Source organism: Aethalodelphis obliquidens, unplaced genomic scaffold (genome assembly GCF_003676395.1).
Source record: "Aethalodelphis obliquidens isolate GAN/ISIS:26980383/991018 unplaced genomic scaffold, ASM367639v1 scaffold53, whole genome shotgun sequence".
In the NCBI taxonomy this organism is placed as follows: domain Eukaryota; kingdom Metazoa; phylum Chordata; class Mammalia; order Artiodactyla; family Delphinidae; genus Aethalodelphis; species Aethalodelphis obliquidens.
Window position 1 is genome coordinate 14,317,377 of NW_020837997.1, and position 66,163 is coordinate 14,383,539.

A 66,163-nucleotide genomic window follows, 5' to 3' on the forward strand; every position below is an offset into this window, starting at 1 on the left:
AGAAAAGCACGCCTTAACCCATTTTGCTGTGAGCATTCTCTAAACCACGTCTGCCCACCCAACAGGCTGCCCCTCCCGTGAGGAGCTCCGTTTGAGAGTCTGTAAAAACAGTCCCCCCACAGTTCCTGCTCTGAGCCGGGGGGGCTCACGGTGACCTTAGAACACCTCCCCTCCCGGCCGGGGCCTCTTTCCACCCCTGTAAAAACAGGAGGGTGGACCAGCCTCCACCTTCTTCTGGGCCCCGAAATCAGACAAAAACGAAGGAAGAAGAGTGTATGCCTCCCCACAAGGGTTTAAGTGTTCGGGCGACTCCAGGGACAAGTGCAGAGCCAGAGCGAGACACGGGACCTAAATCCCGGGAAGAAGGACAATCCCTCCGGCCGGAAAGCCGACCCGGCTCAGGGGCCGTCACGTGGCTGGGTGCCCGCGACCCCGTGAGGACAAGAGCCCACCTCCCGGATGACAGCCAGGGCCTGGGCGCCCGGGGGCTCCCCTGCGGCCCCCGCCCAAGCATTCCGAGCAGGAAAGTCCCTCCTAAGCTGCCTCGCTTAGGTCGGCTTCAGCTCGGAGTCTCCCTCCCCACCACCCCCCGGGCTGGGCCTCCCTCCACCGGCCGGGCTCTCCTCCCTCTCGCCCGGGCTGGGGTCTCCCCTGGAGCAGAGGGCGGGCCGCCCCCAGCCAGGCCAGACCACCAGCAGGCTTCGCGCCCCCACCCCAAGGTCCTCACCTGCCCCGAAGCCGCCCTGAGCGCTCAGCAGCACGAGGCCCAACATGAGCCGCACAGCCGCCATGTCCCACCGTCCCGCCGTCCCCGCACAACCGCCGCCCGCGGCGCTATAAGAACCGGACAGCCGCCGGGCGCGCGCACGCAGGCGGCGTCGGGGGGGGGGGGCGCACGGTGAGTCGGCCACCACCTGCGCACGCGCGCGGACGCATGTACGCACGCGCGGACCCGGCTGACTCGCGCTACGGAAGCTGAATGGGCGGCGCCACGTGAGAACCCGGGTGGGCCGCGCGCTGCGGCCAGGGGCGAGGCTACGTTGCTAGGAAACGGGGCGGGGCCTGCGAGACCGGGCGGGGGCCAGCTGTCCTTCCTAGTTTGAGTTAAGACCTTAACTTTACGCTCAAAGTGTAAATTTCTCAACTTATGTGTAGTTTGCCATAGTGCAAAAAATTTAAAAAGAATCGAGGGAGAAAAAAAAAAGAATCGAGGGAGGCGATGGGGATCCCCGTGAACAGGTGGGATGTGTCCCCTGGGGTGAGGCTGCCAGATCTAGCAAATAAAAATAGCTGGACAGCAGTTAAGTTTGAGTTTCAGGCAGAGAATGAGTGATTTCTTAGTGTAAGTGTCCCGTGCAGTGTTTGAACACAGTTTTGCAAGGAAAGTATCACCATTTACCTGATTCAAATGTAACTGGCCGTCCTGTATTTGGCTGGAACACCTACGCTGAGGTCCCCGTGTTTTACAACAAATACTTCTAAAAATTGACAAAATACTTTCAAACAAAACCAGGGTACGCAGTCTTTGTGACCTTGGATTAGGCAATGGTATCTTACATGTCACCAAAAGCACAAGCAACAGCAACAAAAAATCAGATACATTGGAATTCATCAAAAATTAAAAACTTCTGTGCTTCAGAGAAGAAAGTGATAAGACAACCCAAGGAATGGGAGAAAATACTGGTAAATCATGTATCTGATAAGGGACTTGTATCTAGAATGTATAAAAAACACTTACAACTCAACTTTTTTTATAACTCAAGTTAAAAAAAAAATTATTTATTTGGCTCCAGCATGGGGATCTTCGTGGCTGCGCGTGAGGTCTTCGTTGCGGCGTGCAGGATCTTTTTTTTTTTATTGCGGCTTGCTGGCTCTTCATTGTCGCATGTGTGCTCTTAGTTGTGGCATGAGGGATCTAGTTCCCTGACCAGGGATGGAACCCAGCCCCCCCTGCATTGGGAGCGTAGAGTCTTAACCACTGGAATACCAGGGAAGTCCCTTAACTCTTAAAAAGGACAAATAACCCAATTAAAAAATGGACAAAGGATCTGAAAACACATTTCTCCAGAGAAGACATGCAGATAACATTAGCTCATGAGAAGTTGCTCAGGGGAAAGCAGGCAGAAACCACAGTGAGACACCGCTTCACACCGACCACGATGGCCCTCATCAGAAGGGCAGAAAATAACAAGATGAGGAAGTGGAACCCTGGGCAGGGCTGGTGAGGAGGTGAAACGGTGCAGCCGCTTCTCAAAAGGTTAAACGGAGTGACCACCTGACCCAGCAATGCCAGTCCTAGGTGTGTGCCGCAGAGAACTGAAAACTCACGTCCATACAGGAACTTCCACTGCAATGTTCACAGCAGCACAACAGCCAAAAAGTGGAACAGCCCAAATGCCCATCAATGGGTGAATGAATAAGGAACATGTGGTCCCTCCACACACGGGAACGTCACTCAGCCAGGAAAAGGGGTGAAGCCCTGACCTTGCTGCCACGTGGATGGACCCTGAGAACACGATGCTCAGTGAGAGAAGCCAGGCACAGAAGGACCCACGGTGTGTGATTCCATTGATGGGAAACGTCCAGAACTGGTAGATGCACAGGGACAGACAGTGGGCTCGTGGTTGTCGGGGCTGGGGAGGGGGAGGGGGGGACTGCTCATGGCGATGGGGTTGCTTTCTAGGGTGATGAAATGTTCTAAAACTGATTGTCATGCTGAGTGCTCAACTCTGTGGATGTACCAGAACTGTTTACGCTTTCATGGGTGAATTGTGTGGTATGTGAATCATCTCAATTAAAAAATGGGGTGATGTCGATCAGGAGGCACCGCTTTAGATGAGGGGCCAGGTGGCCTCTTGGAGGTGACGACATTGGAGGTGACACGTGTATGAGGAGGGGCAGCGGCCCCTGGAGGGCTGAGCTGTGAGTCCAGGAGCCGCTTGTCAGGGGCAGGGGGAGGCAGCTGGAGGAGGAGCCTGGGCAGAGCCGGCAGAGCCCTCTCTGCGAGGGCGGGGTCCTGGAGGAAAAGGCTAGAAGGGTGTGGCAGAGGGGCCAGGACAGAGGCCTCTCCTCCTGCAGACGCACTGGCAGGCTCAGCAAGGCTGCACGGAGCGGGGTCGAGAGGGACGCGCGGGAGGAGGGGGGCAAGCGGGCAGCTGGCCTCAAAGCACCTCCGGCTTGGGCGGATCTCCGTGCCCCCGTTGGCCCAGAGCCGGGCTGAGGGCGGGACTCGTGGGAAATCATGGGGCTGCCAGAACACAGTGGTGCCTCCCTGCCCCCTCCCTCCTCAGCTGGGTCCTGGCCCCAGCCGGGTCAGGAGGGTCCCACGTCCCCTTCTGCTTCTAAGAAGAGGCCTTTCAGGATGAGCCCAGGCAAGGGTGGCCAGATTCAGCAAGTAAAAACACATGACACCCAGTTACACTTGAATTTCAGATTTGCAAAAGGCACTAATTATTTAGTATAATATATCCCACACACTATCTGCTATATACTTACACTAAAAACGATCTGTTGTCTGTCTGAAATTCAGATGTCACCGGTTGTCCTGCAGCCCTGTGTTCCACGGGGCACCTCTGACCCCGCCTGTCGAAAGCAGCCAATCCGGTCACCCTTAACTCTCCCCTTCGCCCCCCCAACTCTCTGTCCTCGCGTGCACCCCGTGCACACCCCGTGCTCCTTGCCGGCTGTGCGTGCGGGCAGGGACACGCACAGCCGGCAAGGCCTGGGCTTGCGGGCGCCCCTAATTGGCTGTGAGAGAGCCAGGATCCTCCCTGGGTCTCCCCTCTGAGGCCTGCGGGGGCCCTGGGAGCGGTCCAGAGATCCACAAACAGAAGAGCAAGGAAAGCGCTTCCCGGCTCTGCTGTTGGCACAGACAGGCCACCGCTAGCTCTAGCCAGGCAGGAGGAAGGAAGAGCTGAACTCCCCGCTGGGGCCTCAGCGCCCTCACCTCCCCCGCGCTTGGCTCCAGCCTTGCTGGCACTGTCCCTGCCCCGAGCCTTTGCCTGGCTGTGCCTGTCACCGGGCACGCCTTCCCGGGTCTCCGACCGGCCCTTCCCACCTGGCCCTGGCTGCACCCGAGCCGTCCTTTCTCTGGGCCTCATACTCAGGACACCAGCCACTGTCCCGTCTCTGGCTGTGTGGTTTGCTTTCTACTTCTTCCTATGAAACGTTTTGAACGCAAAGATAAGGGGAGAGAAAACATGAGGGTTTTATTCTCTGTCACACCCATCTGTGCATTGCTAAAATGTTCCAACTTAAGGTTTCTGTTTTTTAAAAATTTTATTTATTTATTTGTGGCTGTGTTGGGTCTTTGTTGCTGCCTGCTGGCTTTCTCTAGTTGTGGCGAGCGAGGGCTACTCTTCCTTGTGGTGCGCGGGCTTCTCATTGTGGTGGCTTCTCTTTGTTGCAGAGCACGGGCTTCAGTAGTTGTGGCTCGCGGGCTCCAGAGCGCAGGCTCCGTAGTTGTGGCTCACTGGCTTACTCGCTCCGTGGCATGTGGGATCTTCCCGGACCAGGGCGCTGGCTCGAACCCGTGTGCCCTGCATTGGCAGGCGGATTCTTAACCACTGCGCCACCAGAGAAGCCCCCAGCTTCAGGTTTTCAGTGCATTTTTCTGAAAGGGTGGAGTTTGAAATCCAGCCCTTCCCCAGGTGGTGACTGGTGGTGAGGGTGTGGATTTTATGCTGAGGAGCCCTGGGAGGGATCCGAGCGAGGGCGGGTCTTAGTCTTCTATCTTCCGTGTGTTGTAGACAGGTCCGGGGCTGTGGGGAGAGGGTCCTGGGCAGGCAAGGCGTGGGACTGGGGGGACAGGATGGTGCAGTGGTTGCTTCCAGACCTGAGAATGGGGCCTTCCTTATTTGGAAAAAACGTCTTTGCAGATATAACTAAATTAAGGGTCTTGACATGAGCTCATCCTGGATGAGGACGGCCTTGAATCCAATGACCTTATAAGAGACAGACACAGGGACTTCCCTGGTGGTACAGTGGTAGAGACTCCACCTTCCAATGCAGGGGGTGTGGGTTTGATCCCTGGTCAGGGCACTAAGATCCCACGTGCCTCCGGGCCAAAAAACCAAAACGTAAAACAGAAGCCATATTGTAACAAATTCAATAAAGACTTTAAAAATGGTCCGTATCAAAAAAAATCTTTAAAAAATCAAAATAAAATAAAAAATCGGAGACAGAGGATGGAGTGATGGGACCACAGGCCCAGGACACCAAGGACCGTGGGCCACACCAGGAGCTGGGAGGGGCGGGAAGGACCCCCCCCACCACGGAGTGAGCACAGCCCTGCCGACACCCCGTCTCAGACTTGTGGCCTTCAGAACCGTGAGAACATAATTTCTGCTATGTAAGCAGCCTAGCTTGTGGCGCTCTGCTGCAGCGGCCCCAGGAGATGGTACAGAGGGTCGGGTGGTTGGTTCCTTCAGCGCTGGGGTTGACTGACGTGGCCGGTGGCGGTAGGGTGGTCAGGGCAGACGCCAAGCTGGGAGCCAGGGAGGCTCCCTGCAGGCGGCGGGGGGGGGGCCCCCGGGACTCACCCGCCAGTCCAGCTCCTGCTTCAAGGGCAGACGTGCCCGGAAGGGATTTACAGAAGCAGCTGCCCTCTGACCTCCTTTGGCTTCTCCTTCTTAACTACTGCTCTCCCTGGAAAAGGGACAGGCGGTTCCCCCAGATGAACGTGGCCGGGGGCTGGTGATCTTTCCTAGCGAACAAGTCCGATAGGTAAAAACAGGACAAAACAAAACAAAGCATCTGAAAGTGAGAGATGATCCAGCCTCTCCTCAGCCTCCCCCGCTGAGATGGCAGAGAATTCAAGAGATTCTTCCCCTGCACAGTTGTGATGCACAGTGTCCTGAACACCTGGGGGGCTGCTGTCCACGGAAACCCTCCCTGGGCCTCGTGGGGGCTGAGCTTTAAGGTGTCCTGGCGTTTCAAGGTTTCCTCACCCTGTTGCTGATGTCTTTGTCCTGGTGGAACAAGGGGAGGGTTCTTTGTTTCTCAACAGTTTATTTTGAGAAGTCCTCAAACCTACAGGGGCACCAAGGGGACAGCAGCCCCCTGCACCTGGATTCTCGGCCAGGGGCCTTGGCCACGTTTGTGACCCAACCCCTTCCTCTGTCTCTGTCTCTCCTCTCTCTCTGTCTCTCCATCTCTATCTCTGCCTTTCCCTCTCACATTTTCCAGAACCATTTGCGTGTGAGGACACCACCGCCTTCAAGCTAAGACGCGACACGAAGGCTGGGATCCGAAGACGCGTCTGAGGTCTCCCTGTAAATTAATGTTGGATCATCCCTGCGGTCCAGTCTCCCTGCAGGCCCCAACCTCAGCCATTATGGAAAGTTTTTCCCAGGCCCTGGGGACACTGAATTGAGCTGTCATGTTGCTCTCCTGGCCCTTATTCCAGGACACAACACAGTTGCTCTGAGCGGCCAGGTGTAGGGTTGGTTTTGGGAAACGCATTCCCTGCAGGGTCCCTCTCCTACCATCCCCCAACCCCCAGCCGGCCAGCTGAAACCGGCAGAGACCAGAGCCCCCGCCCAGCCCTGACACTCGGTCATGCCCTTTGACCCCCTGTGGCGGTGCCCTGGTGCCCCGAGTCCCCCAGCATGTCCTGCTGTCAGTGCCTCACTCTGTCCCTTTAAGGCTCTCAGGGTCCTGCTCATCTGGGCGTGGGGTGGGGCTCAGCTGGGCGGAGGCGACAGCTGTGGACGCAGACAAGCTTCCCCCTCCAGGGCCTCAGGCCTCCAAACACCGCCAGGCCTCCGCTGATCTCCGTCCAGCTGGAGCCACCCCAGGTCCCCGCCGCCGGCCCTCCCCCCTCCCAATCAGGGACTTACTGGAGGATGGCACAGATCCCTGAAAACTGCAGCGTCCGGTGGCGCTGCTGGAGGTGTGATGCCGAAATCCTTCCGCAGCTGAACTGCGGGAAGGCGGCGGCCAGAGGGCAGCTGTGCACCCTCAGCAGCCGAGGGCGCCGGGACAGCCCATGTGTCCTTCGATGGATAAATGGACAAATGCCATGTGGTCCCTCCACACACGGGAACGTCGCTCAGCCTGAAAAGGAGAGAACCCCTGACACTCGCCACCACGTGGACGGACCTTGAGAACAGGATGCTCAGTGAGAGAAGCCAGACACAGAAGGACCCACAGGGTGTGACTCCATGGATGGGAAACGTCCAGAACAGGCAGGGAATGTGCAAAGTGCCAACCTGCCAGCTCTGGAGGTGGGGCATACCGCCGCTCTCTGCAGGGTCTTCAGCTTTTCTGCAGGCTGGAAGATGCACAGCTTTTCTGCAGGCTGGGGTGCGCCCGGTGGGGTCAGGTGCTCAGCCCTCTCCCTTTGCTGGGAGTGCGGTGAGTGCGGCGCTGGCTTCGTGAGGCCCCAGACCTTCAGAGACAAGCCTAGGTCCCTCCATCGGGGCTCCCCAGCCCCGCCTGCTGCCATGGGGGGCTCACCGTCTGTGGGGCATCCTGGGCGCCGTGGGGTGTGGAGCGGCCTCCCCGGCCCCATGTGCTCAACGCTGGAGCCCCCAAGTCCTAGGGACCACAGACATCCCCAGTTGTGGCCCCGTGTCCCTGGGACAGAATTGCCCCAGGTGAGACCCCCGGGTCTACAGGAGCGTGGGAATGTGAGTGGGGTGCTCCATGGAACACCCCATGGGAATGGCGTGGGTGGCCAGGCGGGAGGACTGTCGCACTTGAGGGAAGGCCCCGGGCACAGAGCAGTATCCTCGGGGACGCACAGGCAGGCAGGACCCATCTCGGGGATGGGAACCTTGCTGGGGAGGAGGCTTGTGGAGCTCCTGCTCTGTCTGTCGACCTAGGCGCTGGTTACACAGGGGTGTTTGCCTGGGGTGTTTGTCAAGCACCCAGCAGTCCTCCAATGCCCAGAGGATGCCATCCTGAAGATTTAACTCAGTTCTGACCCTCTCTGCCCAGAGTCGGTCAGACCCCCAGGTTACAGGCCAGCCCCACATGTCTGCCCCCACCCCACACATCCATCCCAAGTCCACCACGTCCCCTGAGCTTCTGACTGACCAGCTATCGGGGTTCCTGCCACCCATCTCCTCGGGTTTGATTAACTTGCTAGAGCAAACAAATGGGACCTGATTAAACTTAAGAGCTTTTGCACAGCAAAGGAAACCATCAGAAAAACGAAAAGACAGCCCACAGAATGGGAGAAAATATGTGCAAACGAAGCGACCCACAAGGGATTAATCTCCAAAATATATAAGCAGCTCATGTGGCTCAAAATAAAACAAACAAACAACCCAATCGAAAAATGGGCAGAAGATCTAAATAGACATGTCTCCAAAGAAGATATACAGACGGCCAAGAAGCACATGAAAGGATGGTCAACATTGCTAATTATTAGGGAGATGCAAATCAAAACTACAATGAGAAAAAAAAACAAAAACAAAAACAAAAAACAAACTACAATGAGGTATCACCTCACACTGGTCAGAATGGCCATCATCAAAAAGTCTATAAATAGTAAATGCTGGAGAGGGTGTGGAGAGAAAGGAACCCTCTTGCACTGCTGGTGGGAATGTAAATTGGTGCAGCCACTATGGAGAACAGTATGGAGGTTCCTTAAAAAACTAAAAATAGGGCTTCCCTGGTGGCGCAGTGGTTGAGTTCGCCTGCCGATGCAGGGGACGCGGGTTCGTGCCCCGGTCCGGGAGGATCCCACATGCCGCGGAGCGGCTGGGCCCGTGAGCCGTGGTCGCTGAGCCTGCGCGTCCGGAGCCTGTGCTCCGCAACGGGAGAGGCCACAACAGTGAGAGGCCCGCGTACTGCCAAAATAAAAAAAAAAAACTGTTCTAAAAAAGTAAAGTCTATTAAAAAAAAAAAAAAGATAAAGAAGCTTTAGCAGTTTGGAAAAGAAAAAAGAGAGAGAGAGAGAAGGTGGGTGGTCTCCGTCCTCCGCCTCCTTTTCATCCTTCCTTCTCTCTGGCTCTGGAATAAAGATGGCAAGGGTTTCCTAAAGCATCTTAACACTTTGCAGGAGGCCTGGAACTCAGTCTGTGCTCGGCAGACAAGAAATTCTGCTGCCATCACCAAAGGGGAAAAGCCCTTGCCTTCTGATGGGCAAACTCCACTTCTGGGCGCATAGCCCAGACAAGCGGATACAGGCGGCAGGTGGGGGCCGGGAGCTGCTCCCTGGCCTGGGCTGAGGCAGTGCCGGGCTGGCTGCCTGAGCAGTGGCCTTTCCTGCTTAGAAAACCCTCAGATGAGGACGGAAAGCACCAGAGGCACTTACTTCCTGGGGAAAAGGTTATCGGTGGATGACGTGGGGCACTTTTTTCCCTTGGTGGGTTTTGTCCTTTTAACTTCTCGCCCATGTGCTGTAGTCACTATGCAAAAGCTCCATTCACGACAAGCCTGTGAGGGGCTGAGCGATCTTCTGGGGTCAGGGATGTGCATGTTGCAGGGCTTGTGTTGTTCACATCTGTCCTTGCTGTCGGAGCAGCAGATCCTTGAGTGACACCTGTGCGTTCCGCCGCGTAGGAGGGAGAGACAGGGCGCTAAATAAGTCCTGCAATCCCGGCCGTGTCCCCACAGGGCAGTGTCTGTCTGCTGTGAGATGCAGCAAAGCCAGATGGACGGACAGACGGACAGTGGACCAAGAAGCAGGCCCATCACCTGCTCCTGGCAGAACCTGCATGGTGGGCACCTAGGTGTTCAGTGTGCGGTTATTTCAACGTGGCTGTGTGTTTGAGGTTTTCAGAGGGAAAGTAAAAGACTCTGCTGGAAAACAGCAGTTCCACAAACTGTTCAACAGAAAGTCACCACGTGGCCCAGCAAGCCCTCCCTCGTCGGCGCAGGCCCGGGAGAACTGAAAACACACGTCCACACACGCGCCTGTGCGCCCATGGCCACAGCAGCCAGGGTGGAAACAGCCCAAGTGTCCACGGACAGGTGAGCAGATACACACACATGTCCCTCCACACCCAGGAACGTCACTCGGTAGCCCCGACACTCGCTACAACGTGGACAGACCTTGAGAACACGATGCTCCGTGAGAGAAGCCAGACGTGGACACACAGGGTGTGATTCCATTGACGGGAAGCATCCGGAACAGGCAAATCCACAGACACAGAGGGTGGATTCCTGGTCGTCAGGGGCTGGGGGAGGGGCTGGGGTTGCTTTTGGGGTGATGGAATGTTCTGGAACTGGACAGAGGGGCTGGTGGCACAACCCGGGTAATGTACCGAAAACCACTGCATTACACACTTTTCAAAAGGGTGAATTGTATGGCGTGTGAATTATATCTCAATAAAGGCGGCACCAAAATAAAAAAGAGGGGGAAGAAGATCCCTGGCTGCTTTCTCCGTGTCTCCCTCTGGCTCCCCAGTGCCCAGCCCACCCCCTGCCAGAGGGAATCTGGCTTCGGAACCCAGTGGCCAGCGCTGCCCCCTGCCAGGCACCCTCGGGGCCCTCGCCAGCTGCTGGGCCGCCTGGGAAGCCTCAAACCTGCAACCTCTGTTTTGTAAATGGGGAGCTCTCATTCCCCCTGCCCCCCCACCCCCGCATGGGGCAGAATCCAGGCCGGCTCATGCCATTTCCTTATTAGAGTTTATTGGTCCCCTGACACATGCAGGCCCCCGGCCGCCCCTCCCTGCAATCCTGCTGGCGCACAGAAGGGGAGTCGGGCCACCTCTGGAGGGTCGGGTTAGGGAAGCGGGCCGCTAGTGGCCGATGACCTTCTCGATCCAGGACTTATAGGGGGCCACGGCGGTGGCCACGGGGGGTTTGAAGATGTCGGTGCAGTTCTTAGAGCTGAAGGACAGGATTCCAGCCACTTGGCCTCTGCTGCATATCACGGGTCCTCCTGAGTCCCCCTGCCGAGGCAACAGAGCACCGGTCACCTTGCTGCCCACTGCGGGAGGTGGGGGGCAGGAGGCTGATTCCAGGGAAGAGACCCCTGCCCCCCTCTCCCTGCACCCTTCGTCCCCCGACCTCCTTCATTCCCTCCTCCCTTCCTTTCCTTTTAACTCTCTTTGCTCCTTCTTCCCACCGCAGGGCCTTTGCACATGCTCTATCTATGCCCTGATCTTCCTGGGTGCTGGAGTTCATGCCCCAGCTCTGCTGCTGGCTATGTGACCATGGGCAACCTCTCTGTGCCTCAGTTTCTGCACCTGAGAAATGGGCTCACGCTCGTGCCAACCTTCAGGACCCCCAGGGAATGGAGGGAGCAGGGCCTGGGGAGAGTTGGGGCTTGCCTGGGTGCCCAGCTGCTGGCCGATGAGGCGCCCCCCACCCCAGCGCCCTCACCTTGCAGGGGGCCTGGTTCTTGGAGTAGGCTGCCAGGCAGATCATGCGGGGGCTGATGCCACCCTGCCAAAACCGACTGTTGTTGCACATCCTGGCATCCAGCACGTGCATATCCAGCTCCTTCAGTGCCCTGGCCAGTTGCCCACTCTGGTGGGTCACACCCCAGCCGGCCATGCTGCACCGTGCTCCTGCGGCCACTGCCTGGCGTCCTCGCGGCAAGGCCAGGGGCCGGATGGTCTTGCTGCGTTTCACCTTCCCATCCAACTACAGGGAACAGAAAGGGGCAGGTGAGTGCAGGAGGGGACCTTGGGGGAGGGGAACACTGGGGGAGGGGCGATGAGGGAGGGGTTCCTGGGGGAGGGACAGTGGGGAGGGGACCCTGGGGGAGGGGAACACCACACTGAGGGAGGGGACCTGGAACTACCATTTCTCCCACTGGCAGCACCTTAAGCAGCGCGAGGTCATTCTTCAGATGGGGGGCTGGCTTGTATTCGGGGTGCAGGACCACCTCCCTGATGTGGCAGGTAAGGGCAGGGTCTCCGAGCACGTGGAGCCCCAGCACCAGCCTCAGCAGCTGTGTCCTGGGGGCACAAGATCAGGGTGTGGGCGGCAGCCCTGCAGCCTCAGGGGCACTCGGTGTCCCGCACCCCCTCCCCCAGCCTCTCTCTGGGGTCCTTCCCCTGCTACTGCTCAGCCCGTTCTTCTCCCCACCTCCTCCAGTAAGCCTTCCCTGCTCCCACCCCTCCCCAGACTCGGCCCGGCCAGGGGCTTGTGCTGTGTGTGTCTTAAAAATGCTGACCCTCCCTGCCCCCACCACCAGCCTGGGGCTCCAGACAGCGCGTACGTTATGCCTCAACATCAGTGATTTGTTCAGAGGCTGGCAGTGACCTAGCTGGGCCCATCGGGACCTATCCTCATAAACTTGCCCAAACTAGAGAGGAAGAAGCTCTTTTGACAGGACTTAAGGGGGCCCATCCTTGCCACCATGGGAGAGAGCCTGCCTGATAATGTGGCCAGGGGGCAAGACAGCAGAGTTGAGACACAGGCAAGCTTTTGAGCGCCTCATGGGAGCACCTGGATCAAGCCATGCCTGAAGGCTGCCTCCTCCTGGCGTTTTCAGTTACACGAACCAACAGGTCCCTCTTGGTTATTTCCCCCAGTTTGATCTGTGGTCTTGGTTACTGGCCAGACCAGAGGTAGGGCAGCTCTGGGATGGGTTCATTTGGTGGCTTCACAATGGCATCAGGGACCCAGGTTCCTCTCTGTGTTGGCCCTGCCACCCTCATAGACCAGCTCTGTCCACATGGCCACAGGTGGGAGATATACTCCTGGGTGTCACAAGGGGCCTGACCCTGTCCACTTGGAAGGTGCTTTGTTGTAGCAGATAAACCATCCCCAGGAATCCTCACGGCCTAATGTCACATACACACGCCTAAGGTCAGTGTCACATACGCACGCCTCAGCAATCGCTGCAGAGGGCAAGGGGACCCCCCCCCCCACAATGCTACAATTGGCTTAAATCTCTCAGGTGAGAGTGGGGATGACAGGATAGATTTGGGGACAGCTGGGGGGATGGGGGTGGGGCAGGGCAGGGTCACTCACGGATGGATCAGGCAGTGGGCAGCTGTCAACACCCACTGCCGGTTCACGAGGACCCCCCCACACAGGTGGGAGCCGGATTTCTGCAGCGAAACCATGTATGGGTGTGAGTTGCGGGCAGCCTCTCGACCCCCAATGATGTGGGTCTCAAACGTGTTGCCTCCTGGGGATGGGGAGAGAAAAAGCCAGGTTAGGGCTGGGTGCCCCACCCCTGCCATGACCCTGCAACTCCAGCTCTGCAGCCCTGGATGGAATGTTCTGGAATTAGACTATGGGGTTGGTTGCACAGCTCTGAATGCGCTGAAATTCTCTGAATTGTATTCTTTAAATGGGCAAATTGTACAGTATGTGAATGACATCTCAATAAAGCTGCTATAAAAACTGTTCTAAAACCAATCATGAATTAAAAGGATAAAAAAGTGCTCTAATGTGAATCAGCTCAAAATCTTCCTGGGATTCCCCAACGTGCTTTAAACATCTAAACTCCTCATGAGCCACGAGACACGCATCAGCTGACCCTGCTTCCTTCACACTCGCCCTCACCCACTCCAGCACTTGGGTCTCCCTGCCGCTCCTCCAGGGCACTGCCCTTGTTCCCACCTCAGGGCCTTTGCATGTACTGTTCTGGAAGCCTGGAGTGCATTTCCCCCAGACATTCCGATGTCTGGCTGTCTCACTGGTCTCGGCCCAAAAGTCTTCTCCTCAGAGACCTCTTCCTCTTCCTCTTCCTCTGTTCTCTTCCAAGCACTCACCCCACCCTGGTGTTGTATCCCACACACTTCCGCATTGCCTGTCTATTCCCACTAGCCTATGAGTGATGCAAGGACAGGCTCTGTGCCAGTCTTGTTTACAACAGGTCTAATACAATATATGGTCAGCAAATAAGGAAGGAAGCATGAGTGGATGGATAGATGGATGATGGATGGATGCTGGGTGATGGGTGATGGATGGATAGAACGAAGGAAGGAAAGAAGGGAGGGAGAAAGGATAGGGGTGGATGGTTGGGTTCCTACCCTGCTGGGTCACCAACTGATCACAGAACTATTGCCATCCAGCCAGGCCAGAAGAGTGGGATGCCCACCACGGCTGTCCTTCCATTTCACGCCTCCAGGTGCCGGTTCTAGCCGCGCATTCATGATTTGGGAAGTCAGGCAGCCGGGGCTCCAATTTCAGCTCCGTCACTCCCTTCTGGGCAACCCAAGCTAGGCTGCCTCACTCTCTGGGCTGTGGTCTCCTGCCCCCGCAAGCTGGAGTTGTGTATAAACATACTAGCACACCCTGCCTCCTGCGTGCTGCCGGTGGGCAAACAGCCTGCATCTGCCCCACATCCTGTGAATCCAGCTCGAGGGTGAGGTGTGAGGAGTACGCTCTACCCTCAGAGTCCCAAAGTCTCCCCTCAAGACAACTACAAGGGGAAATGCTTGATTTCACTTTGGAGAAGCCCGGCCAACCTCAGCTTCTCCAAGTGGTCGAACGGATCCACCAGGACCGGGAGAACACAGCCCCGCTCCGTGGGTCCTGTGGAAACTGCACCACCGGAGCCCAGTCTGGGAACGCAGCTGACAGGCCCACAGTGGCCAGAGGACCCGGGGGACATAGAGACGCTTCCAGAGCGCAGGGACCGAGGTCAGCAGGACGACGCAGTGACCCACAGAGGACCCCGTGGCGACAGTTGGAATAAGGTCTGTAGGTGAGCGGATAGGAAGGATGCTGAGAATCTACCAGTCACATAAGGGGCTGTCTTGGTTCTCAGAAGACTCACTGGAGCGCTTAGGGGTGAGGGGCAGCACGTCTGCAGCCCACTCGGGCTCAGAAAAAGAATGATAAACATACCTATTTATACTTAACACACACACCCAGGGTCGGGATGTGAGTGGAAGAGGGGATGATAAAGCAACTGGAGCAAATGTTTACCACTGAGGAATTTAGGGAAGAGAAGATGGAAGTTATCTGCATGATTCCCTTGACTTGTCTGAAAAAGCAGAATTAAGTCAAAAGGAAAAGCATGTAAAATATCTGTCCTGATGGGGCCTCTCCTCTGCCCCAAGGCCTCGCCTCGCCCTCAGGCTTCACTTAGAAGAAGTCCTAACAGCTACTGTAGATAAAACTCACAGACCCTCAATCCACCTGCTAAACTCTCCGAGCCTCCACTGCACTGAGCTGTGAGATGATCTCCTCAGGAAGGGATCATGTGCCCTTAGCAGCCCTCTTCACACTTTTTTTTTTTTTTTTTGCGGTACGCGGGCCTCTCACTGCTGTGGCCTCTCCCGTTGCAGAGCACAGGCTCCGGACGCGCAGGCTCAGCGGCCATGGCTCACGGGCCCAGCCGCTCCGCGGCATGTGGGATCTTCCCGGACCGGGGCACGAACCCGCGTCCCCTGCATCGGCAGGCGGACTCTCAACCACTGCGCCACCACGGAGGCCCCACACTTTTTTTTTTTTTAATGCTTTTTTTGGGTCTCACTTTTTAAAAAACTTGAACTATAGTTGAGTTACAATGTTGTGTTAGTTTCAAGTGTACAGCAAAGTCATTCAGTTATAGATATATATTCTTTTTCAGTTTCTTTTCCGATTTTAGGTTATTATAAGATATTGGATACAGTTCCCTGTGTTAAACAGTGGGACCTTGTTGTTCATCTCTTTTATGTATAGTACTGTCTATCTGTTAATCCCAAACTCCTAATTTATGCCCCCCCGTTTTTTTTTTCCCCCCACGCCTTGAAGCTTGTGGGATCTTAGTTCCCCCACCAGGCATTGAACCCAGGCCCCGGCAGTGACAGCGCCAAGTCCGAGCCATTGGACTGCCAGGGAAGTCCCACATCCCTCCCATTTAAAAAAATTTATATTATCTTCTCACTAGGTCATCCACGTGCCCCGCACAAAACTGTTGGGGGAAAGTGAAACTCCTTCCCTCCCTCCGTGCCTCCCAGCTCTGGAGCCTTCTTCCAGAAATATTCCAGCAAAAGGGAATGGATTCTCACATACTGTCAGAAAAGAAACCCCCAGGACGGCGGGCATCCTCGGCCTTTTGCCCTTTGCTTAACCCACCATCTATTTTCAAGGCTGTTTCAAGGAAAGCCGCCTTGTGCTTTTGGGGCAGCCAACATGTCTTCAGCGGGGTCCCTTCTGAGGACGGGGGAGTTGTTTCCAGTCTCTGTTCTGATGCCCCGTGCCCTGTCTCCCACCCCCAGACCCCAGGTGCCACAGCTCTGGGCCTCAGTCTCCCCACCGCGCTCACCTGCCCACAGGGCTCCCAGGACCGCCAGCAGCAGCAGCATCGGGGATCGCGGGGCCTCCATGATGCTGGCCCCGGGCCCCCAGCGCCACCCACACCCACCCTTCCTGTGGGGGAGGTGACATTCACAGCTCTGGCTGCTTCCACCTCACCCTGAAGTACCTCTAAAAGATACAGACTCTCTGAAGACAAAACCCCGTCACCATGATCACACCTGAAAAGCTGACGAGAAACCTTCATTAGCATCTACTGTCCCATCACGTTCAAGCTCCCATCTCACACATGGTGTTTTGTGGTTTCAGTGGTATTATCTCCTTGCCCTGTTGTCTTATTTTTGCAAAATACACACACCATAATTCACCATTTTAACCATTTTTAAGCGCACAGCTCGGCGGCACTAAGCACCTTCACATTGTCGTGCAGCCAGCCCATCATCATCTCTAGAACTTTCTCAATTTCCCAAACTGAAACTCTGTCCCCATGAAACACTGACTCCCCACCCCTCCCCCAGCCCCTGGCCCCCACCATCTACTTCCTGTCTCTGTGGATCTGACTCCCCCAGGAACCCTCTGTGAGTGGAATCAGACACCATGTGTCCTTCTGTGTCTGGCTTCTCTCACTGAGCATCATGTCCTCAAGGTTCATCCCTGTGGTAGTAGGTGTCAGAATCTCCTGCCTTTTTAAGGCTCAATAATATTCCACTGTCTGGGTGGACCACACTGTTTAGTTTCTTTGTTTTTTGTTTTTCTTTTGGCCATGCCATGGGGCTTGCGGGACCTTAGTTCCCCGACCAGGGATTGAACCCACGCCCTCAGCAGTGAAAGCTCAGTGTCCTAACCACTGGACCACCAGGGAATTCCCCGGACCGCATTGTGTTTATCCATCATCTGTCCATGGACATCTGGGGTCTTCAAGATTTTGGCAATTTTGAAGAAAGATGCTATGAACACTCGTGTGTTATGAGTACCTGGGGGGCTCCTGCAAATCCGAGGGTCCTAGCCAGGCTCAGCTAGGTCCTCCCTCCTTCGGTCCACCCCTCTCCTTGCTGCTCCCCGACACCACGTGACCCCGACCAGCCAATCAGAGCACACCCCGTACCCCCTGGCCACAGGGTTCGGTTCAGGGTAGAGGACCACCTTAAGCCCTAAAGCAGCTCAGTGAAGACTGTGGCCCGCATTTCTTCTGGAACTTTTCAGACGGCCCTTACTCTCTGCTGGACTTGGAAAGATGTCACCCTGGGTGTGGGTGGGCCCAAGGCGAGAGGCGTCCACCTGAGAATGAGGCCCACACAGAGGAAGCTGACCACACGCTCAGTGCCTGAAACCACAGTTCTGGAGGCTGCAAGCAGGAAATGGGCTTCATGGGGCAAAGGTCCAGGTGTGGGCCGGCCTGGTTCCTCTGGGGCTACAGGGGAGAATTATTTCCTGCCTTTTCCAGCATCTAGAGACAGAGATGCTGGGATTCGGGCATGGACGTTTTCAGAGCTGTTATTCTGCCGACCACAGGTAGGGGGGGAGACAAGAGTCAGGGCACAGCCAGCACCTGGCTCCAGCTGTGCCTGAAACCCCCGCCCTGTCAGTCACGGAAGCCAGTGAAATTCTCCTGCACTTGAGTCAGTGTGATGAGTCAAGCGTTCTTCCCTCTGATGCTGAAAGGGTTGTGATAAATAAAGAAGACTCGGATGAAAAATGGGTCACAGAGGAGGATGAGATCGCCCCGATGCTGGGGCTCTGAGGCCAGATGCAAACCGTCCACCTCTCCTCTGACTGCGTCTGGCACACGAGGCTAAGGTTGTCTTCACCCAGGAGGGCTTGTGAGGCCAGGGTTCAGTTTAAGAAAAATGAGTATTTATAGGGTGTTCACGTGTCCTACCTTGTTTAATCTTTCTAATAACCCCAGGAAGTAGGTTTCATTGGTATTGGGGGGCAGGGGAGGGCGCCATATTTTGGCAACTAAGAAGAGACGAATTTCAGATACACGCCAAGTAACTTTTTGGTATGATTACTTCCCAAACATTACATGGGATGATCTGAGAGTAAAAACAGTTTGTTTACCTGAAATCCACGTTGAACCAGGCAAACCCAACGCTGAGGCCCCCGGGGGGGAGCACAGGATCCCGAGGCCCCGGGGCGAGGCAACTGCGTGCACAAGCTCCTTTGGATCTGGGGACAAGAGCTGGGCATTTACACCCCGGCTTCCATCCTCAGACGCTCCCTAGAGGGTGGGTCCTCGACCCCTCCCCTTGGGTCTGGGGGCTCACGCCTGTTCCCATCTGTCCTGTGCAGGGCAAGAGGCACCGCGTGACCCTAGGGCTGGTGGGCACTGGCCTGGCCCCTGGGCCCTCATCCTCCCGGCCCTGAGGCTCCGGTCATCTAGGCGGTGGGGCAGTGACATGCACCCCTCCCTCCCCACACCCACGTGACCCCGACCCACACAAGCCGAGCGTGATGAAGGGTGAGCACCGAGTCTGGATCTGTTTGTTACAGAATCCCGGGGAAGGGGAGAAGGGGTCCCAGGGGAGCAGAGGGGCTGGACCCACAGGCCCAAGGGTGGTGGCAGGTGGGGTAACCTTTCCCGTAAACGCCCAGACGGTATTTCTGGCTTTTGGCCCAGACGCTAGGTTGCAATCACTCCGTTCTAAAGCAGGGGAAGAAATGGGTGTGGCTTTGTTCCAATAAAACTTTATTTTTGCCCAGGAGCTGGGGCTTCGGACCCCCGGGGCCACCCCTCAGCCCCAAGAACACACCCCAGGCCCCCGCCTGGCCAGACCCCGGTCTCTGCGGCCCCTCCCCCCAAATCAGCAAACCTGACAGGAGACCCCTGGGGAGCTTCCAGGTTCGGAGGGGCGGCTGCCGCCTGCCTGTCTCGGGTCACATGCATGGCACCAGGGCCTGCGTCCCCGCCTGGGCCCCGTTGGCCTCACGGCCAAGGAGAGGTTGGTCCTCGGGCTTCTCATAAAGTCGCTTTATTTAGATTCCAAACAACCGCAAGCAGAGAGAAGAGGTGACCCCGAGTCAATCTGTCCGCTCTCAAGCCGGGACCCCGAGTCTCTGGCTCCAGCTGGTGGGTGGGGCGGGCGGGCCAGGGTCCCCGAGCGGCGTCCGGCCCAGGCGGGGCCGCGAGCGCAGCGGCCTCCCCGGAGGCGGAGGGGACAGGGCGGACGCAGTGTCCGGAGGTAGTGGCGGCGGCAGAGAGTGGGCGGCTGAGGTAAAATCTGTCAGTTTATTTGCGGAAACGCGGGGTCAGGACTCCTCGGTGCCCGAGTCGTCCTCGTCCCCGAAGCAGCTGTCGGCCTCGGCCTCGGCCTCGGCATCCTCGTAGTAGTCGTCGTAGAAGAGGTCCGAGCCCTCGTCAGGCGCTGGGGCCTTGGTCTTCACACAGTACTCGGCCAGCGTGGTGGGCACCTTCACGCCGTCCCGCTCCGCGTCCACCTTGGTCCCCAGGACCTGCTTCCTGCGGAGAGAAGCGGGGTCTGCCTCATTGCGGCCGGCAGCCCTGGGGCCCCCGCGCTCGCTCCCGTGAAACAACACAGGACAACCGGGGCGATGGCCGGGCCATGGGGGCCAGCGACAGGATGGCCGGGGCAGAGCAGACGGGCCCAACCACTCATGGCCCCCGCGTGTGCACGGGCCTCTGATCACACACGCGCGCACAGACGCGAGCACACACGTGTGGGAGGCGGTGGAACGCGGGCTCTGAACCAGGATGAGGGCTGTGCAGACACAGGGAGGGTGTCGGCTCATCAGGAAGAGAAGCGCATTTCGGCCCTGGCCGCTGAGGTCAGGCGAGGTGGGAGCAGCCACGGCGCTGGGCTGGGTCAGTGGGCGAGGGGCAGGGTGGAGGGTGGCGGGTGGGGTGGGCGGGGTCGCTCAGCAGCCCCAGGGGAAGGGCCAGCCACTGGGAGGCGCCCGTGGCGGGACTCGGCACACCCCCACCAGGCCGGGGTCCCGGGTCCTCTCCTCTCTGTACTTGAGCGTCTTCCTGTCACCAGCACCGTGTCTCCTGCACGTGCTTTCCGTCCGGAGCTTTATCCGACTGACGGTAGCCGGCAGGAGCTCTGACCGCACCTGCTGCGCCTGGGGTCCCACCACCCGACAGGGCCGGTGGGCTTTCTGGAGCTCCCACCATGGGGTCGTGCGGCCGGCCCATGGGCACAGGTCCCCACAGCTGCGTGGACACGGTGGGTGAGCATGCGCCTGGATGCGGGTGAGGATGAGAACTGTTTCCCCGGGTGAATGCTGGGCCTGGGGGGGGGGGCCTGGGTCGTCATGGAGACGTGTCTGACCTACTCCCTTTTCCAAGAAGCAAATGACAGACTAAAAACCTCTTTGGAGGAGACTTAGTGAAGCGTTTAGTTTGTCATGAAACAAGTCACAGACCCCAGGGGCTCCTAGAGCAGCTCACGCGACACAACAAACACAACAGGGCAGAGCGCGCAGGCCCCTGGGGAATGTTTCACACAGACTCCCCTGCGAGGCCGGGCACCTGCCTGTTCACGGGGAAAAACAGAAAACAACAGAAATGAGAGGAGTTCATCCTGGCAAACTCCTAAGTGATGCGCTGCTTTTATAACCAGGAGAAACTGACTTTTCGTAAAAGAAGTTATCTCCTAAACATGCTCGTACCACACGGTTTTGCTGCCTTTAGAGAATAACTCCAAGTCTCAAAATTGCGACATTCACTCCCGTTAGGTGAAATGATGGAACACCCCGCACAGCACGGTCCCGGAGGAGACCGCGTGGGGAAAAGCACGTGGGGAAAAAGACCACGCACACGCGTGCACGCCCCAGCACGCAGGGTCCGCGTACACGGGGGATGGGGGGTACCAGTGGGATCGCTGACCTTACAGTGTCAAAGCAGAAGGATGTGGCAAGACCCTGCTAGATCCTGGCGGACACCAGGCCGTTTATCTCTGTGTGAGGTGCATGTACCCACATGCCACGCACACGAGACACACACACACACGCCACGTCCACACACGATAGTACATATGTGGGCCACACGCTTCACGAGAGAAAGACCCCAGCTTTTCCGGCAAGAGGGGGAGGGCTCAGGAGGGCCACCCTGCCTCCCCAGGCCCCAGGCCCACTCACCGGATGATGTCCGTGTACTCGCGGTCCTTGCCTTTGCTTTCTTTCCACTTCCTGTACATCACGGAAGCGTCCACGTTGGCCGGTGAGAAGGTGTTGGGCTCGTTGAGGAGGGAGATGACGCTCAGGAGGATGGTCCTAGGGGAGGCGGCAAGAGTCGGCGTGGGGGGTCCACGGCCCAGGGGCTGCCTGCCCGGGAGCCTCATGCCCCGAGCCGGCCCGCCACCCTCCACCTGCCCTCTGCGGCGTGCCAGGCTCCTGGGACGGGACATGGTGGACAGCCAAGGCCAGGACCATCTTCCCTCCGTTGGAGCAGGCCTGTCCCCTCCCTGGGGCATCCTGCCTGGAGAGTGGGTCCCCTGTGCCACTCATTCCCGCTCCAGCCCGGGGAGGAGGAGAGTGCCCGGGCCGCTCAGGGTGAGCACAGCACCAGGGGATGGAAGGGCTGTGCTCCCTGGGGCTCGAGGAAGGAGGGGGGACCCCAGGGGCACGCAGACACGGCCACAGGAGTCCCAGAGACCATTCCTGAAGGTGGGTGAGGCAGGGATGGCAGGAAATGGAGGAGAGGCCGGCAGGGATGGGGGCTCTGGCGGGAGGGGGCTCCCACAGACGCTGCCACCCCACAGGGAGCTGCATCCTCCCGTGTCCACGTCCCCAGGGCTGGCCTGCCCGACGCCGACTGCCTCACCTGACGTTCTGCGTGGGGTTCCACCGCTCCGAGGGCAGCTCCCCGCTCTGGGGGTCATCGACGGGGGGGTGGAGGATGGAGATGCACACGTCCCCAGTCTGTGTGGCACGGGGGGGTTCAGCACCCATGAGGCTCCCGTCCACACGCCCCCCGCCCCACCCCGCCCCCTGGAGGAGCAGGCTCACCTCGTAGATGTTGGGGTGCCACATCTTGGTCAGGAAGCGAAAGGCCGGCGGAGAGTAGGGGTAGTCAATGGGGAACTTGAGGCGCGCCTGGTGGGGGAGAGCAGAGGCTCAGCCAGGGCCGGGTCAGGCCGCCCAAGACCACACACAGCAGTCAGCCTGGGACTCGCCTGCCTCCGGCGCCCCTCACAGGCCAGGGGCTTTTCGGGGTCACCGAGCTGAGCTGACGACCCCGGTCCCTGCCCTGCTGTCAGTGGCTGGGGGTTGGGGGGGGGAGTGTGTGGGCACTCGCCGGGGTGCAGCTCCAGGCCCGTCCCAGCCCAGGCCTCTGGGGGGACCAGAGCCCTGGCCCCAGGGAGCGTGGTGGGCCCAGTCCTGGGAGCCGGGTGCCCGAGCACCGCGCTGGGCTCCCAGCCTCAGTCTCCAACCTGTGGGGAGGATTAAAATAGATGGGTGTTCACTGGGCAGGCGCCGGGGGCGGAGATGAGTCAGCACCAGGCGGACAGGCTCTTTGCCCGCAGGTGTCAGTCCTGGGGGGTCAGGAAGGCAACCGGGAAGGTCACGGGCAGACGGGGGAGGGCTGCGAGGGAGAGTTATGCCCCGGCCTCGCCTGTTTACGCCCCAGTCCTGGGATCCTGATGGTGCTTCAGGCTCTCGGGGCCAACGTGGGACAAGAGGGGGCTGCAGGCCCCCCCATCTTTGGAGAATCGTCCTCCTGGGCAGGGGGCGCTGGGGGCACTCGGGGGAGGGCCCTCTGTTCTGGAGTGAACGTGTTGAGGCCTGAAGTCAGTCTGGAACTTGGGCCTCAGACCCTGCCCCTTGGTCCCGCCAAGCCCAGGGCTACGTTTCTAAGTGAAGACAGAGACCAGCTGAGGCCTCCTTAGCGGAGGAGGGGGACAGGCCTCCCCTCACCAAACACCCATCAAGTCCCAGAGATGCCTTGACTGCTGTGCCAACTGAGGCTCAGAGAAGGAGAGCACCTTGCCTGAGGGCACACAGAATGCAGCTGTGGAGGGGCTCCCCAACCCAGGTCTCTGAGGCACCCCTCAGCACACGCTGCCCGGAGCCCCTCTGGCTTGTAAGGGGGAGGGGGTGAGGCTGGGCGGGCTGAGAGGAAGGTGCTGGAAAGCGATGGTGCCCCCCCGGGCACTTCCAGCCCCTGTATTTCCACATATTTCCCCCCACTCCCCAGCCAACCACATCAGAACAGGAGGATGTGAGGGTGGCAGAACCACTGTGGGTCCCACGCTGCCTTCCTCGAGGTCAGACTCTCGCGGCAAACGCGATCAGATTTGTGGCGCCCCTCCCTAGCCCAGGTTTCTAGAATAACAGGATCATCCCCCCAAAGCCAGCCTGGAAGGTCCTACCCACAATCCCTTGCAAACAGTGGGCAGTAGCCAGAAACCCACGTCCTTTCCTTTCCTTCCAGTCCAGCACCCTTGCTCAGAGTCCCGGCCTGGCCTCAGGGTGGGACTCATGCTATTCCAGCTCTGAGTGGGGCCCTTATCCTCACAGCCAACAGCTCCCAGATGCAGACAAAAGAGGCTCAGGGACGAGGGTTGGTTAAACCATTTGGGGACCAGCCCCCAATCCATGTCCTGCACGGGGAAGACGGATTCCACATCAGAACTCAGCCCAGGGCTGTCCATGCTCATCCCCCCATCCCACCCCAGCAACAAGGGAATCTCAACTCAAGAATCACCCCAGCAGGCCAGCCTGCCCCCTCCCGGCCCCTGAGCAGGCGTGGCTAAAATGTTAGCCAAAACTGCAAACACAGACATCTGTCCGGGCAGTGCCAGCCCCGCCCCGCCACCGCCCGGGCCTCCCAGCCTGGCCACTGGGCTCTTGGCAGGCGGCATTGGGGGTGTTCCAGCTGAGGGCCCAGGCTCCGCTTCTCTTACAAGGAGACCCCCTGTCTTGTCCGTCTGGCTCGAGGAGCAAAGTTCTTTGATCTGGGAGGGGTCCTGCCAACACCACATCTGGACTCATATCCTGTCCAGGTACTGGCCTGAGTCCTCGTCACACTTGTCAGAAACACAGCCGGTCCCCGGGACAGCCCTGGCCTCCCCGCTCACAGAGCGCCCAGAAGCGACCCAGGGCAGGAGACGTGGGGCCCAAGAAGCCGCCTGCTCAGAGGAACCTGAGAAAGGCCAGCCGGGGCACAGAAGAGCCTACGCTTCTGAGGCCGGGCCTGGGTGGGCTCTGTGCTGTGGCTCCCGGGGACAGGGCTGAGGGTGGGAGCGACGGCCGGACAGAACACGTTACGTAAGGCTCAGGATGAAGCCCAGAGGGCTTGGCCCACTGCTATCGGCCAGGTGGCCGCTTTCCAAGCAGGTCCCGGCTGCCAGCCCCATCCGGGCCTTTGTTGGAACCCGAGCCAGTGGCCGAGCCAGCCCCCAGGCGGGGGGCCTCCCTCCCTCCCAACAGTGCTGGCTGGTTCTGGGGAGGCCTCTTTGTCCGCTCCGGGCAGCGGGCAGGGCCAGGAGGAGGGGGACGGGCACCAGAGGCTGGGGGAAGCAAAGGCCCCGCACCCAGAGAAACAGGGAGGGTCCCGGGCCTCCCCTCTGGGGACATGAAGCGGCCTTAGAGGGAAGAGGCGCTTCTCGGGGACTCCTAGGGCCAGAGGGGTTGACCGAGGGCCCCTAGCTCGCCAGAGGCGGTCAGGCAGCGGGGCAGAAGGAAGGGGCCCCGGGAGGAGGAGGGACAGAGGATGGGGGCCCCGCGAGGAGAAGAGGGAGAGGGAAGGAACCCCGTGAGGAGGAGAGACAGTGAGAACGGGTCCCACCAGGGGAGAGGACGGGGGCAGGGGGCAGAGGTGGGGGAGGGGCCCCGAGGAGCCGGAGGAGGGGGTCGCCGCCCCCTGACCCCGCCGCTCACCTTGAAGTAGCCGCCCTCGTAGTAGGTGTTGGGGGGCCCGAAGATGGCCACCTCCCAGTTGTACAGGTCGCCCTCGTCCACCAGGGTCACCCGGAAGCCCTCCACCGGCTCCTCCTGCAGCCCCTTGAGCTCCAGAAGCAGGGCCTTCTGTGAGCTGGGCACCAGCGGCCGGGCCATGGTGGCGGCGGACGGGGCCGGGGCCGGGGGCGCTTGGGGCCGCGGGGCCGTGGGGGCACGGGACGGGCAGGGGCCGGGGCCTCCTTCTTCGTCCACCGCCCGGAGCCGCCGGGCGCTCCAGTAGCTCTGCACCGCCGCCCGGCGCTCACCTCAGCCTCCGCGCCCCGCCCCCGCCGCCCGCGCTTGCGCTCCGCCCGCCTTGACCGCGCCTGCGCGCCCCTCCGCGGGGCACGCCGGGAAGCGATCCCTACCACTGCCGCCGAGCGCGCCGCCGGGAGCCGGGGGCTGCGCCCGTAGGCCCTTTGCCGTTCCCGACACCCTGGGAGGCCGCCGCTGCCGCCCCAGCTCGGACGAGCGGCCGGGACCCCTGTGCGCGGGGCCGCGGGCAGGGCTGCGCTGCGCCGCCCGGCTCGGCCCGCCGCGCTTTTGTGGCCTTTTTGTGACGTCTCGTCGCGGGGCGGGGCCGGGTCGGAGCTATCCGGAGCCTCAGTTTCCCCGGGGGCGCTGGAGCCAGGAGGGTCCCGCCGCTCGCAGCCCCTCCCCACTTGGCACGCCTCTGCAGCGTGGACTCGGCACTCGTCCTGGCCGAACCCCAGACCAGAGCCCTGACCCTCCCTGGCTGTGCCCGCGTCTCAGGCCGACCTTTGACCCCACCCTGGGCTTCACCCGGACCCTGCCAGAGCGCTGACCTGGCCGCGCCCCGGGCCCGGACACCCGCACAGCTCTGGGTCGGAGAGTTGGGATGGGGCCTGGCCTCCATCCCTGCACGTCCGCAGGTGACAGCTCCCCACGAGGGTGGGCGTGGCACTCGAGGCCTGTGGTGGCCTTGCTGGCAGGTGACCCGGGCAGCCAACAGTTGCACCAACACCTCGGGCTGAGCTGAGCTGATTTCCTCCCCTGGCTGCCCCGACACCTGGCCCTGGGCTGGTCCCCCGCTGAGGACAGACAGGTAAACCCGTCTGGGGAAGGAAAATAATATATCATCTGTGGGGATGGAAGGAGTCTGAGAAAGCCCTGGGCATAGCAGCAGCTTCATCAGTAAGGGGGCTCTGCCCTGCACCCCGAGGGACCTGGAGGGGCCCGTCATCTATAAAGTGGATTGCACACCCGTTTGTCCACTGTTCCAAGCGTTCTCTGTCCCTCATTTTCTGCCCCTCATTCTCTGTCCATAGCACCAGTGTCATAGCCTCGGCCTGTGGCCACTTGTTGACGAATAATAATTAGAATTAATTATGATTCTTCCAGAGAAGTTTCCCAAGATGTCGTGTGCCAGCTTGTTGATGAATAATAATTAGAATTAATTATGATTCTTCCAGAGAAGTTTCCCAAGATGTTGTGTGGCAGCTTGTTGATGAATAATAGTTAGAATTAATTATGATTCTTCCAGAGAAGTGTCCCAAGATGTCTCCCTGCGTACACCCCACAGGAGTTATCGCAGGAGTTATTGGGTGAGTGGGGGCAGCCCTGGAAATGTAAAGAGAGGTACCAGGTTTGTGGCCCCTCCAGCTGGTCCCACATGAGGCCTTGTCCCCCAGGAAAGCCTGCACCTCAGGCTCTGAAACATCCTGAGGTGGTGGACGTCTGGGGTTTCTACCTGCCCATTTTCTGGCCAAAGCACCTCCATTTTCCCATGGGGCTACCACTCTTAGTCTGCAAGGTTCCAGTTGGACTGATCGTCAAGCCCTGGCTGCAGGCATGGCTCCTCCAATCAGAGTACCCTAGGCCCCCTGGTTGGTTCAGGAATAGCACGTGACTTGGCCTTTTTCTGGGGACACGATGCTGCTGAGATGTCTGAGCTGGGAGAACCTGGACCTGGAGCTATAGGACCATCTCGTCACCACAAGGCCTGTGAACAAAGTTGGCGCTCAGGAAAGCTGAGCCAACTGATGAGAAAGTGCTGAAGACCCTGTTTGTGCTCCTGGATCCAGCCATGCCTGGCCTCCCCTTGCAATGGTGCAAGTCAATAAATTACTTCTTTTCTTATTAAGCCAGTTTGAGTTGAGCCTTCCATCACGTGCGACAGAAGAGCCCTCAATTCAAATCTAGGTCTGCCATGAACTTGGAAATGGTCCTCAAATGTAGACTTGTAAGATAATGAACTTGTGTTGTCGTGGGGTTTTCTGAGGTTTTTGTTGTTGTTGTTGTTTTGTGTTGTTTTGTTTTTGCAGTGGTTTGTTATGACAGCTACAGGAACTGAATACCCTCGCTTCTATGAGCGTCAGAGTCTTCCTCTGGAAAATTGATTAATTAATTCATGGCCTTCCACAGACAAATCTAGGTGCTGGGGGTACAGCAGTGAATAAAATATGTAAAAATCCCTCCCCTTGGGGAGACAGGGAGAAAGGACATAAGTAAGCAACTTCTGATAGCAATAATTGAAGAAAAGTAAAGGACAGTGAGGCATTAGCAACGGGAGTGGAGCCGGAGAGTTATCTCGGATAGGGGCTCAGGGGAGGCGCCTCTCAGGAGGTGGCATCTGAGTGGGGACCAGAATGGGGTGAGCCCCTTGGGTGTGGAGGAGCAGTGTTACAGGGAAAGGGAACAGTGCGTGCAAAGGCCTGAGGTAGGGACAAGCCGGACCAGCTAGAGACCAGTGTGCCTGGGGCAGAGTGAGGGGACAGAGTCAAGGAAAAAATCTGGGGAGAGTCTCTCTGCTCAGCTTTCCTGAGTGCTCACTGTGTTCACAGGCCTTGTGGTGACCAGATGGCTCCAGGATCCAGGCCCAGGTCCTCCCAGCTCAGCCACCCCAGAAAAAGTCCCAGGGCTGCATCTCATTGGCCAGCTGGGAGTCACGTGCTGTTCCAAGCACTGAGGCCAGGGTGCCTGGAGCACTCCTACTGGCTGGTGGGGTCGCCCAGGGCAGTGAGGATGAGGGCTGGACCAGTGTGGGGAGGCGCAGGCAGGATGAAGCTATGATGTGCAACCTACAGGATGCAGAGAAGGGCCAGCTGGGGGGACAGGGGAGGCATCCAGGCTGAGCCCTGGTCCTGGGTGGACTGGGGGCTTCCTCGGAGACCACAGACTCCAGAGGAGCCCCAGGGTCAGGGGGGCTGACCGGAGGCTCCGTCCTGGATGTGGCAAGCCTGGGATGTCCTTGGGATGTCCCTGAGGAGACGCCCAGCAAGTGGTTGGCTCCCCAGGGCTGGAGCAGAGCAGGGCTGGGCCTGAGATGTGAATTTGAGACTCCTTGGTGACCAGGCAGTAATGGAAGCCATGGCCTGGATGAGATGCCAAGTGAGGAGGAAGCATGAGGAAAGGAGAGGAGAGGTCCCTGACACAGAAGGAGGACGCCTTTCCCCAGGGAAGCTGGGGAACAGGAGCCTTCGGGGTGCTGTGGAGTGAACGCTATGGGGGCGCGGGGTTTGGAAGGCAGGGAGGCCGAGTGTCCACACTGCTGTGAGGTCAGATAAGCAGAACAGCTCAGCCCCTCCAGGCTGTGCCTGTAAAGGTCAAACCAGGAATTCAGGATCCAAGACCAGGCGTGATGGTGACTCAGGGGTGGCAGTGAGGGAAGGTGGTGGGGCAGGGAAGGTGACCCCAGATGGAGTTGGCCTCAGCCTGATCCGGGGGGGACCCTGGCATGTGAGTTAGCGTCCCATGAGGCAAGCGGACCAGCTCTTGGATCCCCTGGTGGTCATTGGCCACTCCTGCCCCAGATGGGGGGATGAGGCCTCCTGGGCCACATGGCTTGGTCTCTGGTGGGGCAGCTGTGAGCCTCGGCAGATGGGAAGGGGATCTGGTGGCACCAGTGACACCTGCCACACGCTGCCTAGTCCAGGGGACCACAGAGCTGACCGGAGGCTGCCGGAGCCCGTGAGTCCACCTGCACCGCGCATTTCATGCAGATGCCCTGCCCGGCCGCAAGCCCCATGCCGCAGGGGCCTCAGCACAGCTTGCTCCCCGAGGCCGTCCAGCCCCTAAGGGTCTCAGCCTGCTGACACGCCGGCCCATTTCCTGTGTGCGGTGTCAGTAACAGCTAATGCTGAGGGAGGGGGGCACCTTTGTGAAGCTACTAGTTGTGTAACAAATGACCCACAAACTTCGTGGCTTGAAATAGTAACATTCATTCATTTAGCTGCAAAGCAGGAGTCTCCCGTCAGGAACCTCTGTGTGGCCTGTGCTTCCTCAGGCTACTGCGTGGCCACCGCATCCCCTGGAAGCCAAGTACTGTCACAAAAGCCACCAAGTGCAAGGAGAGGGGATGCAGATTCCACCTCTTACCTGCCTCTCTAGGGGGCTGGGAGATTCAAGAAGAGCAAACGGGAACAGAAAGGAAGCCCTGGCGGCTTTTGGAAAACACAGCGCAACTCACTGGTTTATCGATTACCAGCCAAGGGCAGGTGCTGGGAAAGGGGAGGCAAGGTGGTCCCTGCCATTGGTAGCTCGAAAAAGGCTTTAGATTCTGTCCCCGTGTGATCTCCCTCAATCAGAATCGGGGTGCCCTGGGTCCCATTTAACAGAGGAGGAAACTGAGGCCGAGAGTGAAGTTACCCGCCTGCAACTGTCCTGGGCTGGGAATCTGCTTCCTGCGGAATCCTCCGTCCAGGATGTGCTCCTGCTGGCGGGAAGGGGGACACCCAGGGTGCTTGGTGACTCTAACGGGTGTGCCTGGATCCCGGACGGGCCCCGTGGCGGTGGTGAAGGGGCTGTGGCTCTGGGTTACAGAGCGCGGGCCCGGGTTCGGATCCCTACTGGCCCCTTGCTGGTGCTGCGACCTTCACTCCTCTGGGCTTGGTTTCTCCATCTGCCAAATGCGGGCAGTGGATTACCTTCCGTATAGGGCGGCGGTGAGTCAAGACATTGTCAGGTCTCAGACGTGTTAGCTGTTTCAATCGTCACCATCGTGACTACCTGCCTAGCTGACCTCTCCCTTTGGCGGTTGGGGAAGCCGAGGTCCAGGGAGGAACTGCTGGGGCGGGGCGCTCGTGGAGGGCAGGCTGGGGGCCAGCCATGCCTCCCAGGTCTCGGGGCTGTGCCTGCAGGGCACCTCGCTGGGTGCCCCAGTGCCCTCTGCTCTCATAAAGCTGAGTCCAGGGGCTCCCTGGGGTTTCTGGGCAGTGGTGGGACCCGCTGGGGCTGGCCAGGGTGCGCCCGAGTGGAGAGCGTTTCCAGAGAAGCGTGCTGGGGGCTGGACACGGGTGCACACACACACACACACCAGGTCAGCCTGGGGAACAGATTTTTATTTCTGCTGAGGAGAGGGGCCTGGGCAGGCAGGCGGGAAGGGATCCTTGGTCTCCCCCCGAAGGGGCTTGGGCATCATTCCAGGCGGGAAGCTGGGTGAGGGGGCTCCCTGCACCCCTGGCATGCAGGGACACCCCAGTCCTGGCCCCGATGAGCCGGACCCCGAGGGCCCCAGGTATCCGGGTGGAGGAAGCGGCGGCCGAGGGAAGGGCTCAGCCCACGGGCTTGACCTTGGCGATGAAGAGGGCGGCCGCCTTCTCCAGGAACTCCTCCCGGGTCATGGGGGTGCTGGGCCGCCGGGCCACCAGCGCGCGGTCCATGGCCAGCGCCAGGCTGTCGGGCCCCAGGCGCGAGCCAGCCTCCAGGTAGCGCGCGGGCGTGGTGTCGTCGCTGGCCTGCAGGGCCCCCTCCAGCGTGTCCAGCACGGCCTGGCCCACGTGGCGGTCAGCCACGGCCAGGCCCGGGTCCTCCAACAGCCGGTAGAGGGCGCCGGCGCGCGCCACGAACTCCAGCAGCACGAAGCAGGTGAGCATCCCCGCGCGGAACACGGCCAGCGGCACGGCCTCGTGGTCCCGGCACTGGATCTTGCGCAACAGCGGCGCCACCACCTCCTCGGGGGCCTCCCCGTCCCGGCAGATGCGCTTCAGCAGCTCGCTGTACGTGCGCCCGTCCAGCCCCGGCTTCTTCTTGCGCCCGCTGGCGCTCAGGCACTCGTAGGCCACGCCGACGTTGTTGTTGAAGGCGGTCCTGCGGGCGGAGGGGCCGTCGGGCCGCGCCAGAGCCCCGCCCCTGCCCCCCGGCCCCTCCCCCAACGCGCCGGCTCGTCCAGCCTCAGGGCCTTTGCGCCAGCGGCGCCCTGGCCTGGAGCGCCCTCCCCCACATCTCCCCACGGCTTTGAGCCTTTGCTCAATGTTACCTTATGGGGGGGACCCTCCCTGACCCCCTAACCCCTTCCTGTACTTCTCTTTGTGGTGTCCTCACGACTTCCCTCCCTCCCACCAGCTCAGCCCAGGGGCCTATGTCAGGGAGTTTATTTGTTGGTCACTGTTACAGCCCCAGCGCCCAGAACACTGCCCAGGAGCCCCAGAAACGTCTGCTGACCCCGACGATGGGCATCCGCCCATGGACTCTCCATTCCATCGATGATGTGTGTGCCCACGGGGTGTCACCGTGGCAGGACACATCCCTACCTTTTAACCTGGGTTGTCTCTTTTCACCCCTGCAGGCCCAGAGGCAGTAACCCACACGGTGGCTCAAAGCCGCTGCCGCCTGTCTTCGTGGGTAAAGGTTTATCCGCAGGCGGCCACGTCAACCCAGACATGCTGCCCTTCTGCTGCAACAGCAGACCCGACGGTCACGTCAGGGACCAGCCACGGCGCTGACATTACTTACCGCCTGCCCCATGAGACCCCTGATGTCCCACCACGAGCCCTGGCCACGCTGGAGCCTCACAAGTGGTTAAGTGAGTGGGCTGGGGTGAGCCTGGGCATCTAGATAACCCGGGTCTCATTCCCATCCTTCTCTCAACAGCTGGCGGCCAGCCGAGGCCCAGTTCCATCTCCACTAAAGCAAAGGGGAAGTGAGGCTCAGGGCAGCGGCCAGGCCAAGGGTCCCACAGAGGAAGGGGCACCCCCAGGGCTCACATTCGCCTTTTCTGGGAGCCCAGCTCCACTCTTATCTGTGGGACCTGTACGGGTCAGCGTGGGTGTGAGCCCGGTCCACGCTGGGCCGGAGCACGGCAGGTGCCCAGGGCAGGGCCCAGGGATGGACATGCTCACCCAGTGAGCTCCGTGGGTCAAGGCCCTTTACAGAGGAGGAACTGAGGCCCAGAGGGGAGGGGGGAGGACCTGGGGTCCCGCCCATCTGGGATTCACTTCTCACTTCTTGGGTCCTTAGGATGTGCTGGTGCTTTAGGGCCAGTGAGATCACTCCGTGAAGCGCTGGGGGTGCCAGACGCGGCGTCATGCTCCCGTTCCCAGGACTGGCACCGTGTTAGCTGCTGCCGCCTCACAATAACCCCTTGCAGGAGCTTTTGTTATCAACTCCTTTCACCAGGACGCGTGGGTCCGGGGGACCTGGCAGTGATGATGCCCGTGTCAACTCTGTGGCCGCGTGGCAGTTACCCCCACACCTAGATCACGTCGCAGCCTGAGTCAGGAACTGGGAATGGCTTGGCTTGGTGGTCCCGGCTCAGTCTTCAACCAGGACCCTGGCAGGGCTGCTGTCCCCTGAAGGCTCCCTGCGGAGGCCTCTCCCCACGGGGCAGTGTGAGTGTGCTAAGGTTACGGCACTGGCCCCTGGAGCGGGTGACCGACAGGGTGGCAACGCAGGCAGCTGCCCGAGGGTGTGAATACGGGGGGCGGGGTGGATCTCGGGGGTGTCTTGAAGGCAGGCCGCCCCACCCCCACGAGAGCATGGCCCACTTCCCGTGGAGGGTCCACTCCCCGCAAGGCTGAGTGAGCAGAGCCCCTGCCAACCCAACAGCAGCCGTGTGAGGCCACTGAGGTCTTGGGTGTGTCCCTGTGGCCTGATGGCTCATCCTGATGGGGCCTGAGCGTCCACCATCCGCCCAGCTCTGCCTGATGCCTCCCCAAGGAACCTGGTCGACCCACTAGTTGTCTTGAGCTGAATCAATCCCCCCGGAGGCGGCAGCGTGTGGGGACCCCTGAGCACCCTGTGTGCTCAGAGCTGTTCCTGGCTGGCCCAGACCTGCACCGGTTCTAGCCACTGCGCCCTGCTTCCCTCCTCTGGAGAATAAGGGTTCTCGTCCTTGCGTCTCAGGATTCTTGGGAGGACAGAGGGTAGATTTTGTGCTCGGCGTGTGGCAGGGGACCCTGTGCGCCTGTCATTAGCTGTCACCAGCTGCCATTCAGCGCTGTCCAGGTTCTGTTTACCATGGGCCTCGCGGGCAGGAAGACGCACAGGGGGGCAGTTACGGTCCAGTGAGATGAGAGCGTCAGGCAAGAAGCCAGAGGAAGGCCACACCCCATCTCAAGGCCGCCCTCCCGGGGGCTCCCAGCCACGAGGGAGCACCCACACCGCCTGCCGTCCTGGGCTGTGGTCCTCAGGCTCTGCCTGTATCAGCTCCCGCACAGAGCAGTTTGCAAAGCACGTGGGCATTTGTTAAAAAAGAACCTATTTACGGGTCTTGTCACAGAGACGTGGAGACTTCCAAGGTAGACCGGGGGCTCTCAACGGGGTGACTCTGCCCCCAAGGGACACTGGTGACTCTGGGGACAGTTATGGTTGCCACCACTGGGTGGGTGGAGACCCAGGAGGCTGCCCAACACTTGCAGGGCCCAGGACGGCCCAGCACAGAGTGACCGCGCTCCCCCTGTGTTAGCAGTGCTGAGGAGTGACTCTGGTTAATTGTTTGGAAAGAAATTGGGTCCTCTCCCTGCTCACGCCAGAGGCCTGCATACATTCCCACTGAGTCAGGTGGTGTGAACCAGGGTGGCCCCCAGTGTCTGTGGGTCAGCTCCCCTCCCTCCCACTCAGGTGTGTATTTAAATGTGTGCAGCATTCCAGACCTCAGAGGTCAGACGGTCACGGGACGTAGTCTCCTGGGGGGTCCGTGGAATCCCATAATCTGGGGGGGTCTTGTCTGGGAAGATTCTGCCCCCAGGGGACACTGGGTGATGTCTGAGGACGTCTGTGCTTGTCACAATGGGGAGGGCTCCCGGCATCGCGTGGGTGGGGGCAGGGAGGCCGCTCCACACCCCACAGAGCCCGGGACACCCCACAGAGGATGCTCGGAGCCGAGGACACTGGCTCAGACCCTTTGGTGCCTTTGCATGTTTTCTGGGGCCACGGGGACCTGCAGCGGTTGGCACTCTTGCTGTTCCTATTAGCACGTGGTGGCTTAGAAGGCGGCCCTGGGCCACCATGCCGGGTCTGCTGTGTTTGTGCTCTGAGGGCCGTCACCAGTCCTAGCAGCCAGCACGTGTGATTTCGAGACAACAGCAGAGGGGATTTTGGTTGAGTTCTCCCCAAATCTTTCGTGCTGAGGTCGCTCTCAAGAGCAGCCCCGGGATTCCCCAGCCCACCCCTCAGCATAGGGACGAAGCTGCCCAGCCTCGGGGGGACCCGCCTGGCCTGGCTTCTGCTTCTGACCCGGCAGCCGAGGTTATGGGGCTCCTGACTGGGAACGTATCTCTTGAGTTCAGCACCAGCCCCGCCTCGGGGAGACCAGGTGTGCCACCAGCACCGGCCACTCACTCTGCTCCTCCTGAGAACCACTCCAACACCCCTTCAGTATGGTGAACAGTGTCCCCCCAGGTGCACATCCACCCGGAACCTGTGAGTGGGACCTTATTTGGAAACAGCGTCTTTGAAAGATGTAATTAGTTCAGGGTCTGGAGGTGGGGTGAGGTAGCCTTAAAACCAATGCCAAGTGTCCTTTTGAGAGAGTGACACAGAAGAGAAGCCACGGGAAGACAAGGCGGAGGCTGAGAGGATGCGGCCACAAGCCAAGGATGCTTGGAGCTTCCAGAAGCTGGAGGAGGCAGGAAGGACCTTCCCCTACAGCCTCCAGAGACGGCACAGCCCTGCTGCCCCCGGACTTTGGACTTTGGCCTCCAGAACTGTGGGAGAATAAATTTCTGTTGTTTTAAGTCACCAAGTTTGTGGTAATTGGTTACGGCAGCCCCAGGACACTCAAATGGCCCCCTTGGTTCTAAATCCAACAGACACTTCTCAGCCCTCATCTCTAGGGCCATTGGACGCAGGGCCGGTGCCTTTGCATAAACTAGGCAAAGCTCTGCAAAAAGCCTTCACATAAAGGTCCTCGTCTGTGACGTCTAAGGAGTGAACGGCTTGTGCAGTGCTTGACCTGCACGACTGCACGTGGTGACCCTGCCGCTGACTCTTCTCCTCCTTGGAAGATGTCCTGGTTCCCTGTCTTCTGGTTCCCTCCTTCATGTCTGTTCTGCCTTCTCACGCTTTCCTGTGGGTTCGCTGAGGCTGTGGCTCCTCAGAATCGGGTCCTGGGCTCTTCTCAGCTCCCCTGAGGCCTTCACAACCACCCCGCCCCCCGCCACCAGGTGACAACCACCCTGCACCGTCACGCATCTCAGCTGCCGACCCAACTGTCCACCTTCCTGCTTCGAGGTTTTCCCAGCTCCCAACTTAACGGTCCCCAAGTCACTCTGGAAACTTCCTCCAAACCAGTGACCTCCTATCTCATGGACCACCTGGGGCTGTTCCTGCACAACCCCCTGCAGACCCAGCAGAACCCATGGATGCCCACCAGCCCGCTCCCTGCCAGGTCCCCATCTCAGGGGTGGCCCTGGCCGTTCCCTTTTCTGGCTGTCACTTTGGACAACCCGCTTGCCCTTCCCCTGCGGTGGAGACCGGGTGCTCCGAATGGGATGCCCGTTCTCCACACCCCTTCCGGCTCCCTCCCAGCCTCTCTGTGCTCCCCTGCTTGGGGTCCGCACCTTGACTCTCTCGGGAGGGCTGCCCCCAGGCAGGAGGGTGCTGGGGTCAGGCTGAAACGCTCCCTTGCTGGGCTTCCTCCCCCTTCCTGGGCTCTCTGGGGACCACCCCCATCCAAGACCCATCCCACCCACATCCAGCGCCCACCTTGTCTGGTGGATGCTGCGCGTCAAACAGCTCCTCCCCAGCCACCTGACACGGACCATTCCCTCACCCGCTTCTAAGGGGGTTAGGGGGCAGGCGCCATCCCCTCCACCCCTCCATGCTTCAGCCCTGCGGAGGCTCCCGGCCTCCCCCTCTCCCGTGGGTCGCACACTGCAGCCCCACAGCCTCCAGGCCAGTGCAGCCGGTGGCCTCGTGCCTGCAACACCTTTCCCTGTGTGTCAATGCAGGCCCCTTACTGAACGTCTCTCCTGCCCGCGCGGGACCTGGATTGCTCTCTATCTCCACGGTCCAGCCCTGTAAATATTCATTTTCTGGCTGAATGGTCGGGGATGCTACCACGCTGGGAACGAGGCAGCTAGGAGGGACCTGGCTCGGAGGACTGGCTCTGAGATCTTGGCCAAGTCCTGTCTGGGCTCCATGATTTTCAAAAGTGAGGTAGATGCAAGGGGGACCTCAGCACCTGCAAAGAGGCATCACCAAAGCCCAAGTCTGCCAGAGCTACTGGTGCCAGCACTCGGGTAGCCCCGCCGGGGCCCTGCAGCCCGGAGCCATCCGCGCCCCTCCCGCGCCAGGCAGAGCGGACTACAGTTCCCACCACGGCCCGCGCTCGAGAGCCGGCGCCGGGGGCGGGGAGCCGCGCGGAACCCGCTGGGAGTTGAAGTCCGGCCGCGGCCCCTACCCACCCAGGCCCGGCCCAGCCCCGCACCTCTGGGAGTGGTGAGCCAGGCGAAGGTGCCACAGCGCGCGGCCCAGGCGCTGCTGCTGCAGCAGGAGCTGGCCCGGGGGCTCCCCGGCGCCGCCGTTTGCAGGAGACCGCAGGTCCATGTTCTCGAAGTAGTGCGCCAAGAAGGCGATGGGCTCCTCGGGTCGCGCCTCCAGCACCTTCAGCAGGGCCGCGCGCAGCATCTCCGTCACTCCGACCTGCCGCAGGAAGTCCTCCTCACTCTCGGCCGTCGCCGCTGCTCGGGACACCCCCGGCCGGCCGCTGCCTGTGAAATTGGCTGCCTGGGCCACAGGCGGCCGCCGCTTCTCCACTGCCGCCATCTTCGCTGAGGGCAGCGGGACCGGAAGGACGTCCATATTTCACAGTGCGCTGGCACCTCGGGGCGGCCATTTTTGTTGAGGGCAGAGGGCGCTCGGATCCCGCGGGGAGACTCTGGGAAATAACCAGCGCAGGCCACCTTTTTCCCTAGGTTTTCATTGGCACTTACTCTCTCTCCGTTTTCCTCTTTGGGTGTGCTGGTTGGCTTTCCTGGCTTAGGCTCGGAACTTAAATTTTGCCAGACTCCAAAATGGATCCCTAGGAAGGGCTTGGTTTCTGGTATGAAGCCGGATTGCTTGCCATCTTGGTAGTGGGCGAGTCCTTCATTAGCATGGTCCCCTAGCAACCGGTCTCATTGGTTACCAGGGAAGCCCTGCTGAGAGCGGGCGGGATGGTTCCACCCCAACTCCGGGACTAAGCGCCGCTCCCGCCCCCTTTTCTGATTTTCAACTCAGAGCCTTTGTGCTCAGCTTGGTCTTCAGCCTAACCCAATCTCCGTGCGAGTTTGTAGCTCACCTCGTGGGGAAAGGCCCCCTCTCCCCACCAGGCTGGGTTAGGGGTCTGGTCTGCGCTTCCGCGGCCCCTAGTCCGCTGTACGGGTTCACAGAGCGAGTGGACCACCCACGGTCCCCAGTTCCCCGTCCCAGGCTGTTACCTTTCCTTACCACTAGAGGGAACTTTCTCACCCCGCATCCTCTATAGCTCTAAACTCTCCCAGAGCTCCTCGGTTCCACAAGGCTGACGACCCTGGCATCTACAGCCCTTCATCTGCCGGTATCATTTCCAGCCTCTCCCTCGCCTCTCCCCACGCTTTAGCCTCCAGCCACCCCAAAAGAGATGCAATTTCCCTTATCAAGCCACCTCTCTTCTGTGTCTTTGCCCGTGCTGTCCGCCAACACTTTTCTCCGCTTCTTTTGAGGACTCCTAGTTACTCATGAAGCGCCAGTGTCCCCATATGCAGGGAAAGGCACCAGGAAGAGCACACGCCTCTTACCCCCACCCCTGGCCACATGGGGCTGAGGTGTCCTGTCCTTCCTTGTCTGTCTGGTGAGTCACCTAGAGCAGAGGATGGTTGGAGCTGTGCCGGGGATTCCCCGTGTCCTCAGACCGCGACAGGAACCACCGAGGTCAGACCAGATGCTCTTTATTCTCCAGCTCTGCACCGTGGGGGTGGGTGGGGGTGGCGGCTCCCCAGGGTCCCCACTGAAGGGAAGCCCAGCCAGCTGGGGAGCCTGGATGTGCTGGCCATCAGGGTAAGGGGTGCACGGTCAGCCCCCCTGCTGTCCAGAACCCTGCAAACATCCTCTGGTCGCAACTGAGTGGAAGGAAAATCCCCCTCCGTGTGGTCCAGGAGGGGCAGGGGCCCAGGTCATCTGGTGGGCCGGCAGCGTTTCCACAGGCGGTAGGTCAGGAACACCAGGAGAAGCAGCCCCAGAACAAAGCTGCCCGTCCACAGGTATGCAGACGTTAGCGGGGAGCCTGGAGAGAGAGGCATACGGTGTCTTGCACCTCTCTGCAGGTTTGGGGAGCAGCCCAGCAGAGTCGGCTAAGGGCTCCCGGACTGACCGAGTTCCCTGAAATTTTACAAAGGACCTCACGGTTTAAAACGCCTTCTGAAATGTATAAAAATCACTGGACTATCCAGCTATTTTTAGAGTGAGTCTTTTGAAAGGTACATAGGACCTTGGAGTTAGAAGTGAGCTGTCCAGTGAGGGACCACTCAGCACAGCTGCATTTGAAATGTGATCAGTCTGAGTGGACAGCGCTGTCTTTGTAAAACACACATTGCATTCTGAAGGCTTAGTTTGGAAAAAAAAAATCTCATTCATGCTTCTTTATAGATTACATGTTGAAATGATAACGTCTGAGATATATTGGTTTCGATGAAATATATTGTCAAACTTATTTTACCTTTTTATTCCTGAATGTGGCTACCAGAAAAACGGAAATTACCAAAGTGGCTGTATTCTACTTTTTTTTTTTTTTTTTTTTCTTTTTTGGCCACGCCACACCGATCTTAGTTTCCAGACCAGGGATCAAACCTGCGCCCCCTGCAGTGGAAGCACGGAGTCTTAACTGCTGGACCGCCAGGGAATTCCCTTCTATTTCTGTTTCTATTCCACAGGCTGTCTTAGCCCATAGAGTGCTGTGACACCTACACAGTCCCTGAAACTTAGTTATCGCCATGCAGGCAGTTGTGATCTTATAGGGTCACGGAAGTCCACTGGACAGCTGGGGACACAGGCTGGCAGGGCCCCCCTTGTCTAAGGCCAGACTCAAGGCTCCCTTCCCTCTCAGGCTCCCCCAGTGCCCGCCCCAGCCCCTGAACTCACAGATCTCTGAGGCCACGTACAGGTTGGCCGTCTGGCCCCCTGGGTCCAGGCCACACTGGAACCAGCCCTCACCGTGGCATCTGGCCCACAGCACGCTCCCGCCGCTCAGCCAAGCCCGGGCCCCCACCTCCTGCGTCTCGTAGGCCGCCAGCCCGCCAGGGGCCCGGGTCCAGCGCACGGCCACGCCTGGGCCGCAGACCACCTCGCACAGCAGCTCCAAGCTCCCTGCTGCTGACAGCTGGTGGATCTCCGGGAGGCAGGGCCTGGTGGAGCTGTTCCGGGGCACGAGGCCAGGACCCCTGGGGCTGCGGGTGGAGGCCTGCTCTGGGATGGCCCCGGGGGAGGTGGTGATGGGGGGCTTCGGGGATGTCGTGACGGGGGGTTCCGGGGACTCTGTGGTGCTGGGCTCTGGGGGGGTCATGACGGGGGGCTCCAGGGAGGTCAGGCCCTGCAGGACTGGAAAACACGGCAGCCATCTGTTCTTGCTGCTGCCCAGCCCCTTCTCCTCCCTCCCTCTCTCCACCCGGACCACATGGTTGGACCAGAACCACTCCAAGCCCCGTCCATTCACTTGGGTGAATCGCAGGGTATCCCAGTGGGCAGGAGCCGTCTCGGGGTCTGTCATGCCCCCCCCCCCACAGCGAGCATCCAAATCTCTGTGTCTCACTTTCCTCAACTGGAAAGCAGGGTGAGAGGCCCCCACCCCAGGGGCTGGCGTGCAGAGTGAACGGGTGTTGGATCTTATTATTATGGGGCTGAGGGGTGGGGAGAGGGAAGGGGGTGCCCCTCCCCCGTGCGGTGCAGATGAGAGACTGAGGTCCCTAGAGGGGATCTGTCCGTTCTGCTGTGTGACGGCTCTCAAATCCGGAGGACTCTGTGCACACCCTCCCAGCACACCCCTGCCTCCCCCCCACACCCCTGCTTCCACTTGAGCCAAAACTTTCCCGGCCCCCAGGCCCCAGCCATTAACATGAGTATCGGGGTGCCCTCTCAGAGAACGAATCTGTGCTTCCTTAGTGAGAGGCTGCCAGAAGCTTAGTGATGCGGTCAGGGCCTGTCCCAGATGAGACTAACTAATAACGTCTGACATGAACTGAGCACCTACTGTGTGCTAGGCCCCACGTTAAATGTTGCCATTCGTTAGTTCATTCAGCAAGCATTTCTTGTGCACCTACTATGCGCCAGGCTCCGTGATAACAGTTATTGATTAATTCATTCAGGATGTATCTATTGGACACCTACTGTGCGCTGAGCACTGTTTTAGCCACTGGGGGGACAGCCATGAAAGAGAGTGACACATTCCTATCTCGATGAAACCAATGGCAGGGGAGACAGATAATGGGGAAAAAAATAAAGAGAGCACACAGGAGTCAGATGTTGATAAAAGGTGTCAACAAACATTCAACAGGAGAAGAGAAAGGGCCTGAGTGTGTGTGTATGTGTGTGTGTGTGTGTGTGTGTGTGGTGGGGGTGGGAGTGGGGTTTGACCCCTTGGACAGAGAGGTCAGGGCAAGTCTCACTGGGAAGGAGACACGAGGGAGGTGAGGGAGATGTGGGGAAGAGCGTTCCGGTGGAGGGCACAGCAGTGCAAAGGCCCTGGGGCAGGACTGCACCTAGGGTGTCGGAGGGACAGCAGACGGAGTGAGGGGGAGAGAGGAAGTGAGGCAGGGGGTGGGGGTGGGGGACGGGCAAGCAGGTCAGGCTCTGTAGGGCTCCGTGGGCACGGGGAGCTTGGGTTTTCACCCAAAGGGAGGTGGGAGCCCTGGAGGGCTGTGGGCAGAGGAAGGGCAGCACCTCATGGGACCTGGCTCAGGGTAGGTGCTCAGCGAATCTGCTGAATGAATAAACGAGTGAGAAGTAGCCCCTGGCTGCCACGAAGGGACAGACTAAAGATCGAATGCAGGGACTTCCCTGGCGGCGCAGAGGTTAAGAATCCGCCTGCCAACGCAGGGAACAGGGGTTCGAGCCCTAACCGGGGAGGATGCCACATGCCGCGGAGCAACTAAGCCCGTGTGCCACAACTACTGAGCCTGCGCTCCTAGAGCCCGTGCTCCTCAAGAAGAGAAGCCACCGCAATGAGAAACCTGCGCACCACAACGGGAGTAGCCCCTGCTCGCTGCAACCAAAGAAAGCCCGCGCACAGCAACAAAGACCCAACACAGCCAAAAATAATTAATTTTAAAATAAAATAAAATAAAGATCGAATGCAATTTTTCCTCGTCTGTGGTACTGTGACCTGCCCAGGTGGTGACACAGCAGGGGAGGGGCTTAACCAGGATTCCATAAGAGCCGCTGGGCACCGCTCATCAAGGCTCACAGGCGCTGGGTGGTGTGACCTCACCCACTTCCTGGGGGACACTGAGGCACAGGCTCACCTGGAATGGGCCGGCGGCGGCTCAGCTCCAAGCCGGGCAGCCTCATGGTCGCCTGGCAGTGGAGGGAGGGTGGGGCGGGTGTCCCCAAGGTGGGCAGCAGCCAGCGCTGTGTCACTTGGAACAGCGGGTCCTCGCCCTCCTGGGGCTCCTCCATCACATCCCGGAGGGCCTCCACCCCCTCCAGTTCCTGATCTCCCAGGAGCAGGGACATGGAGAGGGTGTCAGGGCCAGCAGGCGTGACGCTGTGGGCTGTGCAGGACACCTCCTGGTCCGGCCCAGCCACCAGGGCCTCTGGGGCCACAGTCAGTTGGTCCGGGAAGGCTGTGGAGGGAGTGGAGGAAGGGGGTGGGCAGAGCTCCGAGGGTCAGGGCTGGGCCCTGAGGAGGGGGCGTGGGGACTGCTGGTGCCCGGGGACAGGGAAGACCCAGTGTCCCACCCGCAGAAAGGGCAAGGGGGTCAGGTACAGGAGGTTTGGGGGTGGATTGGGGGAGAGGGGATGCGGGGAGGAGGGAGCGGACTGCAGATCGACCCAGGAGGACCTGCGAGGCCGGCTTTGAGCTGGGGCGGGCTGGGCAATCCGGGAAGCCTCCCAGGCAGAGGTGGCACAAGGATAGCGGGAAAGCAGGGCCGCTGGCTGGGCCCCCACGTGTGCCACGACGGAGGGAGGGGCGGGGGCTCACCGAACACCAGGAGCCGCACGATGTGCTGGAAGGCGACGTCCCCGCAGGAGCCCACGCACACGCGGGGCCCCGCAGCCGACAGCGAGGCGTTGAGCACGGAGAGGACGCTGCTACCCGCGCCCGACTGCACGGCGCCCAGGCTGGTGTCCAGGCCCCGCCACTGCACAGAGGCCGCCCTGCCGTCCTCGCAGGCCAGGCGGCAGGTGAACTGTAGCGACTCGCCCACGGCCACCGCCACCTCGGGCTCGGGGGGCTCCACCTCCAGCGGCCCACCTGCGGGCGACGGCGCTCTCAGCCCCACCCCGCGCCCCCAGCCCCAGCCCCCTCCTCCGAGCCCCTCCTCTCTCCCAACCCCTTCCCGGCTCGGAGACCCCTGCCCCGCTCACCGCGGCCCAGCTGCAGCAGCCCCAGAAAGAGGGGAAGCAGGAGGGCGAGTCCCTGCTCCATGCTCTGTCCCCGGCTCTGTCCCCTGCCCGCGGGGGAGGCGGCTTAAATACTGGCGCCCCGGGCTCCGTCTCCCCCCGCCCCCGGCCCCGCGACCCCGCTTCCCCTCCCCCTCCTCCAGCTGCTCCCCGGGGGTTTCCCGAGGGGGTTTCCCACCCTGACCCCCGACCCTGGAGGCGACAGAGAGGCAGGGACTGGGGGCCAGAGATGGGGGCGGGGGAGGCCGAGGTCAGAACCCGCGGGCGGAGGGTCTGGGCCGATTCCAGGTTTCACTTTTAGAGACTGAAGATCGGAAGATGGAGGCGGGAGAGGGCTGACTGTCGAGGTTAATTGAATGGAAATCGGAGCCAGGCCCAGGGCTGGCGCCGGGCTCGCCCAGTCGCGGGAGTCTCAGCCCTCGCTGCCCGGAGCGGCCGCTCGGGGACGGTGGGGAGCAGTCTCCCCCGATAGCTTGGGCGGCCGCGCAGCAGGTCTCCTGCGGTGGACCGCCCCGAGCAATCCGCTTGGAAGATGGGTCCCGTCAGGGGTGAGGATGCTGTAGGGTGTGGAGCCGAGGCCCACCCACCTCTGAGCTTGTCTCCTGTCCGCCAAACGGGCAGGCGTGATGGGACCCTGGGACACCGAACATGGGGCCTCAGTGCTCTGTTCCACACAGCGACTTGGGTCTGGGCTCCCCACGAGAAGCCTGGGGGCGGGGACCCACAGCGGGCATCGGCGAGGCCTGAGAACCTCATCTTCCCAACGCTGGAATCCATCCACGCTTTCCTCTGGGCCCCTCAGCCTGGCCCCAGTTTCCTTCACAGCCGTTCACCACCCTGCACCCAGAGTGGACTTAGAAACACCCTCTCAGCACGTGGACACCCCACGGCTTCCCCTGGCAGAGGGAAAAATCCCAACTCCTGGCCGTGGCTGGAGCCTATGAGACCGAGCAGCCTCCGGACCAGGCAGCCTCAGGACCTTAGCATGAGCCTCCCCTGCTCCGTCTCTGCCCAGATGCCGCCTCCTGAGTGGGAAGCTCCCCAGCCAGCTTCCCCCCAACCTGACTTCCTCGCAGTCCTTAACGAGGTCAAGTGGCTGATGTCACATCCCCCTTGTACTGGGAATGGGGGGATCTCGTCCGCTGTGACCCCAGACCCCGTGTGCAGCGGGCATGTAGGAGGAAAAGGATGGAGAGTCCTGGCTGTCCCCCCACCCCCGCCTGACTCTGCCTCAGTTTCCCTGACTTCAGTGTAAGAGAGGAGTCGCCAGGCCATGCTGTTTCTAAGCACCACCAGCCCTGCCCGTCTGTCTTCTCAACATCTTAATTGTCAGAGGTAGAAACTGGGGCCTAAGAGCAGGGGCCGGTGGGCAGGGGAAGGGAGCTGAGTGGGGGGCTGGGGTGCCGCTGGGGGCAGGGGAGGGGAGCGGAGACTCAGGGGGCCCCAAGTGTGCGAACCCAGCGTCTAACTTCCTTGGTCCCATCCCCCTCCTACCTCGGTGCCAGGAAAGGCCGCACAGGAAGGCAGCTCCAAGGTGCCGCCCCTCCCCAGGCCGGAGGTGTGGGCCCTTCTCGGGAAGCTGGGCCCTTAACCCGGGTGGGGGGCAGTAGGCCTGGTGAATGGGTCTCTTCCCAGGCCCTGACCCGGCTTCCTGGCACCCTGGCAGCCGAGGCCCTTGCAGGGTGTGGACTTGCCCCTCCCCTGCCATCGCTGGCCCCTCCAGCTCCAAGCCTCTGCTTGCGTGAACGAGGAGGGTTAATGACACCCGCGGCTTAAGAGGACAGTGCTAAGGGGAACACAATGACCGCAGCATCAGCAGAGGCCACCCCGAGGAAGGGACAGGTGGGCTCAACAGAGGAAGAAGGTTCCGGGCAGAGGTGGAAGAAGAAAAGGGGGGTGGGGAGACAGAGAGAGACAGAGGAAGGGGTGGGGGCAGAAGAGAGGGATGGGGCAGGTGACTGGAGGGGGTCTGGATGGACCCCAGGAGGGGCAGGGCCAGCACCAGCGGGGTAGGGGGGGCGGGGGGGACTGAACCGCACTTCCCACCTGCCCCAGGGACATCTGCTCTTGTTCCTACGTGACTGAGCCCACGGGAGCCGCCTGGGTGGGGGCTGAGGTCCTGGCTGTATCCCTCCAGCCTGGGCTTCCTGCTCTTGGTCCCCGCTTCCCAGCATCGGTCCCCCACCCCACCGGGAGGAAGTCCTCAGTGGCCTGTGTAGGAAGCCTCCTTCCCATGGAGGTCCCGGCCGCCACCCAAGCCCAACATCCTGGCTTCCTCCCCACCTTCCCAGGATGGCATTGGGGCTCTGCAGGGCACTCGGGGCCAAGGAGGGTGTCCAGAGAGGCCAGCGCCCCAGCCTTGGGGGATTCCCGTTCCCCCAGGACCCCTGCACCGCGGCTGGCCAGCTCCCCTCGCTAACATCACTGGTCACTTGGGGGCCTCACGGATTTCCTTTGGGGTGAGCTGGAGCCCTGAGGGCAGGGCTGGGTCATTTGGGGCCCCTGTCAGGTGCCCCACCCAGCTCTGGCGTTGAAGCACCCCAGACTTTAGCCTGAGCCCCCTCACTGGGTGGCTCCCTGCCTCGGTGGTCTCAGGGAGGCTGGGGGAGGGGAGAGAGGCTCCTCAGCGAGGGGTCGCCTGTTACACAGCCAGCTCTAGGGCTGGACAGGAGCTGTCCCAGCAGGCCTTCGACGTCCCTGCTGGCCCCTGAAGTCCCCTGGCCGAGCTGGGCTGAGGGGGTGAGGATGGCTGACTGGTGGACGACTTGGGAGCCTCGGGGCGCCCTGCCTGTAGAGGGGGAGGGGTTGGGCTGGGGTCACCGTCAGCGCCCAGAGCAGACCCCTCAGGACAGGCCCAGACTGACTTTAGCAGGTGTGGGCAGACCAGGGTGGAGCTCAGATCAGAGGTCTGCTCGCCCACCACCCACCCACCTGTCCCTCTGGCCACTTGTCGGCCAGCTGTCCACCCACCCATGTATCCATCCACCCCCAGCTGAACACCCTCCCCCCTCTACACCACCCCACGCATCCACTTTGGCAGTCCTGGTGTGGGGACCAGCTCTGTCTGAGGAGGAAGCCGACCCAGTGCTGTGATGGCGGTATGGGTGTTCCCTGAGGAGCGGAAGGGCCACCCCCAGGGCAGAAGTGCTGCAGTGAAGGCAAACAGTTGACGAGGAACTGCCGTGGGTCACTAGGGCCAGCGCTGGGCCAGCTGTGTGAAATTCCAACCTTGCCGTAGGCCAGCTGGCTGCAGCCCAGCTGATCCATTCCAGGGCCCGGCTGGGGAGGTGACAAGGTTGGGGCACAGGACAAACTCAGGCCTGGGCAGAGCTGCCAGCCAGGCACGGCTACTCACCCCCTGAAATGTAATTTTTAATTTAAATACCAACCTAAAAACAGACGTTTGATCCACTTATTGGAAAACTTTTAAGTACATTTGGGACAATTTGGGTTTATGAATCTCCTTTTTCATCTACGATTTTATTATTTTTTATTGTTTTGGGCTGTGCCGCGGGGCTCGCGGGATCTTAGTTCCCTGACCAGGGATCGAACCTGTGCTCCCTTTGGTGTAAGCGCAGAGTCCTAACTACTGGACCGCCAGGGAAGTCCCTCATCTACAGTTTTAGGAAATCTTATATACAGATGAAATACTTCCAATGAAAATTAAGCAGAAAATACAGGTAAGGGTAAAATACACGCTGGACTTAGAGAATTTAGTATGAGTGCAGAATGTAAAAATCTCAGCATTTATTGAGTATTTCATGTTGAAATGATAATATTTTGGATATACCTGGTTAAATAAAGCATTTTTAAAAATTATTTATTTACTTTTTGGCTGTGTTGGGTCTTCATTGCTGCGTGCGAGCTTTCTCTAGTTGCGGCAAGCTGGGGGGGGGAGGGGGCGGCGGCTACTGTTTGTTGCGGTGCGCGGGCTTCTCATTGCGGTGGCTTCTCTTCGTTGCGGAGCACGAGCTCTAGGCGCACAGGATTCAGGAGTTGTGGTATGTGGGCTCAGTAGCTGTGGCTCATGGGCTGTAGAGTGCAGGCTCAGTAGTTGTGGTGCACGGGCTTAGTTGCTCCATGGCATGTGGGATCTTCTTGGACCAGGGCTTGAACCCGTGTCCCCTGCATTGGCAGGCAGATTCTTAACCACTGTGCCACAGGGAAGTCCTTTTTTTTTTTTTTTAAATTTATTGAATTTTGGCTGCGTTGGGTCTTCGTTGCTGCGCGCGGGCTTTCTCTAGTTGCCGTGAGCGGGGACTACTCTTCGTTGCGGTGCGCAGGCTTCTCACTGACGTGGCTTCTCTTGTTGTGGCGCACGGGATCTAGGCTCGTGGGCTTCAGTAGTTGTGGCACGTGGGCTCAGTAGTTGCGGCTCGCGGGCTCTAGAGCGCAGGCTCAGTAGCTGTGGCACACGGGCTTAGCTGCTCCGCGGCATGTGGGATCTTCCCCAACCAGGTGTTCGAACCTGTGTCCCCTGCATTGGCAGGTGGATTCTTAACCACTGCGCCACCAGGGAAGCCCTAAAGCACCTTTTAAAAACTGATTTTCTGTTTACTGATGGCACCAGTTTCTCTTTCCGTTTTTTCTGTGTGGCCATTGGGACTCTCTCCAGTGTTGGCGGGGGCGGGGGGGACTTGCATTGGCTTTGTGTCTGTGAGCACAGAATGGAAATGTTGGGGTCCTCCACCGGACCCCAGGCTGAGCCCTGGGACCCCTACTGTGCTGAGGGGTTAGGACAGTGGTTGTCACACTGTGGAGGCTCCCCGCATTGAGAGGCTGGGGCCAGGGAGCCACTCCACCCTCCACAGCGCCCGGAGAACCATTGCACCCCAGTGCCAGCAGTGCTGGGAACCTCAGAGGTTGGGAAACCCTGGGTGGCAGGCTGCTGATGGACGACTTGGGAGCCTCGGGGCGCCCTGCCTGGAGAGGGGGAGTGGTTGGGCTGGGGTCACCGTCGGCGCCCAGTGCGCAGACCCCTCAGGAAAGTTCTCTGCCCAAGGGGCCTGTTTCAAGCGCAGGGTCTGTACCTGTGACATGAGTGGGACCAGGAGGATCCGAGCCTTGCAGCGAGGTCTGGGTGATGGCGGGGGGGGTGTAAGTTCAGAGCCCAGTCAAGGTGGGGTTGGGGGTGGTTCTGCAGGGAGGGTGGGAAACTGGGGTGGTAGGGCTGCGCCTGGGTGTCTGGGGCAGGGCTCTGTGGGTGCTGGGTAGGGAATGGGGCCAAGGTCCAACATCCAAGGCTGAGACTGATCCAGGTAAGCTGGGTGCCCAGCAGGGTGAGGGTCAGGGTGGGGGCTGAGATCAAGGTCCTGCTGGGGCCAGGGGTCAGGGTCCTGCCGGGGCTGAGGGTCAGGGGTCGGGGCTGAGGGTCAGGGTCCTTCCGGGGCTGAGGGTCAGGGTCCTTCCGGGGCTGAGGATCAGAGTCCTGCCGGGGCCGAAGGTTACGGGTCGGGGCTGAAGGTCAGGGTCGGGCCGGGGTTGAGGGTCAGTGTCGGGCCGGACTGGTGCACCCACCGCGCCGCCGTCCCTGATGACGAGCTCCTCGGCCAGCAGGCCGCGGCGGTTCAGCTCGGCTCGGCCCCGGGAGGCGCCGCATCCTGCAGCCACTAAGGCAGGAGCGCCCGGGTCCCGGCTCCCGCCACCCGCGCGTACCGGCGTCTTCTGCGGCCGCCACGCGCTGCCGGACTACAAGTCCGGCCATGCCCTGGGCGCCAGGGTGGCGGCCCGGGGCGCGTTTCCCACAAGGCCTCGCGCAGCGCAGGGGCTCTCTAGCCCCGACTGGCCAACGAGGTGGCGCGGCCCTCGGGCCCGACTTGGAGGCTGGGGAGGGGGTGTCCGTCTGCGCGTAATTTAGGGCGAATGACAGCGGCGTTGTGCCTCTTAAAGGTCCCGCCCCCAGTGCCCCTGCTGCGCTGGCATCGCCCGGGACCTGGACGGGGAGGTACGGGACGGAAGCCCCTGAGGCGGTTTCGGGTGGGTTCGGGGAAGCGGCGAGGCCGGGGGTCCTGTCCTCCACCCCGAACCGGAAGGCGCCGGCCCCGAGGAACGTACAGAGGAGCGTGGCCGGGCCTGGAGCCGCCCCTGCACCGCCGCGGCTGGGCCGTGGCGTCGGGGCTGCGGGGGCGTCTCAGCGGCCGGGGTGGGGTCGTGACGAGGGTCGTGTGTTGTGATGGAGTCCGTGCCAGGCGGCCAGAGTCCTGTTGCCCGGCCCAGGGTCACGGTGCTGGGGCCCTGAGTGTGTTCTCTAGCGCTGGGAGGATGGCTGAGGGTGGTTTTGTCTCAGGGGCCCTGATGAGGGTCACTCATTAAGACACAAATAGTTATTGAGCGCCCACCAGTTGCCAAATACTGTTCTCGGTGCCCGGGTGACAGCAGAGAGCAAAGTGGGCCGACCCTGCCCCGAGGGGCTTCCATTCTTATGGATGCGGGGCGGGGGCGGGAGCCAGGAGGCGTAAACATTAAGTATGATAAACAGGCGCAGTGTGCCTATAAATGTTGGACAGCTGGCACTTTAGGGCAAAAAGTCCTGCTCTGTAGCTGTTTTCATGCTGATTCCTGGGTGTAAATACTCCCACCGTGGCTGATGGGAGCTGCCAGCATGACATTAACTTGCTAAGTCAGCTCTCATGAGCTCCAGCCCATCACTGTGCTCGGGACAAATGCTACGCTATGTTAGTGGGTGATAAATGCTGTGGGAAAAAGAAAAAGATGGAAGGGGGATTGGCAGTGTGGACATGGGGCAAGTTGTAGGATGAAGTTGGGTGGGCAGATGCGGAGGTTTGAGCAAAGACTTGGGGGAAGTGAAGAGAATTAGGAAGCATCTGTGTGGGAAGGAGTGTACCAGGTAGAAGGTACAGTGAGTGCAAAGGCCCTGCATCTGGGAGGCCAGAGGGGCGGCCCTGGAGGGATGGATAAAGCCAGAGAGGGGAGAAAGGACCTGGTCGTGGTCGGGTAGGACTTTGTGGGCTCCAGGAAAGCCTGCTGAGACGCTCTCCAGCCCCCCCCCCCCATTCGAGCCCTTCCTTCCTCTGGACCTCGTGTGCTCATCCTCATAATGGGGACTCGGGCGGGCATGCAGCGGGGTACCCAGCAGAACAGGAGAGCTGCTGCCTCCCTGCTTGGCCTGGTCCCACGTGGAGAGCCGCTGCCGGCTCTTTCCCGGATGGAGGCAGGAGGGAAGCTGGCAGGTTCTCTGAGTCCTGATCCCTGGAAGAACAAGTCTTCCTTGTTAGCACCCCCGCCCCCGGAACAAAGGGGCAGGCGGCCACCGAGGCACGTGAGTCTGAGTCAGGCCCGGATAAGGGACAATTGCGAGGGCCCTGGGAGGTGGGAAGGGACAGATCTCAGGCCAGGAGGGCAGGGGGAAAGCTGGCACTGCATGGGGTGGTGGCCCCGCAAACACCTGGCCTGTGGCCCCCCCATGCCAGGGACAGAACAGCAGGCCATCCAGTAACCCAGCTTCCTGGGGTGCAAACTCACTTTTAGCTCCCGGATGGTTTTAGAGACGGGTGGGAGACCTCGGCTCAGCGCAGCAGTGTCAACAACCCCTCACCCCTTTCTTTTAAGGGTATTTGTGAGCCTGCTTTAGACTGGTGATGTGCTGGACCCCAGGACAGGACACGCACAGCCTCCGCCTCTTCCTCTGCGCGTGTGTGTCAGGAGGGAGCAGGGCAGAATCGGACAGTAAACAACTAAGGAAAGCAACTGGAGCCCTCTTCTCAGTTGAGGTCAACTTCCTTCAGGAGACTCAGGTCGAAGCCATTCTTGACACCTCCCTTTCTCTTAATACTGACCACTGCTTCAAACCCTCCGGGGCTCCCACCTCCCTCGGGGTAAAAGGCAAGGTGCCTCTGAACCCACAGGGCCCATAGATAACCAACAACCCACCCTGTCAGCTGGCTGACCAGGTGTCTCTGTGCATGTCCCACGGAGTCCCAAGCCCACAATCCCAAGACTGAACTCATGGTCTTGTAAACCCTGCCCCCCCTGCCTCTGCGACCTCCCAGGTACCTGCAGCTCCGTTCTTTGAGGTGAGCAGACCAAATCCTGGAGGCTCGTGGCTCCCTCCCTGCCTCCATCAAATCTGCCTGCAAACCCTGTTGGTTCTAGTTTTAAAGTAGACCCAGGGCTTCCCTGGTGGCGCAGCGGTTAAGAATCTGCCTGCCAATGCAGGGGACACGGATTCGAGCCCTGGTCTGGGAAGATCCCACATGCTGTGGAGCAGCTAAGCCCGTGCACCACAACTATTGAAGCCCGCGCGCCTAGAGCCCGTGCTCTGCAACAAGAGAAGCCACCGCAATGAGAAGCCCGACCACCGCAACAAAGAGTAGCTCCCACTCGCTGCAACGAGGACCCAAGGCGGCCACACACACACACACAAAAGTAGACCCAGAACTCACCTGCTTCTCGCTCCCTCCTGCTCCATCCCAGCTAAGCTGGCCCCACAGTTCCTCGGCCCGCAATTCCCCACTATCCTCCCTGACAACCCCCGTCCCTCCCCCGCATCTCCCCCACCCCACCCTTCCCAGACCCCCGCAGTCCCCTCCGCCCCGGCTCCCGGTGCCGCCCACGGCCTGTTCTCCCCGAAGCCGCCAGAGGGCGCCTGTGAGCAGCGAGTCCGCGTCCCTGCTCTGCCCGCCGCCCTGGGAGGGGGGGGGTCCCGCGTCCCTCCGGGTGAGAGCCGAGCTCTCCGCGCTCCCGGGTCCTGCACCACCCGACCCACCCCGTTCCCTCCTGCCCTCACCTCCTTCCTCTCCCCCTCGCTCATTCCATTCCAACCGCCACGGGCCTCCCCGCGGTCCCTCCCACACGCCGGGCGCAATGCTGTCCCAGGGCTTTTGTTCCGGCGGTGCCCCTGCCAGGTGCGCCCTCTCCCCAGGTCTCCCCTGCTCTCTCCTCCAGTGACACCTGCTCAGTGAGGCTTCCCCAGCTGCACTCCCCACACCTCCGGCCCCTCCTTGCTATTTGCCGTTAACACCTGCAGACTTACTTGCCTGCCTCTCTCCATAAAAAGGGGAGGAAAGGAGTTTATGGTTTTTGTTCACCCCTGTTTCCCCAGTACCTGAAAGTGCCTGACGCACAGCTGAATCCTGGTTGAAGCAGTAACTGTGATAAGGGCTGAAACTGGTGGAGCGCCGGCTGTATCCAGGCATCGGCTCGGCTCTGCAGTCTTCCCCAGACACTGCCCGCACCTCGGCCTTGTGGCTGGGCCTGAGCCCTGCTCTCACGCCCAGCTAGGCTTCCTTCTACTAGTTCTGTGATTTGCCCTCTGCTGCCCCTGTGTCAGTTCGGATTAAAACACGGCTCTTTGCATCTGCTTTGAGCTAACTGGCATCTCAGCTCACCTGGTGGAGTGAAGATTTCTGGGCTGGAGTTGCAGAGACAAGTGAGCCAGTAGTGGGGGGGCCGGTGGGCTGGGGTTGCCGAGTTCAGGCGGGGAGGGGGCTGGGCCTGGAGGTCCCCAGAGCACCCTTCCCAGCTCAGGTTGCTGGTCCAGTCTATCCCTCCCACCCCGCACTCCGTGTTAGCCCCTGGTTCTTTCCTAGGGCACAGAGGGGAAATGGAATCTGAATGTAGGGTCTCATCTCTGGGACTGTAACACAGAGAGGAAACAGTGGGGGCCGAATCCTGACTGGAACCAGTGTCTCTAGCTGTCTTCACTCCAGGGCTGGCTGATGGAGCCTGGGCTGGGGGCCCCAGGCATGGGGAGGGCTGGGGTCCTTCCTCTGCCTGCCCTGGGCCCCAGAGGCTGACCTCAGTGGGGTGTCTCTGGGCTCCTGCAAGTCTGGCCAGTGTGGGTCAATGGGAGGCGCTAACAGGCAGAAGGAGAGGGAGGTGGGGTATTTATCCCCCATCTCCCTCCTCAGCGCCCGCTTCTGTCCATGGCTCTGGAGTTTGTGAGCTTCTGGAAAGAAGCGCGTAGCTTGTCCAGTGTTGGGGCCCACAGGTGACTGAGGATGGAGCTGGCTGTGGGCTGATCTGCAGAACGTGCATCCCAGGGGGAGGGTGGGCAGGTAGAGTCCCAGAGGTTCCCACCCAAGGAGCAGGAAGCCGGCTGATGTGGCCACAGGGGTGTGGACCAGGGCTGAGTAGTAGGAGTCCGGGGCAGGTGGAAGTGGGGGTGAGACCGTGCGGGGCCTTGTGTGACAGGGAGGGCTTGGATTTTATCCTTAGGGCGACGGGAATCCAGAGGATTTCAGCACTTCCAGAAAGCTGAGCGGGAATTAGAACCCGGGAGAAGCCCTTGACCCTAAGCTTTGCTCTAAAACCCGAGTCAAGGGTCCGTGCCTGTCGCTCTCCCTGCCGAGCGTCATCTCCCCTCCTGTGACCACAGAGGGGTCAGCATCAGTACCTCTTACGAGATGCTGGGTTAATTAAACACGATGATGCCGGCGCAGAAAGCGCCTCAGGTGCCTCTCAGCAAAGGGCCTTTTTCTGGCTTCACACGGACCGCGTTACCCCTGCCCGTCCTCCGTTCCCAATGTTGGGATTGGTTCACCTCGTTGGTTTCTTGATCAGTCCAGCTGGAGCCTTATCAAATTTGTTGATCCTTTCAAAGAGCCAGCTTTTTTGGTAGGGGGCTTTGTGAATTCTTTCTACAGTTTTCTAGGTCATTGGTTTTAAGATCTTCTTTTCCAATATACGTTTTATGACCTTTGACACAGACTATGACTTTTTGATTAAAAAGTTAAAAAATTACAGAATGCATGAAAAATACGTTGTGGAATGAATGGTACGGTATGTGAATTGTAACTCAATACAGCTGGTAACACATGGCAGTGCTAAAGGGGCTGACAACACAACAACAAACCAGGATGCCAGGAAGAGACAGGAATGTGAATTCTCTTCAGACAGGTTTCCCCGAGCCCCGTCTTGGAGCCTGACACAGTGGTAGCCCTCGGTGCCGCCAAGGAAATAAACTCTGCATTAGGATGGAGTAAATCCCTGTTGGCTTCTGGAAGGCAGGGGCCTGTCCCGGAGGAGCACTGCCGCCTCCTTGCCGTCCTAGCTCCTGCCCGGGGCCTCGGCACAGCCCTTCCCTATCCTGAAATGCTGTTCCCTCACCTTCTCACCGCAGTGGCCTCTCATCCTGCCCCTGCCCTGCTGTATGTTTGCAGGACGTTTAGCCTTTGAACCTACGGTGTGCTCATTTATACATTTATCGCTTATTTCCTCTCTCCCCTCGCGAAAACATCAACTCCCCGTCTGCCTGTTTCCATCGTGTCCCACCAACCCAAACAGAAACTGGTACACAGTAGGCGCCCAATAAGTCCTTCCTGGATGAAGGAAGGAGGGGAGGAAGCAGCTCCCAGAGTGGCGACCTTGGACCGTGCCTCAGTTTCCTTAGCTGTAGAAATGGGGCCAGCCGCCCATGACCTCACCTGTCCCTCCTGCCACCAGGCTGTGGGTGTCCTGTTTGCAGCTCCGGCTCCCCAGGGCCTGCTCTGGCCTGGGCTGCCCAACTCAGCTGGCTCCCGGGGGACTGGCTCTGCTGACACCGGATTCTTTCCTGGACCATCCAGCTACCTGGCCGACACTCGATCCTGGCCCCACTTCCAGGCCAGTGACCGCTGGCCAGCCTGCTCGGGCCAGGGCCCCAGACTCCCTGCCGACAGACAAGGGGCCGTCTGTGCCGTCTGGAGGGTGTGGTTGCCCGGGGCTCTGCGAACCCCGCAGAAGCCGCCAGGATCCGGGAAGGTGTCGGCACCTGTAGCCCAGAGCTGCGTGGCCAAGAAGCTGACACCAGGAGCCCCGGACCCGCCCCTGCCCACCATGGGGACCCTCCCCTGCGACCCTGCTCCACGGCTGACTCCGGTGGCCCTGGGCCGGCGGACCACCGACTGCCAAATCCCGGAGACTGGTCTGAGGAGGACCTGCGGGGTAGCCCCCTTGGAGAACGGTAGGTGGGCGAGGGGGCCGTGGTGGTGGGACCCTTCCCTGCTCCAGTGCCCCCCACTGGGGTGTCTGGAATGTGTGGGAGCCTGGCTGGAGCAGGCAGTCTCTAGGCCCCTGTGCTTCCCCGAACCTCAGTTTTCCTTCCCGCAGTATGGGTGTGAATGTGGCATTCCTGAGGGCCCGTGAGTTGAGTGTCTTAAAGGCCAGGCACCTTTCCCGGTGCTGAGGGTACAGTGGTCAAGAGAGCAGCAGAGGCCCCGTGGGGGGACGGACACGAGGAAAAACAAGCAAAAAGCCTTTGCAGTGTATTCACTGGTGATAATTGTCTCAGAGAGAGCAGCAGAACCTGGGAGCCTGTGCAGCGGTCCGTGGGGGAGCTGAGCCTCCCTAACTCTGACACTGACCCTGGGATCTCCGTTCCGCCTCAGCCCTGCCACAGTTTCCCCATCTGTAGCAAAGCCGCTGGAGTCAGATTCCGTGGCCTATGTAGCACGGACATTCTTGCAGAGGCCACCAAACGTTGCAACTGTGACAGTGTATCTCTGTGTCCAGGGGTCAGTTTCCCAGCTGTGACAGTGTATCTCTGTGTCCAGGGGTCAGTTTCCCCACCTGTGACTGCGTATCTCTGCGTCTGGGGCTCAGTTTCCCACCTGTGACTGTGTATCTGTGTGTCTGGGCCTCAGCGGTCCCAGGGTGCCCCAGCCCTGCAGCCCCGCCCTCCTGTAACTCCTGTGACTCACAAAGCCCCTGCCACTCCCCCCACCACCCCGGCAACTGCTACTCCCACACCCCTGCTGTGGAGACTGGCTGGGAGGCCAGGTGGGGGCTCAGGGGCTGGTCCCCTGTCTCCTCCCATCTCTTAGGGTGCATGGCCCCAGGCCGTGATCCTCAGGCTTTGGTCGCAGGCTCCGGGCCAGGCTTGTACGCCCTGCCGTCCACCGTCGGCTACATCAACCACGACTGCACCAGGGTGGCTGGTCCTGCCTACTCGCTCTTCCGGAGGCCCAGCGAGGGTAAGGCCGGTGTGGGAGAGGTGGGCCTCCAATCTCCCACCCAGAGTATTTCCTCACCCCCTTAGATCCAAGCTCTCATTCAGTCAGGCAGGAAGCCGGGACAGTGTGCAACGTAACCCCCGCTGTGTGTCCTCAGGAAACCTGCTGTGCTTCTCTGGTCCCTTGTTTCCTTATGGAAGGGGAGTAGTGTGTGGTTTTGCAGGGCATTTGCAAATTCCTTGCTGCTTGACTTGGGCAAGCTGTGTCTGTTTCCCCCTCTGTAAACAATGACGGTACAGTCCTTACCGAGTTGCGGTCAGGATTAAATACACCTTGGATGTCTGGAGACGTTCATTAAGTGAGGATTGGATGCCTTCAAAGTGGCTACAGCAGTGCCTGGTCTCCAGTCAGAGCTCCACAAAGAAGGGTTGTGGGTGTGAGTGCCGCCTCAGGTCCTCAGTCAGCGGGATGGGGGCTCCTGGGCCGTGATGTCCCACGGGGCGCGGGGAGGGTGGAAGGAGAATCCTTCGTGTTTGGACAGGAAAGGTTGGCGAGACAGCAGGCTGTGCGGCTGGCCTGGTCCGTGGGCCACCCCACCTCTGTGATGTCCACTTTCCTCCTGGCCAGAAGGAGTGCGACAGGGTGTCAGTGAGCATTGGATGCAGTGATGGGGCGGACACAGGGCCCCAGCTATAGCCAGCGGCCCATTGTGTGGATGGCGTCACTGCCATGTACCCACAAGCCTGTGCCTTCATGGCGTTGCCCACCCGCTCCTTCACCCACTTGCTAGAGCGCTCGGGGTCCCGAGTGGGCTGGGCTGGGGGCTGGAAGGGTCCTTGCTCTGTGAGGACTTTGCTTCCTGTGGACAGAGGCTTGTTGGGAGGTGCGGCGCCAGCAGCCTCTTCTCAGCCTTCAGAATCAGCAACAATCCCAAACCAAAGTGAGAGAAAACTCAGGAAGCTGCGAGTGGCCCCAGAAGGCAAAGGAGGGAATCAGCGTCACATCTGTCACTAGGAAGGATCAAGAACCGAGCCTATGGCCCAGAGCAACCTGGGTTGCCAGGTTCTAATCCCAGTTACAGGACCCATCCTGGGACAGAGAGACAGATAGGCTGGGGAGTTGGGGGTAGTGGTGGTTACTGTAGACTTCGCCGAGTGCCCAGGGAAGACTTCTGGGAGGTGGAGGCATGGGATCTGGGCTTTGTAGGATGAGTAGGAGTTTGGTGGAGTCCCTGGAGAAGAAGGGGACTCCAGGCAGAGCTTGCAGCATAGGCATCGAGGTGGGAAATGCCATGAGTTGGACTGTGCTCATTTGTCATGAACATGCTTCACGTGTGTGTACTGTGTCATGTGTGCACACATACGCATAGTACTTAAACCAGTTGATCCTTGTCAGACCTACTGCTCTTAGATGCATGTGCATTTATCCTGGAGTGGGCTTGTAGACAGTAACAATGGCAATCATAGTAACTGGTCCCAATTTTTTTTTTTTTTTGAACGCGTTGGGTGTTCATTGCTGTGCGCGGGCTTTCTCTAGTTGCAGCGAGCGGGGGCTACTCTTCATTGCGGTGCGTGGGCTTCTCATTGCAGTGGCTTCTCTTGTTGCAGAGCACGGGCTCTAGGCGCGCAGGCTTCAGTAGTTGTGGCACGAGGGCTCAGTAGTTGTGGCTCGCGGGCTCTAGAGCACAGGCTGAGTAGTTGTGGCACACGGACTTAGTTGCTCCGCGGCATGTGGGATCTTCCCGGATGAGGGATCGAACCCATGTCCCCTGCATTGGCAGGTGGATTCTTAACCACTGCACCACCAGGGAAGTCCCTTTTTTTTTTTTTTTTAAGTCGGTGCATGTTTTCCACTTTCTTTTTTTAAAAAAAAATCTATTTATTTATTTATTTATTACTTATTTGGCCGTGCCGGGTCTTAGTTGCCGCACTTGGGATCTCTGTTGTGGCATGCAGGATCCTTTAGTTGTGGCGTGCGGGATCTACTTCCCTGAGCAGGGATGGAACCCGGGCCCCCTGCATTGGGAGTGTGGAGTCTTAGCCACCGGACCACCACGGAAGTCCCGTGCCAATTATTAAGCACCCGGCGCCGGACCACCCCCTTCCGTGGACCATCTCAGTGTCCATCTTCACATCCTGCTAGCGTGAAGAGGAGGCTGACCTGGGCGAAGAGCTTCCCCAGGACCTGGCTCTCAGAGCCCGACACAAGCCCCTCCCTCAGGTTGGCCACCCGCAGGCTAAGCCCAGGCCCTGGAAGGGCTCTCCTTGGACCCTTACTCGGGCCTGGTTCTCTCACTCTACACAGAATTCTAATGGTCCAGGAGCTGGTCCCCTAGCCCCTGGCAGAGGACAGGTCAGGGGTGGGGCACAGCAAACGGGACAGCTTTGATTGCAGGCACACAGACGGTCAGCAAGACCCAGGCCCCCCAGGTCAGGGCAACCATACCTCAGTGGACTGAGTCCCTGCCCTCCAAGATGGGGCCAGGGGCCTCGGGGGGTGGGAGTGCCTCAGGGTTAAGCAGGGCACCGAGTAGGCGGTGGGGTCATTGGAGGCGCCCTTAGGACCCTGGGCTCCTCTCCCCAGCATCTCCACAGGAGACCAGCCCCGGGCCGGTCTACTTCCTGGACCCGAAAGTCACCCGTTTTGGCCGCAGCTGCACCCCTGCCTACTCCATGCAGGGCCGGGGCAAGTCTCGGGGTGAGTATCTGACCTGTGCTGCCCTACCAGGACCCTGCCCCTTCAGGCCCTCAGTGAATCTCGTGCCTCCGTACTCTTCTCCCCTCCCACCCCCGAGTCCTCAGACCTTCAGTGTCTTTGGAATGACAAAATCCAGTGGACTCAGAAGAGGGGCCAGGGGCTCTGAGAGAACCTGAATGGGTGAAGTGGCCTAGGGTGATGTGATCTTGGGCACATATGGCCAAGGGTGCCACAAGGGCAGCTGGAGCTCACCCTCGGCATCAGGAGACAATAGGGTACAGTGGGGACTGTGGCAAATGCAACCATCCCCTTCGCGGGCTCCAGACAGCTCCCTCTCACCTAGAGCGCATCTCCCATCCACCCACCCTTTCATCTTTGACCTACCACACAGCTACTTGTCCACCACTGATCCATCGATCCATCCATTCATACATTCGCCCATCTATCTACTCACCAACCTACCCACCCATCCACCTATTCATCATCTAATCCACCCACCCACCCACCCACCCATGATCCACCCATCCACGCAGCCACCCATCCACCCATCCACGACCCACTCGTCCGTCCACCCACCCATCCACCCATCCACGATCCACTCATCCAACCACCCATCCACCCTCCCACCCACCCACCCACCCATCCACATCCACTAATTCATCCACCCACCCGCCCACCCATCCACCCATGATCCACTCGTCCATCCACCCATCCATCCACAAGCTATCGATCCAGCTACAACTCCCTGAATCCATCATCTACTCATTCACCCCTCATCCACCCACTCACTACCCACCCTTCTACTCACCCATCCACTCCAACATGTACTAAGCGCATTGCTGAGAGTTGAAGTAGATTTGACACATCCTCGCTTTTTGTGAGACCCCAGCCTGGTGTGGTTAGATCCAGGTGGGGACCATCTCACCTCAGTGTGGCCATGTCTGGAGAGGCGGAGAGACCCACCCCAGGGGGATCTCAGGAAGGGCCGTGAGGGCTCTGCTTAGGAGGGTGCGGGGAAGGCAGCAGGGAGGAGGGGCCTTTCGCACTGTCTTGGAGGAGGGAAAGCAACTCCTGGGCGGTGGGAATGGGAAATGGGAGGCATTCCTGGCAGAGGGTTGAGCTTGGGCAAAGGCCAGAGGCTTGAAAGAGAACAGAGGGAGGTTGGGCTCTGTGAGCTCCATGACGCATGTGGCGACGGGGAGCCACGCCAGGTCCTTGAGGAGCTGAGGACCCTGTCCATTGCCAACCTTCCTGCCCCATTCTTACAGATCTGGAGGTGACGCCCGGCCCCGGGGCCTACAGCCCAGAGAAGGTGGCCCCCACGCGCCAGCGGACACCCCCAGCTTTCACCCTGGGCTCCCGCATCCGCCCGCGGCCCCTGGACACCTCAGTCCCTGCCCCCAACACCTACACCCTGCCTTCCCTCTGGGGCTCCCAGATCTTCACCAAGCCCAGCAGCCCAAGCTACACGGCAGCAGGCCGCACGCCCCCCGTCCGACCCCCGCAGGACCCCACTGAGATACCGGGTCCAGGCCAGTATGATAGCCCGGACCCCAACGCCTACCGTCAGCGCCGGCCGGCCTTCACCATGCTGGGGCGGCCCCGAGCCCCGCGCCCCCCGGATGAGACGCCTGGCCCCGGCACCCACAGCCCCGAGCAGGTCACCATGACCAAGGCCAGGGCCCCGGCATTCACCATGGGCATCCGCCACTCCAAACGGGCCACCACCATGGCCGTGGACACCGCACCCTGATGCCCTTGGGGGACAGGACGCCTGGCCTGGGCTGAGCCTCAGTTTCCCATGCTGTGAAGTGGGGTGTGGGCAGGTGGTGGGCATGCCTAGAAGCCAGGGTGGGGGGAAGGTGCCTCCTTTCTTCCTGTTCTCTGAACCGTCTGAGGTCCTTCTAGGCCACCTGCTTTCTCCAGTCCCGGGGGGGCTGTGACCCCGTGGTCCCGACAGGGAGAGCCTCCTTCCAGCGTCCCAGTTTCTTCTCTCCGGGTCACACCAGGCCAGGTCAGGCCAGGCCAGGTGGAAAAAGGGACACTCTGGTCCTCTCGAGCTGTTGGCTGGAGGTACGGCTTCCTGTGTCCTAGAACTCAGTGTCTGCCCGCTAGGGCCTGGGTCCCCAGCACAGCTTGGGTTTCTGCCAAACTTGGGCTCATTCCTGCTACTCGTGGAAGCACTGAATTCAGCCCCGAATCAGGCTGGAAACAGCCCTGCTGCCCCTTCACACCCTCTAGCTGCTTGCCAATAAATCCCCGTGGCACCAGGAGCTGTCCGCATCACACACACGTTGTCTGTTCATGTCACGGGAAGGAAACCCAAACACTGCTCTCGAGATCCAGACCCCCAACTCTGCAGCCCCTGGGGATCTGGATGGGACCAGAGACAGGATCCAGGGGTACAGGAAGCGAGAGGTGGGGCCACGGCTTTGAGTGGGGGGAGCTAGCCAGGTAGGCTTCTTGGAAGAAGGGACACTGAAGCTGGGCTTTGAAGGATGCATAGGAATCTGATGGAGTCTAACATTTGCCATCAGTAGGTTCCTACCGTGTTCCGGATATCGATAAGATCATCTCACAGTGACTCAGGAGGCAGGTCATGTTTACCAAGGGGAAACAGGGCTTCAGGGAGTTTGGACACTTGTCTGAGGGCACTGAGAGTGTGTGTCCTTCTGATGCCAGGATGTAAATCCTGCCCTTTGGGCTCTGTTCCTGCCGCTCTTTCCCAGGGACGGGAAGGAAACACGTGGATGGAGTCCTATAACCGAACCCTCCATGGGATGACACGTTATAAACCCCAGCCCAGAAAGACCCTAACCCAGGAGCTTGGGAGGGACACAGACTGCATGCACCTCGACTCCCTGGAAGAGAAGACACGGAGCGGGGGGTGGGGTGGGGTGGGGGTGGGCGCAGTAGGCAGGACCTAGAGGGCTCCTGGAGTGGGGGTCAGCTCTCTCCCCCCAGCCTGGGGTGCCAAACTTGAACACACACCCTTCACCCAACTAGGTGGACACATACCAGGACCCCCTACACACACACCTGGGCGGGAACCCAGACTCCCTCCTCTCTCTCCCTCTCCCTGCCCCCCACACCTGGACACACACACGGTCACATCCGCACACAATATACATACAACCCAACCCTCACACAGCCCACAAGTTTGTGGTCCACAACAGACACAGAGCGCACAGAGTCCAGGTGGGGGCTCCAGACCCCGCCAAACGTCCCCCCCCGACACCGACCCAAGGCCACACTGTCCCCGCCCGCTCCTCGCGGACCGCAGGCGCACAATGGCTCCCTAGGCGAGAGGCTCGGGCCTCGGGCATCGCAGCCCCCGGTCCAGCCCGCCGGCCAATGACGGCCGCGCGCGCCCCTCCCGCCAGCCCCCATCGCCGCCTCCTCCCCAGCCCGCGGGAGGCGGCCGCGCGGTGATCTCACCGCTCTGATTTATCGATCCGACCCCTAGCGGCCTCGCCCCTCCTTCCCTTCCATTGCCACCTGCCCCGGCCCCGGCCCCTCCCTTTGTTTCCCGGCAGCCGGCCCTGCCTGGGGCGGGGTTGGAGGGGGAGGGGAGGGGATCGGCCAGCCCCGGGCTGGGAGGCTGGGTCCTGGCGTGACCGAGACCGTCCGCTCCCCGGTGCAGAGGCGGCAACCCTTGAGGCCTTGGCGGACGGACAAGTCGGCAGGCCTGGGAGGCTCAGGCCCTGGAGTTCAGTTGAGTTGATGCCGGACGGGGCCCCCCAGAAATGGAGGAGGAGCCCGTGACCCTCCGGCCCGCGCCCCTGGCTTACAGCCGGGGAAAGTGAGGCCCAGGGCAAGGCAGCGTAGGGCCCGAGTCTGCGCTGCGTGTCCTCGGGCGCACACCCCTTCCCCTCTCGGAGCCTCAGTTCCCCTGTCAGGATATAAAGCAGGGCCTGATTTTCAAGTACTTCCGGCAGGAACAGAGGAGCTAAGCTTAGGGGCTGGGGCGCTCTCCTTCCTTGACCGCGCCTCCGCCCCTCTCCAGACCTCAGTTTCCCGACGGCGAGAAGGGAAGACAGGAAGTGATTTATAAGTCTCTCCCGCCTCTGTGCTTCTAGGAACTCGGGCGACGGGTGGGGGGCGAAGTGAGGGGTCGCTGCCCCGGCCCTGGGTTCGAAACTTCGCTCCCTCCCTGGCTGCCGGACCCGAGTCAGCGCTCGTGCCCTCGGCGGGCCTCAGTTTCCCCAGCCTCCCCGCCGGGCACCGGGGCGCCAAGGGCCGGGGGTCCCAGGGGCGCAGCCCCCCGCGGCTGCGCGCTGGGCCGGACGGATGACATCACCGGGCCGGGGGCGGGGAGCGAGCGGGAGGGAGCGGGAGGGCCTCCTCCGCGCCAGGCTCAGCGCCCGGTCGGGCTCGGTCGGGCGGCCGCGGCCATGACGCAGGGTCCGGGCGGGCGCGCGGCCCCCCCGCCCCCCGCACCCCCGGAGCCTGAGGCGCCCACCACCTTCTGCGCGCTGCTGCCGCGCATGCCGCAGTGGAAGTTCGCGGCCCCAGCCGGCTTCCTGGGCCGCGGCCCGGCGGCGGCGCGGGCTGCGGGGGGCGCGGGGGCGGCGGGGGGAGCCGAGCCCGAGCCCGAGCCGGCCGCCTCGGCCGGCGTCCCGGCGCTGGCGGCGGCGGTCCTGGGCGCCTGCGAGCCGCGCTGCACCGCGCCCTGCCCCCTGCCTGCGCTCAGCCGCTGCCGGGCTGCCGGGGCGCGGGGGTCGCGGGGCGCGCGGGGGGCAGCCGGGCCCCCGGACTCCGCCGCCGACGAGTGGATCCGCAAAGGCAGCTTCATCCACAAGCCGGCGCACGGCTGGCTACACCCGGACGCCAGGGTCCTGGGGCCCGGGGTCTCCTACATCGTTCGGGTGAGTGGGCCGGCGCGACCCTGAGATCCCATCCTCCCCGGAGCCCCAGCCTGGGCACAGGGGCTCCCATCCCCCACTTCTTTCTCTGGGACACTCTGGACCCCGAGAGCCAGGTCTCTTTCCGTCCCTCCTTCTCTCCCCATCACCCTAGACCCCCATCGCCAGCCCGCGCTCAGCGGGCCGCCCCCACTCGGGAGGCGCTGGGGTCCAGGTTCCCACGGCGTCACGTGGGGAGGGGCGGGGAGAGGGCGGCTGGTGGGAGGGTGGCACGCATGCGCGGGTTAAGCGGAGCCCCCGTTCCGTTGGCCACCGTCTGCGGGGGGGGGGGGGAGGATGCGGGTGGGGGCGTCCTGATACCCAGACCCCCACTGAAACCTCCTTCCCAGACTACAGAACCGGAGACCTTGGCCTGAGGTGGGGCGCAGAAAGGCCGGGCCCCGCTAGGCCCCAGGATTCGAGATGTGAGACTCCGGGAACTTGGAAGGTGCTGTAAGGGAACAGGTCTTCATTTGTCCTGGTTTTATTATGAACCTTTTGGACGTACGGAGACGTGGGCCGTTGGCCGGCCCGTACTAGCACCCACGCCTGTGAACGTTGCACGCTCCCCGCTCAGCCTGTCTGCCCCTGTGTGTAGTTTTTGATGAACCGTCAGGAGGCAAGCGGCCCGGGGGAAGACGCTCCGTAAAATGCTTCCGTGCGGCCCCCTGGCCCACCGGGGCCCTGCCCGTCCACAGTTCATTGTCACATCCAGGGTCCGGCAGTATTCACAGCGCCTCAGTCTGGTTTCTGGGGCCAGGATCCTGGAGGTCTGTGTCTTTGCAGTTGGTTGTTTTGTCTTTGGTTCTTTTACAACCTCTCCCCGCCTCGCCCCCCACCCCCGTACTGCGTTGAATAGTATCCCCCCAGATTCATGACCTTAGGAACCCGTGAATATGGTTTTTATTTGGAAATCGAGTCTTTGTCGACATAATCAAGTTAAGATGAGATCACACTGGATTAGGGCGGCGTATTGGATAAGAAGAGGGAGATTTGGACACAAACGCACCGGGAGGGCCCACGTGACAATAGGGGAGAAATGGAGCGATGCATCCACAAGCCAAGGGACACTGAGGGTGGCCGCTCACCACCACCAGACGCTGGAAGAGGCGGGAAGGGCCCTCCCCTGAGCCCCTCACCGCCAGGGAGCAGGGCCCTGCCACACCTTGATTCCCAACTTCCAGCTTCCAGAACAGTAGGGTCAGGGTTAGATTTCTGTTGTGTTAAGCCCCCAGTTTGTGGTGCTTTGTTGTGGCGGCCCCCAGTGGCCTTGACTCTTGTCCATGTGTGGTCCAGGCAGGGTCCACTGCGTCCCGGAAGCCTGTTAGACGTGCCGGGCCTCAGGCTGCCCCAAACGCTGGGTCTCCCTGTTTTCTCCTGGCGTCTTCTAACTTGGCTGTGGCCCCTTCTTTTGCTGAATCTCAGCTTCACTGGATTCAAGACTGATTTTGTAGTGAGATGTTTTGTGGGTGATGCCTTGGGCTTCAAACCACATCCCCTCAGGGGCGAGCTGTGTCTGCCCACCGGCCACGGCCACAGGGATTAGGAGTGTTCAGAATTCAGATACTCGTGTTGTTGAAGTGCAGGCTGTTGGATTATTCCAATGATCTTGATGGTTTTTTTTTTTTTTTTTTTTTGCGGTACGCGGGCCTCTCACTGTTGTGGCCTCTCCCGTTGCGGAGCACAGCCTCCGGACGCGCAGGCTCAGCGGCCATGGCTCATGGGCCCAGCCGCTCCGCGGCATGTGGGATCTTCCCGGACCGGGGCACGAACCCGTGTCCCCTGCATCAGCAGGCGGACTCTCAACCACTGCGCCACCAGGGAAGCCCGATCTTGACGTTTTCATCGATGCAGCAAATATTTAATGCATGCCTCGCCCTGCCAGGTGCTGATGGTATCGTAGGAAATGGGAAAGATCTGATCCCTGCTCTTACGGGGCTCAGATTTCTAGAGGGAGAGGCTGACAGTAAATAAATGAGACAAACAGGGAAATGGCAGACACTGGTAGATGCTGTGCAGAAATTACAATCGAGTGATGTCAGAGCAAGAGACTGGTGGCTGCTTTTAGCCGGGCTGGTGGGCGAGGCGCCTCTCAGGAGATGCCATTTAAGCTGAGACCTGAAGCCACTGCGGCCCCAGACGTGAAACGATTGGGGAGAGAGAGTCCGAGGCAGGGGCTCAGCGGGCACATTCGGGGAGTCGCCGGAGACCCACGTGGTGGGGCTGATGGAGGGAGACAAGAGCAGGAATAAGATTTGGGGGCTGTGGGGAGAAGCTGGGCTTTGGATGGCTCTAGGCAGGGTCGCAGGGCAGCGTTGGAGCTGAAAGGATCTTTCCTGTGGAAATGGGCTGGAGGTGGGGCTGGAAGGGCAGCAGAGAGACCTCGGAGGTGGCTGGGGAGCAGTCGGGTTAGCGGATGCAATGGGCCAGGGCAGCGTGGGGCTGGGGAGAGAGGGACCACAGCATCCACGTTGGAGACAAGCCAGCGGGAGTCGCTGGCTGATGGGTGTGGTGCCCTGACTCAGGCTCCCTGGAGAGGCGCGGCCCCGCGGGGCCTGAACCAGCCTCCGTGGCCTGCTCCTCCCCTGGGAGCCGCTTCTCTCCCTGCACCTGCATCCACCAGGTGTCCTGGGAGCCACGGAGTCCCCTCCCGCTTCACAGAGGAGTGTGAAGTGAAGGCAGGAGCAGCCGTATCCCAGCTTACGCAGGGACAGGCAGGTCCAACCCTGGGTCCTCAAGAGGGGATGTGTGTCCCCACTTATGTAAGGTGGGGAAACGGAGGAACAGGGAGGCAGGGCAGTTACATGGTGAGAATCCAGGACCAGACCCAGAGCTGAGGCTCCTCTCAGAGCCTGAACTCGTTGCCACCTGGCAACTACCAGGGTGGTTGGCAGACTAATGGCCCCA

General features: G+C 60.4%; 7 protein-coding genes and 1 long non-coding RNA gene across 11 annotated transcripts in view; 3 read left to right on the top strand and 5 right to left on the bottom strand.

Moving 5' to 3' along the window:
- Nucleotides 1-892, bottom strand: part of BSG (basigin (Ok blood group)) — a 7,403-nt gene extending 6,511 nt beyond the window's left edge. Inside the window, exon 1 of the mRNA XM_027085982.1 lies at nucleotides 728-892. Coding sequence (XP_026941783.1) covers nucleotides 728-791 — 64 coding nt within the window. The 5' untranslated portion in view covers nucleotides 792-892. The remainder of the gene's footprint in view (nucleotides 1-727) is intronic.
- A 9,670-nt stretch (nucleotides 893-10,562) lies between these two features.
- GZMM (granzyme M) lies at nucleotides 10,563-18,937 on the bottom strand. Of its 2 annotated transcripts, none has more exons than XM_027085985.1 (5): nucleotides 18,169-18,937; nucleotides 12,883-13,042; nucleotides 11,726-11,861; nucleotides 11,281-11,544; nucleotides 10,563-10,847 (listed from the first exon to the last, which is right to left on the bottom strand). In XM_027085985.1, exons 2-5 carry the CDS (start codon nucleotides 12,975-12,977, stop codon nucleotides 10,695-10,697), a joined length of 648 nt encoding a protein of 215 aa, XP_026941786.1. In that variant the 5' UTR covers nucleotides 12,978-13,042; nucleotides 18,169-18,937; the 3' UTR covers nucleotides 10,563-10,694. The 2 variants fall into 2 exon arrangements, with proteins under 2 accessions (XP_026941786.1, XP_026941785.1); XM_027085984.1 differs by lacking the exon at nucleotides 18,169-18,937 and adding an exon at nucleotides 16,118-16,558.
- Nucleotides 18,938-19,317: 380 nt separating this feature from the next.
- CDC34 (cell division cycle 34, ubiquitin conjugating enzyme) lies at nucleotides 19,318-25,258 on the bottom strand. Its single transcript, XM_027085990.1, has 5 exons — nucleotides 24,952-25,258; nucleotides 22,078-22,164; nucleotides 21,893-21,990; nucleotides 21,208-21,342; nucleotides 19,318-19,567 (listed from the first exon to the last, which is right to left on the bottom strand). Exons 1-5 carry the CDS (start codon nucleotides 25,126-25,128, stop codon nucleotides 19,357-19,359), a joined length of 708 nt encoding a protein of 235 aa, XP_026941791.1. The 5' UTR covers nucleotides 25,129-25,258; the 3' UTR covers nucleotides 19,318-19,356.
- Nucleotides 25,259-30,290: 5,032 nt separating this feature from the next.
- Nucleotides 30,291-37,792, bottom strand: TPGS1 (tubulin polyglutamylase complex subunit 1). Its single transcript, XM_027085976.1, has 2 exons — nucleotides 36,620-37,792; nucleotides 30,291-31,059 (listed from the first exon to the last, which is right to left on the bottom strand). The coding sequence occupies exons 1-2, from the start codon at nucleotides 36,991-36,993 to the stop codon at nucleotides 30,525-30,527; spliced, it is 909 nt and encodes a 302-aa protein (XP_026941777.1). The 5' UTR covers nucleotides 36,994-37,792; the 3' UTR covers nucleotides 30,291-30,524.
- A 136-nt stretch (nucleotides 37,793-37,928) lies between these two features.
- MADCAM1 (mucosal vascular addressin cell adhesion molecule 1) lies at nucleotides 37,929-42,818 on the bottom strand. The gene is made up of 5 exons (XM_027086013.1): nucleotides 42,730-42,818; nucleotides 42,344-42,616; nucleotides 41,664-41,984; nucleotides 39,289-39,744; nucleotides 37,929-38,434 (listed from the first exon to the last, which is right to left on the bottom strand). Exons 1-5 carry the CDS (start codon nucleotides 42,788-42,790, stop codon nucleotides 38,325-38,327), a joined length of 1,221 nt encoding a protein of 406 aa, XP_026941814.1. The 5' UTR covers nucleotides 42,791-42,818; the 3' UTR covers nucleotides 37,929-38,324.
- A 5,762-nt stretch (nucleotides 42,819-48,580) lies between these two features.
- Nucleotides 48,581-52,164, top strand: LOC113608991 (uncharacterized). The gene is made up of 3 exons (XR_003428465.1): nucleotides 48,581-48,709; nucleotides 50,335-50,519; nucleotides 51,827-52,164. It is a non-coding gene; the product is annotated as an uncharacterized LOC113608991 (long non-coding RNA).
- Nucleotides 52,165-54,540: 2,376 nt separating this feature from the next.
- CIMAP1D (CIMAP1 family member D) lies at nucleotides 54,541-60,105 on the top strand. The gene is made up of 4 exons (XM_027086033.1): nucleotides 54,541-54,667; nucleotides 55,569-55,676; nucleotides 58,239-58,352; nucleotides 59,621-60,105. The coding sequence occupies exons 1-4, from the start codon at nucleotides 54,541-54,543 to the stop codon at nucleotides 60,103-60,105; spliced, it is 834 nt and encodes a 277-aa protein (XP_026941834.1).
- Nucleotides 60,106-62,724: 2,619 nt separating this feature from the next.
- Nucleotides 62,725-66,163, top strand: part of SHC2 (SHC adaptor protein 2) — a 30,375-nt gene continuing 26,936 nt past the window's right edge. Inside the window, exon 1 of one of the 3 annotated variants that reach the window (XM_027085705.1) lies at nucleotides 62,725-63,220. In XM_027085705.1, the coding sequence (XP_026941506.1) occupies nucleotides 62,747-63,220 (474 nt within the window). In that variant the 5' untranslated portion in view covers nucleotides 62,725-62,746. The remainder of the gene's footprint in view (nucleotides 63,221-66,163) is intronic. The other 2 variants (XM_027085702.1, XM_027085704.1) reach the window with 2 other exon arrangements.

Coding starts and splice junctions, on each gene's coding strand:
- CDC34 (XM_027085990.1), bottom strand. CDS start 25,128: ATGGCCCGGCCGCTGGTGCCCAGCTCACAGAAGGCCCTGCTTCTGGAG. Junction 21,991..22,077: donor GGCACCCCAACATCTACGAG/GTGAGCCTGCTC, acceptor CGTGCCACACAG/ACTGGGGACGTGTGCATCTC. Junction 21,343..21,892: donor AACCCCACGCAGAACGTCAG/GTGAGGCAGTCG, acceptor CGCCTCCCCTAG/GACCATCCTCCTGAGCGTCA.
- GZMM (XM_027085984.1), bottom strand. CDS start 16,178: ATGGAGGCCCCGCGATCCCCGATGCTGCTGCTGCTGGCGGTCCTGGGA. Junction 13,043..16,117: donor CCTGGGAGCCCTGTGGGCAG/GTGAGCGCGGTG, acceptor CCCCATCCCCAG/GAGGCAACACGTTTGAGACC. Junction 10,848..11,280: donor AGAACCAGGCCCCCTGCAAG/GTGAGGGCGCTG, acceptor TTGCCTCGGCAG/GGGGACTCAGGAGGACCCGT.
- TPGS1 (XM_027085976.1), bottom strand. CDS start 36,993: ATGGACGTCCTTCCGGTCCCGCTGCCCTCAGCGAAGATGGCGGCAGTG. Junction 31,060..36,619: donor CTGGCTCACCACTCCCAGAG/GTGCGGGGCTGG, acceptor CTCCGCCCGCAG/GACCGCCTTCAACAACAACG.
- MADCAM1 (XM_027086013.1), bottom strand. CDS start 42,790: ATGGAGCAGGGACTCGCCCTCCTGCTTCCCCTCTTTCTGGGGCTGCTG. Junction 41,985..42,343: donor CGTGCGGCTCCTGGTGTTCG/GTGAGCCCCCGC, acceptor CTCCCTCCACAG/CCTTCCCGGACCAACTGACT. Junction 39,745..41,663: donor CCGCCGCCGGCCCATTCCAG/GTGAGCCTGTGC, acceptor CGTGTTTTCCAG/TCCTGCAGGGCCTGACCTCC.
- CIMAP1D (XM_027086033.1), top strand. CDS start 54,541: ATGGGGACCCTCCCCTGCGACCCTGCTCCACGGCTGACTCCGGTGGCC. Junction 54,668..55,568: donor GGTAGCCCCCTTGGAGAACG/GTAGGTGGGCGA, acceptor CTTTGGTCGCAG/GCTCCGGGCCAGGCTTGTAC. Junction 58,353..59,620: donor GGGCCGGGGCAAGTCTCGGG/GTGAGTATCTGA, acceptor CCATTCTTACAG/ATCTGGAGGTGACGCCCGGC.